Source organism: Peromyscus maniculatus, chromosome 6, assembly GCF_049852395.1.
Source record: "Peromyscus maniculatus bairdii isolate BWxNUB_F1_BW_parent chromosome 6, HU_Pman_BW_mat_3.1, whole genome shotgun sequence".
Lineage (NCBI taxonomy): Eukaryota > Metazoa > Chordata > Mammalia > Rodentia > Cricetidae > Peromyscus > Peromyscus maniculatus.
In genome coordinates, this window is record NC_134857.1 from 74,324,445 (window position 1) to 74,390,556 (window position 66,112).

General features: G+C 51.1%; 4 protein-coding genes across 6 annotated transcripts in view; all 4 read left to right on the forward strand.

Annotated features, from left to right (window-relative positions):
• Them5 (thioesterase superfamily member 5) overlaps window positions 1-2,905 on the forward strand; it is a 5,949-nt gene extending 3,044 nt beyond the window's left edge. Inside the window, exons 3-6 of one of the 2 annotated variants that reach the window (XM_006994821.4) lie at window positions 1-3; window positions 1,679-1,789; window positions 2,064-2,188; window positions 2,502-2,905. The exon at window positions 1-3 is cut by the window's left edge and continues 136 nt beyond it. In XM_006994821.4, coding sequence (XP_006994883.1) covers window positions 1-3; window positions 1,679-1,789; window positions 2,064-2,188; window positions 2,502-2,551 — 289 coding nt within the window. In that variant the 3' untranslated portion in view covers window positions 2,552-2,905. The remainder of the gene's footprint in view (window positions 4-1,678; window positions 1,790-2,063; window positions 2,189-2,501) is intronic. The other variant, XM_076574507.1, reaches the window with a different exon arrangement.
• Window positions 2,906-17,819: 14,914 nt separating this feature from the next.
• Window positions 17,820-19,148, forward strand: C2cd4d (C2 calcium dependent domain containing 4D). The gene has a single exon (XM_042279472.2). The coding sequence runs from the start codon at window positions 17,820-17,822 to the stop codon at window positions 18,849-18,851; it is 1,032 nt and encodes a 343-aa protein (XP_042135406.1). The 3' UTR covers window positions 18,852-19,148.
• Window positions 19,149-26,791: 7,643 nt separating this feature from the next.
• Window positions 26,792-52,579, forward strand: Rorc (RAR related orphan receptor C). 2 transcript variants are annotated; one of them, XM_015988317.3, is made up of 11 exons: window positions 26,792-26,946; window positions 29,013-29,042; window positions 41,347-41,432; window positions 41,657-41,798; window positions 42,953-43,483; window positions 43,697-43,818; window positions 45,366-45,498; window positions 45,670-45,741; window positions 45,929-46,039; window positions 47,159-47,268; window positions 51,896-52,579. In XM_015988317.3, the coding sequence occupies exons 1-11, from the start codon at window positions 26,907-26,909 to the stop codon at window positions 52,055-52,057; spliced, it is 1,539 nt and encodes a 512-aa protein (XP_015843803.1). In that variant the 5' UTR covers window positions 26,792-26,906; the 3' UTR covers window positions 52,058-52,579. The 2 variants fall into 2 exon arrangements, with proteins under 2 accessions (XP_015843803.1, XP_006994881.1); XM_006994819.4 differs by having other exon boundaries at window positions 26,793-26,946; window positions 45,670-45,777.
• Window positions 52,580-54,076: 1,497 nt separating this feature from the next.
• On the forward strand, window positions 54,077-60,556 carry Lingo4 (leucine rich repeat and Ig domain containing 4). The gene is made up of 2 exons (XM_006994818.4): window positions 54,077-54,350; window positions 56,971-60,556. The coding sequence occupies exons 1-2, from the start codon at window positions 54,286-54,288 to the stop codon at window positions 58,760-58,762; spliced, it is 1,857 nt and encodes a 618-aa protein (XP_006994880.1). The 5' UTR covers window positions 54,077-54,285; the 3' UTR covers window positions 58,763-60,556.
• Window positions 60,557-66,112: the final 5,556 nt, after the last annotated feature.

Genomic DNA, 66,112 nt, shown 5'->3' on the forward strand with positions numbered 1-66,112 from the left:
AGGGTAAGGCCTCAGACAGCCCAGGGTAGATTCCTCACAGGCTTGGCTCAGCAGGGTAGGTCCAGCACCCACTAGGCCTGGAGTCTCTAAAGACCTAAAATGGGGTGCAAGGAACTAGGTTTCATCTTCTCAGTGCCAGGCCTGTGAGAACAATCTGAGTTAGCTTCTTCTCCAGGCTCCACTGTGCATGTATGAAGAACCCCCTGATTGAAGCCTCAGAATGTTCCATAAATACAAGTCCTAAGAGGTCAAGGATTCCTTCCCTTCTGAAAAAGAAATCCCCAAGGAGACAGTGTGGAGAGAAATGCAGCTGCATTTCATTCGGGGTGTGTGAAAGCTATAAAACAAGGCAGAGCAGATGGCCCAGCACTGAGGCCGGTCAGTGGACTGAGAGTACAGAGACAGGATCCACTGAGTCCCAGGCAAAGCAAGTGGGAAGGAATTGCCATCAGCTAAGAACTGCTCTGCAGAATCAGCATTTTGCCAAGGAACACAGAGAGGCAAGGGCAGGTCTAGGCACCAACTCGTTTTCTCTTCACAGCAATGGAGGCAAGTGCCCGGAAGTGTGCATGAGATTGGGGAACTTAATCAATGAGATAGTCGTTCTTTTTATTCACAATACCTGGGGGTGGGAGGGGGCGGGAATGAAGGCTCAGAATGGTTCAGCAGGTTGTTCAAGAACACATAGGTAGTGAGTGGCAGAACCAGGAGTCCAGCCAGCTGGTATGATGCCACTACAGCAGGAGGGGAGGGAGGGCCTGAGCATCCCACTGCAGCCTTGGCAAGACAGCAAGAACAGCTGGCCTGGGTCCACGAGGAAGGGCACTGGTCCTCTCAGTGCAGAGCCCAGATCTGTTTTATGTCATGTGCATATTCTCCCCTCGCTTAACCAACGGTGACAAAGCCTTGTTGTGAAGTGCAGTTTGCATAAATGACAATGAGGTTTGACATAAGCAAATGTCTGTGCTATCACACTGAAGTGGGCTCTGATGTTCTCCAAAGAGTGCTGCTCAGAAGCCTACCTTGCAGGCCCTTTAATAAGTCATAAGTTAATTAACCTGCCTCAAAACTGTGGGTCCAGCAATGGCTGAGGGACTGGTAGGGTGAGAGATGGCCCAAGCTTATGTGCTTCAAAGACTAAATCAAGCTAAACATGGTAGTTCACACCTACAATCTCAGAACTCAGGAGGCTGAAGCAGGATTGCCATGAGTTCAAGTCTAGCCTGGGCTTCAGAGTGAGATCATGTCTCAAAAAGCAAAACCACGAGAGACTAAGTCCAAAAGCTCAGGGGTTTTTTTCCACTTCTTTGAATGCCTTCTAAAATGTGGCAACTGCAGCCAGCAATTAGGTGATGAATCAGAAAATGGTCTCTTAATTTTGTGAGAAAAAAAAATTCCATTGGTGCAATAAAATAGTTGTATCAGTGGTTAACACGTTTTGCTGAAGCAAAACGGAGGGAAGTTCAGTTACTTTTGAACTAATGAAGCCCACAGGACGTATCTCTGTGTGCCTTTCCTGTTTGGCTGCCTGAGATGGAGGATCCACTTTTAGGGGGACTCAGAAGAAAGAGAAAAGCTTGGGAGGTTTAGTACCTCCCACGGTGCTGAAAAGCAGCCCAGGGAGGGGGTCTATCTAGCAACCCTAGCCCTAGTCTTAACTTCCCATCCTGAACTCCAGGTTTGCCCACGGAGGGTCACTGGCGGCCATGATGGATGAGACATTTTCTAAAACTGCCTATCTGGCTGGAGAAGGACTATTCACACTAAGTCTCAACATCAGGTTTAAAAAGTAAGTGTGAATCCTCGGGCGGGCGGTGGCTGATGGCAGGGCTCTGTTTCATCGTGGGGTTGTGTAAGCTCTGCAAGGCTCCTTTCCTAACCAAGCATTTCTCTAGTCCTGGGTCAGAAATCAACCTCTGCCATTCAACACCAGGAACCAACAAACAGTCCCTGAACCTAGGGCTGCTTGTGAGTCCTGGAGTGCGGGTGAGGTGGGTGAGAAAAGGAGAGAGGCCAAAGTGGGGAGCCGGTGCAGAAATGAACTCAATTGCCTCCTCTTCCAGCCTGATCCCCGTGGGCTCTCTGGCTGTCCTGGACATTCAAGTAGAAAAGATTGAGGACCAGAAGCTGTACATGTCCTGCATCGCCCAGAGCAGAGACAAGCAGACTGTCTATGCCAAGTCCTCTGGTAAAGACATCCTCATCCTCAGGCTGGGCCGGCCACAACCCAACCCACGTCAAAGGGGAGGGAAGAGCAGCTAATGATTCCAAGCTGGGGTCTAGCCCTTTTAGGAGTGGGATGGGATCCCTGCTAGAGACATGGATGAAGAGAACTTTTGAGAACACAAGTAAAATGTTTTCCTAAGTGAGGATTACCAAAACTGCACCGCAGGACAGTTTCAGGTGATGGGAAGTCTGAAACAAACAGTCCATGCATGGCCTCACCACGCTCCCGCTCTCCAGTCCTGACTCTCAGCTCTCAGCTTACTTTTTTCTTGCAGGTGTTTTCCTTCAGCTGCAGCTGGAAGAAGAGCCATTCCAGCAGCAATGACTATGCCTTCAGCAGAGTTGACAGTAATGACTCGATCTACCTGGGACCACCACCTAACAGATACGGGTCCCCGGGACTCAGGTGGCCGATGAGGGAGAAGGCACTTTACCACCCCATCATCAGCCCAAAAACCTTCTGTAATTGGAATCAAAATTGTCCACGGGTCAGAGATGGCTCAGCAGTAAAGAACACTGGCTGTTCTTTGATTCCCAGCACCAACATAGTGACTCACAACCATCTGTAACTCCTGTCCCAGGAGATTGTCTGGCCTCCATGAAGTACCAGCCATGCATATGGTACCTTACATGCAGACCAAGCACCCATACACATAAAATACATTAATTTTTAAAAGTTTTTTAGTTAAGTTTTTTTTTTTTAATCTTCCAGTGCCCACTTCCCACCAGCACCAACAGGGGACACAGAGCTGCTGCCAAGTGCCAGGCACTAAAGGAGGTGTCTGGTCCACTGTAATACAAGTCAGGGTCACCGGCCTGGAGATGTAGCACATATCACCATATCAAGATTATCCCACCCTTCCCTGGTTCCCATCAGAAGAGCAGAGTATGCTGAAAAAAGAGCCAAGTCCATTTAGCTCTATGAACTCCAGAAGAAAATCTAGAAGAAGCTTTGCCTAAGCTGAATGAAACTCAAAAGTTAAGTAGTGTGGTGACACATGGCTATAACCCCTGCTCGAGGAAGGGTGAGATGTGGGGGAGGGGAGGGATCCTGAGTTCTGGACCATCTTATGCTGTGTAGTGAGGTCTTGTCTTAAAACAACAGGGCTGGGGAGGTGGCTCAGTGGTAAGGTGCTTGTATGCGTACCTGGGTTTAGAGCCTCAGAACCCATGGGGGAAATGAGAGCAGCAACAAGCACCTCCACCCCAGCTGGGAGGAGGGTGGAGATGGGCATCTCCTGGGGCTTGTGGGCTAGCCTAAATAGTGAGCTCCGATTTAGTCGAAGACTCTGTCTCAAAACCAAGGTAGACAGTGATAGAAGACACACACACCCCAGTGTTGAACCCCAGCCTCCACACATACACACTTGGACCTACACACTCACACGTATGTGGAGAGAGAGACAGACAGACAGACTGTTGGTTGTAGTCAGAAGTTTTCTCCAGTCCTGCCCGGCCCCAAGGTCCTACAGCCACTTATAAAATAATCACTCGGAGGCTTAATATTATTTACAAACTGTTTGGCCTATGGTAGGCCTCTTGCTAGCTAGCTCTTATATCTTCAATTAACACACTTCTATTAATCTATGTTTTGCCACATGTTCCGTGGCTTACCAGTCTGCTGGCATGTTGTTCCTTGGGCAGCAGGCTGGTATCTCGCCCCAGACTCTGCCTTTCTCTTTCCTGTCTCTCTCCCTGGGTTTCCCACCTACCTCTAAGCTGCCTTGCCATAGGCCAAAGCAGCTTATTTATTAACCAATGGGAACAACATATATTTACAGCACACAAAAAGACATCCCCCAGCAGCTGGTGGGCTGGGAACATAGCCCGGTGGTTCGATGCTTGCCCAACATGCATAAGACCTGGGTTCCAGGACCAGCACTGCAAGGAAAGGTTAAGTGGGACCAACTGGTAGGAGGGAAGGTGAGGTCTTCCAAGCAGAGGGAACTCTGAGCGGAGGCACAGTGTAGGAAAGAGCACAGGGGATTTCAAGACCCCCAAAGGACTGAATGACAGGACACCGAGAGACTGCAGCAGGGCCAGTGCAGACCACGAAGGATTCAGAACCCTCACCCTGGAGGCTGAACTTTGCCTCGTAGGCAAGAGGAGCCTTCAAGGGGCTGGTGGGGGAGGGGTGGCATAACGTTCTGTCTTTTATAAAGATGACTCTGGGGGCAGGGAAAGAGTCGAGAAGACCAAAGGCAGAGCATTGGGTAGGAGACACCCTCCAAGGCTCTGAACTGAAGACAGTAGGGCTTTGCAAGGCAGACCCACAGATATGAGAGCTTTGGTGGATAGAAGAAGTTCAGGGCATACACCAATTGTATAGAGTGCATCTGTGAAGGGGTGCTGTCTGGCTTGGGGGTCCCAGGCGGCATTCCTGGAAAGGAGAAGAGAGATGTGAACAGAGGTGGAACATACACCCTGCACTGGGTGTGAGGTGCTCCGAGGACCCCCATCCTGTAGGAAGTACCAGCAAGAGCCTGGGTACTGAGCTGGGGAGGGCCACCCCTGGAAGTGGCTAATGTAGAAAGCACATAGGAGTGGAGGGGAACAGAAGAACAGAGAGGGTCAAAGGTGGCCCTGGGCCCACACTGAAGCTTAAAGTCTGGTGGAAGACCAAGGACCTGCTGAAGAGGCTGCGAAGAGCAGGCAGGAAGAGGGATACTAGAAATAATAGGTCAGGGCGTGGCACTGAGGAGCGAGGCAGTAGGAGGCAGTAGGAGATGGACAAATGATGGAGCATGAGGGAAGGGATGTATTTTTTATTTCCAGGAATTTTGTTGTCGTTACTGTTCTCTAAGGAAAGAAATGTGACTGTATTTATAAACTGGTTCAGAATTGGTCTTTGAAATGGATCAAGAACACAGAGACAGGAGTCACAGGACAGCGTCAGATTGACTCTGAGACCAAAAGTCAGGGGATGGGGACACAGAGCAGCAAAGAGATGGAGGGAATGTATACCAGAGCACCTCAGCTTCATCCGTGATATTGGAGGATGGCCTTGGGTGGGAAAGAAGCCTGGTGGGAGGAGGATTTGGAAAGCCTCTGTGACATCAGGAAACCAAGTAGATCATGGACAACCATGTCACACTGAGCCCTCCACTGCTAGTGGGAGATGATATCTGGAGTGGCCTGAGCCTCAGTGAGAGGAAGGTGGGGAGCCAGTCAGCACAGCCCAAGGGTGGTGACAGATGCGCTGTACATGAGCATTGGTAAAGGCAGACAGAAGACAATGTGCCCGCGCACATACCTACAGAGAAACGCTCGCTATGGAGAAGAGCGGCGCAGAGGAGGCAGTGGGCACTCAGGAGAAGTCTGTGTCTCCTCAGAACCCTGGGGAGAAAGGGGTTTCTCCAGGGCAGGCTACAAGGTAAAAGGGCTCCTCTCTTGGGTCAATCATTATTGCATTACAACCAGTGGGCAGAGAAAATGTATGGGGAAAAGCCAAAATTAAGAAAGCTTCAAGCCGGGCGGTGGTGGCGCACGCCTTTAATCCCAGCACTTGGGAGGCAGAGGCAGGCAGATCTCTGTGAGTTCGAGGCCAGCCTGGGCTACCAAGTGAGTTCCAGGAAAGACACAAAGTTACATAGAGAAACCCTGTCTTGAAAAACAAAACAAAACAAAACAAAACAAAAAAAAACAAAAAAAAAACAAAAAAAAAAAAGCTTCAAAAGGCCATATCACAAAGAATTTTCTTATGAAATGCTTTAAAATCTCTGTAATTTCACCCATATCTTCAACACAAAGTGCTTCTCACTCTAGACAGTGGTTTCCAAGAGTCAGTCATTGTTGGCTAACGAAAGTTCTTCCATATTCAACAGAGGACTGCCAAAGTCATACTGGGTGTTGGCTTCCAGTGGCCAGATACAAATGAGAGAATCCAATAGGGGGGACTTGGGGGTCTGGCCTCAAAGTTATTCAAGTGCTCCCAAAGCTGAAAGGCAGTTTGGAAAATATGATCTAACTTACACTAAAGAAAAGAGAGAAGACAGGCATCATGACACACGACTTTAAATCCAGCCCTTGGGAGGCACAGGCAGGAAGACCTCTGAGTTCTAAGTGGCCTGGTCTACAGAGTGAGTTTCAAACAGCCAGGACTGCACAGAGAAACCCTGTCTCAAAAATACTAAAAGAAGAACGAAAAGAGGATGAGGAGAAAGAAGAGAAGGGGGAAGAGGGGAAATAGGGCAACTCGCTCTTGAGAAGTCTGCATCCATATCTTACGGGTGTGTGCTGCCCTTCTAAGCACTTTTCCCTCTTCCTTGAGATCCATACCCAAATCTGTGTTAAAACCTTTTGCTTAAAAAAAAAACTCCAATTTTGTTTTCTTTAAAAAGATAAATAGAACTAGAAAGATGGCTTGATGGTTAGGAGCACTGGTTGTTCTTTCCAGAGGACCCAAGTTCAATTCCCAGCACCCACAATGGCAGCTCATAAATGCATGTAACTCCAGTTCCAGGAGATCTGATGCACTCTTCTGACCTTCATAGGCACCAGTCATGGAAGTGGTGCACAGACAGACATGCAGGCAAAACACCCATACACATAAAATAAAATAAAGATTTAAAAGATAAAGAAATGGAGGGAGGAGAGAGAAGAGATGATGTTGCTGTATTTTAATTTGAAAAAGAAAAGAGAAAGAGAGAAGGGTTCCAAGAGCACCCTGACAGCCGTAGCCCCTGCCTCTGTTTGAGAGGAGTCCGTAGGAAGGTCTAGGCTCAAGATCTTATACTAGCAAGGAAAGATTTGGTTTCAAACCTGAACTGGGGTTGGACTGGGAACTTAGGAGATCAGAGAGACTGAAACCCTTTGCGGGTGCAGCATGGAGTTATGCAGTCTGAGCAACAGTGGCGAGGAAGATGGATCTTTCCAGTAACTAGACCACCTTCTTCTAAGCAGTCAGTCTCAAATGATGGTCAAAGGTAGGAAGACATGGATCTGAAGGGCCTTGACCTAATGCCTCCCCAAAGCTGGAGACGGATAGTTTGTGATAGCCAGCACAGTCGGCACACACACACACACACACACACACACACACACACACACACACACACACACACTTCTATCAAAACCTCTTTTGTGCTTTCACCACTGCCTTTAACATTTTGTTAGAGACTCAGAGTCTAAATATATTGAAAAACAGATTTTCCTCATTTCATGATCAAGGTGAGTCTATTATTCATCCAAACATTCCCGGAAGAAGAGAAGGAATATAGTTCACCTTTCTTAAGCAGTTAAAAATAAATGGGGGGTAGGGAGAGGCAGTTGTGTTTGAGTTCCATTTGACATAGGTTGGTTGCATCCTAGCACTTCGTTATACTGTGGAAATCTACAGAGTTGGGAGCTTCTCAGGAACAGCTCCACGGACAGGCATGACCTGGCAAGGCCAGCTAGTAAACAGGGCTCAAAGGGGACAGGATGCTTCTTTCGTGTCTAGTGCTTTGACCAATGGAGGACTCTCAGGGGCAAGTTTGAGAGCCATCTAGGTAAACAGTGGGAAATGTTGCCTCTTCATTTGCAAACCTATTCCCTCCTATAGTGTACATCCAGGACACAGCTACCACAGAAGGAGACCGGTGTAGTGGTTTGAATAAAAACGGCTCCCAGAGGCTCATATATTTGAATGCTTGGTCATTAGGAAGTAACACTATTTAAGAAGGATTAGGAGGTGTGGCCTTGTTGGAGTAGGTGTGGTCTTCTTACAGGAAGTGTATCACTGGGAGTGGGATTTGAGGTTTCAAAAGCCCAAGCCAGGTCCAGCTCTCTCTCTTGGTCTGCAGATCAGGATGTAGGTCTTAGCTACTGTTCTGGTGCTATTCATACCACCATGATGATAATGAACTAAACCTCTGAAACTGTAAACAAGCAAGTAATTATATACTTTCTTTTATAAAAGTTGCCTTGGTCATGATGTCTCTTCACAGCAATAGAACAATGACTAAGACAACCATCCAGGCAAAAGTGACAATTTATTCTCCTTGAAGCAAAGGTTATGTGTTTTCCAGATGCCTGAATCAGGAACAAAAAGAAACCAAAAAGATAGTAGCCATTTGTCCTAGTTAGGGTGTCTATGGCTGTGAAGAGACACCATGACCATGGCAACTCTTACAAAGGAAAACATTTAATTGGGTGACTTACAGTTCAGAGGTTGAGTCCAATATCATTATGGTGGGACATGGTGGGACATGCATGCAGACATTGTGCTGGAGAAGTAACTAAGAGTTCTACATCTTATGCAGGCAACAGGAAGTGAACTGTCTCACTAGGCATGGCTTGAGCATGTATGAGACCTCAAAGCCCACCTCCACAGTGACCTCCACTTCCTCCAACAAGACCATACCTACTCCAACAAGGTCACACCTCCTAATAGTGTCTCTCCTTTTGGGAGCCATATTCTTTCAAACCATCATGCCATTGCACACAAGATCTAGCCATCCAAGAAAGTGCCTCATACCAGCTTCTAAATAAAGAGCCTTCCAGGAATTGAGACTGCTAAACTAGGCCAATAATTAAAGGTCCTGGGTGATAAGCCAGACTGCAAGGCATAGTTTTATCACCAGTGAGCATTCACAGCCGATTCATGCTGCCTGAGGACACCACACAATCTCTCAAGACATGGAACAATATCCAAAAGCAGTTTTCTTGTTTTCTTACAGGGAACCTTGTAGCACTTGCCTGCTGACCTAGAAACAAAGACCTGCCCAGCTCTGCATCTCTCCTCTGGCTTGGACCCAGGAAAGCACTCTGCACAGGCTCACTCCCCTGAGTGTTCTACAGTGGCACCAGAAAGAGCAAGAAAACCAGGACACCTGAGAAGTCTCTATTGTTTGAATATGCCTTGTCTGCTCTAAAGCTCACGTTGAAATTTGATTGCCATTAGACGGGTGCTGGGAAGTGATGTCTTTAAGAGATAATTAGGCCATTAGGAGAGTTTTCTTTTTTTACTACATTGCATCATTACAGTGTGTGTGTGTGTGTGTGTGTGTGTGTGTGTGTGTGTGTGTGTACATATGTACAATCTACAGGAGTCAGTTCTCTTTCTTTCTACCATGTAGGTCCCAGGTGAAGGAAATTCCCCAAACCAGGACTATAAAACAGGCTCAAGGCTCCAAGAAAATTGCCACCTATGGAATTTTGGAAAATAACCAATGGCCCTGGAACCAGAAGGTTGCAAGAACAGACAATTCTGACCTCTCTCTCTCTCCCTCCCTCTCTCTCTTTCTCTCTTTCTCTTTCGCATTCTGTAGGATTTTTTTTTTTATTTTTGAAGTGGGGTTCTCAGAAAAAGAAAAGTGGTTTTTCCAGAAAAGCAGTTTCTGGGTCTGGCTATGCCCCACCCTCTCCCTATTCTCAATTTCAAAAACTGCAGGGTTTAGGGGTAGGGTGCTGCTTCTTTGACCTGTAAATCTACTCTTAGCATCAAGGTCAACCTGAAATTCTAGTTCTTTATTTCACCTATATACTCAAATTCTTTCCTCCTTTCTTCCCTCATTCTCCTTCTCCTTCTCCAAAGACTCTATATATAGCTCTGGCTGTTCTAGATCAGGCAGGCCTTGAACTCACAGAGATCCACTGCTTCTACCTCCTGAGTTGCTGAGATTAAAGGCATGCAATACCACGCCCAACTCTAAAACTGTGCACAAAAACTTCTGAAAAGTTGCCTCTGGCTGTGAATGAAAGTTCCTGAAAGGAATCTGTCTGCAGAGACTGACTGACTGATTAGAATTTCAGTACCATGGAAAGATTGGATTTGTTTGTTTGTTTGTTTGTTTGGTTGGTTGGTTGGTTGGTTTTGGTTTTGGTTTTGGTTTTGGTTTTGGGGTTGTTTTTTTTGGGGGGGGTTGTTGTTGTTGTTTTGTTTTTTGTTTTTTCGAGACAGGGTTTCTTTGTGTAGCTTTGAAGATTGGATTGTTGCCAGTGCAGAGGCAACATTCCAACCTTATCTTGGGCTAAATTCTGGCCCTTCAAAACAGTCATTCCTTGCCCTCCCTCCCCATGTTGGAACTAACATCTTGTGACAATAGATTTAAAAAAAAAAAAAAAAATTTCAGGATCTATTAACTTAGCAGCAGGCAACTAACTTCTATCAATCAATCCAAAAGCTAAGAACACCATTAGATTGCATCTTGAGTCTATAGGAAAGTTTCCCCCATCTCCAAGTATCTGTCTCCCTGATATACCCACCAATGTATTATGAACTTGCCTTGATTTATGAATTTCTCTGTTCCATTAAAGGATAACAATTCTGTGACATTGCTGCCATGTTGGAACATGGAATTTTGTGGGGGAGGTTGATAAACTAAATCTGTGTTCCTGGGCATGGTCACTCAACATGGCTCCAGAATAAACTATCTCTTATTTCTTTTAAGATGAGAGATGTGGGTTTTGCATCAACAACTCAAATCCTTACACCAGAGATGCAACGCAGGTCCTCAGCCTTGGCGGCAGGCACTTTTATCCACTGGGCTATCTTGTTAACACATTTGTTAAGAGGACTCAACGCCTTTCTTTCCTGAGTTTGTTCTTGTGAGAGTGGGTTGTTACCGTTAAGCCATTCCCAAGTCCTTCACAGAGGCTAGCTCCAAGCTCTGGGATTTTCCAGTCTCCAAAAAACATGAGCCAAAACAAATTATTCTCCATGAACCCCCCAGTCTCCAGAACTTTGCTGTGGCAATGGAAATGGACTAATTGTCAAGAACAGCAGCAGTGCCAGTGTTTTCACTTGCTGAGCCAGCTCACTGAATGGTTTCTGATGAGAGTGCTTCCAGAGGGACACTGAGACCGATCTGGGGGAAGGAACTTATTATAAAAAGGTTATCGACACCATGGATAGACAGACAGAAGCAACAGCATGACATGGTCTCCGAAGAGAGGTCTCGGAGCCCCCATGGCAGAAGAGTGCTTTCAATCCTTTCTGAGGATGAGCATTCACAACAAGAGCCTCCAGCCAGGCTCTCTGATTCCAGGCAGTTGGCAGGGAAGTGGGTGGGGAGCAGAATGAATGACCAATACCCCCTTTGATGTTAACTCACTTCCGGGTTGAGAGACCATGGCACCCTCACAATATCTCAGTGTGTGTCAAGGTTCTCTAGAGTCACAGAATTTGCCGTGTGTGTGTGTGTGTGTGTGTGTGTGTGTGTGTGTGTGTGTATGTGTGTGTGTGTGTGTTAATAGGTTTTCTGCCTCCCCGCCTCCCTTAATAGGTTTCTCTGCTGATACAGTAAGCCAAATCAAGCCAAGTTGAAAAAGTATAACAACAAGTTTATTTGAGCAAAGCAATTCCAGGGCAGGTTCTCTCCAGTCCCAGAGATGGAGGCCAGAGAAGGAGAAGCTGCTTCTACAAATGAAAGCAGGGAGACTTTATAGGATATAGGTGAGGTATGATGATGTGTCCACCAAAAGCTGGGTTTGTGCCCAAGTATGGTCAAAAGTTGAACACTTTAGGTGGGGACTTGGGTGGCTGGCAACTTCAGAGGAGGAAGCTGCCTGCCCTACCAGCCAAGAATGTGGAACTGGGCTTTTTTGTTCCTTCTCTTTGTTTAGAGATTCTCTGAGTGGACAGGATTTGGATAAGAGACAGGAATGGGCTTTCTGGATTATGCAGGGATGAGCTGGAGGTTCCAACCAAACATATAACACACACACACACACACACACACACACACACACACACACACACTAATAACAGAAGGCTAAAAAGAAGGTTCTTAGTTAAGAGCATTTGCTGTTCTTCCAAAGGACCCACATCAAGCAGGTCACAAGAGCCAATAACTCTAGCTCCAGGGGATTAGAGTCCACCCCTGACCTCCACAGGCATTCTTGCCCCACTCCCAGACACACAAATAGTAAAAAATAGATCTTTAAAGCATATGCATATGGCTCAGCTTGTGGAGTACTTACCTAACAGGCACAAGACCCTCGGTTTGATCCCTACCGCTGTATAAACTGGGTGTGATAGGGCACAACTGTAATACCAGCTCTTGGTGGGTGGTGAAGGCAGGAGGATCATCTTCTACTACATGGAGATTTCAAAATAATTCAAAGGCAGCTTGTCTCAAAACAACAGATTCTCTCTTGGTTTTCCTTTCTCTTCTGGCCATGGCCCCATTTCTTCCTACCCTTTCAGCCAACTCACCACAACAGAATTGCCTCTGCTTTCTTCCATCTTATTCAAAAAGATTTGGTTTGTTTTAAGTGTGTGTGTGTGTGTGTGTGTGTGTGTGTGTGTGTGTGTGTGTGTCCCCGTCCTGAGGTTTGCACCCTGTAATGGGAAATAGAACTCTACTCCCAAGAAATAAGGATTTTGCTGTTGCCATAAGAATCCTAAAAGATTAAACTTGAGATAATTGTTACACCTAGCCCGTTGTGCACCACAAGGAAGAAGAGACAACACTTATAGGTTCCAAAGATTTTAATAATTTACACATAAGTGGCATATTGATCAGGGCTTCAGGACTGGGGAGCCTTGTTTCTCCTGACAGCCCCAAGCAGGGGCAGAAGTGGGTTTATAAGCACAAAAATCATAAACACTTGTTGCCAAATTACAGTTACAATTTTCAGCCAATCAGGATTTAGAGATTAGGGGCTTCCTTGAATGTTCCATCACTGTCAATCAATCTACAATGTAAGCCTTTCAGTCCAACCAATCAGATTCATTTGTTCTTTCTATTTTGGGGAACAGTTATAGCGTTTCTAGAGAACTAAAGATGCATAAAGACTATTCTTTATATGAGGTGGTTGGTCAGCCATTGGAGAATTCTCAACTCCCCTAGGGCTTGGGAACTTGAACTGTATTTCATCCTGCAGGTAACAGAGTCTAAAGTCAAAATGTCAGTACTTAGGCCAGGGTGCTTTTGCCTTCTCTCTTCAATAAAAACCAACCAGATAGACCAGAGCCTAAGATTGCTACTCTTCGTGAGTGTAGGTACTCACAGAGGTCAGAGGCACCAGATCCCCTGGAAATGAGTTCTAGGCTGTTGCAAGTCATCTAATATGGTGCTAGGAATCAAACTCTGCAAGAGCAGTGCATACTGTTCAGCACTGAGCCATCTCTCGGGTCCCTCACCCCTCTTGCTTGAGCCCACTCTGTTGAGGCATTTGCCCACCACTTTACCAAGACTGCTCTTGACAAAGCCATCAACACTTCTGTTTGCTAATAAGCCCCGCCTTTCATCTCACCTCGGCACACAGCACAGCACGCCCCTCTTCCCTCGGGATCCAATGTAGGAGCACCCAGGGCACAGTTCTTGGGCCCTTTTGGTTGACATGTCACCAAGTCTCATGACTTTCAATTCCATCCTCATTTCCCCTGGTGCCTTTGAGGTGAGCTGTGCCTCATCTCTGGGCACAAGACTCATATATCCGAAAGTCAACGCCACATCCCCACTGACATGTCTAACATCAAAGTGTCTCAAAGTGGACAGCTATGGAACTGAGCACCTAATAGTCCCCCTCTTCACGAAATGGCAACTCCATTCTTTCAGATACTCAGGCCAAAACTCGGAACGGGAGTGAGTCCCTGTGGGAGTGCTGTCTCCAGGGTATATCAGAAACACACTATTACAGCCCCGGTTCACGCACATGTCATCTCACACAACGTTATTTCAGCAGCGTTCCCTCTACGCTCTCTACAAGTCCCCTTCCCCCTTATTCCATCCTCAACAGACACCGGGCCCCTTTAACGCAGGAGACCAGCCTCCTCACTGCTTAGCCAGTGCATATGTCACCACTGCCTGCCCTCTCCCAGGGCAGTATAAACTACATCTGGCCAGGGGAATTTGTTTTCTTGTGGCTATATTCCCAGCATACATATTCAAGTTTCCACAAATCCTACTCTACTTTTGTACTTATTTTACAAGTCAAGACTGTCCTTCTCAGGGCAGAGCACTCGCTGTCCTTGCCAAAGATCCTGGTTTTTGGTTTCTGGCTCACAACTGCCTGACTTCAGTTCCATATGATCCAGTGCCCTCTTCTGGCCTCCTCTGGCATTGCACCCACTTTGTACATAGACATACATGAAGACGAAACGCCTATTCACATAAAAATAAATCCTTTTTAATATCCTCACCACTCCATATTAAATTGGGTTTCCTGTTTTCTCATGGCAGAAGTCAGCCTAACTAATACCCATGTGCTACCTTGAGTAATCCTCACAACTCTGAGAGTTAGGTGCATTCCTTCTACCTACCAGCTAGGAGAAACCACAAAGCTGACATCTCAAAACTCCTGGCCCATCTGATTGTTGCCCAGACTATGGACTGTGACAGCCCAACCCTCCCCTGAAAACCAGCAGGACTATACAGACTCAGGAGCCACAGAACTGCAAGGTCGGAGGTTACCAGGGGACCAGGAGGAACGTGATCCTCAAGTATCATCAGAGGACAACACAATCACTGTCTTCATGAGCCTGCATTTCAGTTTGTCTTGGGGCTGTGCTTGAGGCAGGGGTGTTCATTCTGTGTACTCAAGACTGCAACTAGTACAATTCAGATGTTCAGTGAACAGATGCACAATCTGTTTCAAGTATAATTCTGCTTAATCATGTTCATTTACACCTTAAAATCCCAATTGATATTGAAAAAAAATAGCCAAATGAATGGAAACACATGAACTATGAACCAAAGGCTGAGGGGCCCCCAGCTGGATCAGGCCCTCTGAATAGGTGAGACAGGTGACTGGCTTGATCAGTTTGGGAGGCAACTAGGCAGTGGGACCAAGTCCTATGCTCACTGCATGAGTTGGCTGTTTGAAACCTGGAGCTTATGCAGGGACACTTGGCTCAGTCTGGGAGGAAGGGACTGGACCTGCCTGGACTGAGTCTACCAGGTTGATTGCAGTCCTTGGGGGAGACCTTGATCTGGAGGCGATGGGAATGGGGGGTAGGCTGGGGGTAAGGGGAAGGGGGGAGAGGGGGGAGAATAGGGGAACCCGTGACTGATATGTAGAACTGAATGGTATTGTAAAATAAAATATAATAAAATAAAATAAAAAATCCCAATTGAAGAGCTGGAGGGAATGATTCTTCAGTCAAGGGCACTTTCTGCTCTCCCAGAGGGCCCACGTTCGATTTCCAGCACCCATGTGGGGACTCACAGCTGTCTGAACTCCAGCTCCAGAAGAGGTGATGCCCCCCTTCTGGCTTCTGAGGACACCAGGCATACACATCATGTGCAAACATACATGTAGACTAAATACTCACACACATAAAACATTTTTTCAATCCCAGATGAGCACCTGGCTTGTGCTAAGTACTCTCCTTATAACACTTACATCCTAACAAGAGGGCAGACACTAAAAAAAAAATCACATAATGGTTTGCACCTGTAGTCCCCACATTTGGGGGCCGGGATCAGGCAGGTTAGCCTAGGCGAGCCTGGGCTATACAGGGAATTCCAGGCCACTCACTCTGACCTATAAGAAAAAATAAATAAATAAATAAATAAATAAATAAATAAATAAATAAATAAATAAATAAATAAATAAATAATAGAAAAAAGCTGACCAATGTCATAAAAGATGGAGTGAAATAGGACAGGAGGCATCCCTAATTAATTAGAAAGCTTGTCGACAAAGAAAAGCGTAAAGAAGGAAACATTCCATGCTAAGGAAGGAGTGAGCTTCTGTCTTGGAGAGAATGAGGGTGGTACTAGTGAGCTCACCTTCCCAGTGGCCACCTGTGCTTCCTAGCATCTGCCAAAGACGGAGGACGTAAGTCCACTGGTCCTCACTTTTGGAACCAGCTGTCCTCAGTGTCTTTAGATCCAGAAATCCTGAGCCTAGCCGCTTTTTTTCTTTTTTCTTTCTTTGGTGCGGGAGTGAGGGTGGAGACTGGGGGGTGGGGACTGGATATAATTCCGAGAACTGAACTGGCCCCTGAAAGCCACAATGCTGAGGGGCTACTGGGATGGCTCCAGAGCCCATAATATGAGGCCAAGACAGGATGCCAGCAGGGAGGACTTTACAGAAGACAGGCTGTGTGTGGATATGGCTAAGGGCTTTGCCTGGGAGGGCTGGGACAACAGCGAGCCACTGGCCACTGGTGGCCGTGCCCCTCTTCCCTGCCGCACCCCCCGTCTTGGCAGCACACGTTCAGGTCTAGCAGGCTGCTGCCGGGAAGCTGGCTCTGACTAGAGGAAGGAGTTAAGAAAGTCCGGTTGAGGGCCAGAGAGACAGACCTGTGTTTGTCCAGGAAAAGAAGACAGACGTAGGCAGCCGAGGCCCCTGCCAGCTCCTCCCAGAACGACTGGGCCGGGGGAGCAAGCTAGACAGGAAGCTAATCCCCTAAGGCTCTGCACACCGTGGGGCCAGAAGCCAGAGGCTGGTATCCAGCCGCTGCCCACAGGTAAGTTCTACACTCTGGGCGCATGGCGGAGCCGGACACCGCCTCCGAGTCCCTGGCAGGCTATTGGTACTTTCTTTGCTCCTGGTGACTCGATGCAGGGGTGTATGGAGCCCGCTGCAAAGAAGTCTTCCTGAGCCCGCACTGGGGGTGGCTGAGAATCAATGGTGCCTTTGTGCTCTGAGGTTTCCCGAGGGAAAAGAGTGGACAGTGGGAGGGGACCACTCAACTGCCCAGTTCCGCCTTACAGCCTCAGGATGCGGCAGGGCTGAGGAGCTGGGGGTAAAGAGGAAGGGAAAGGGGCTCTGCGACTCACCGAAAGAGGTGAATCTCCCTGGACTGGCCCTGGCCCTGCGAGTCTGCGGATCAGCAATCAGGCGTGTGCCCGGCTGCTAGGAGCAGAAGTGAGTTCTCTTGAAGGAGCAACTTGAGAAGGCAGGCGAAGGGTGATTTGGGGGAGGAGACAAGAGTCAGTTGGGGCTAGAGCTCAAGGATAGGTCAATCCAGAGAAGCAGGCGCGGAAGCCACTTGAGCCGGGAAGGAACTTTGAGGGCCCCAGAACAGATCATGGGTGTAGGACAAGGGGGCCTACCTAGGGCCGCAGTGACCTCATGGAGCTAGAGTATATATGAGCAGGATTAATATCTGGGTCCGTGGCTACAAATCTTTGTGCAATACAGGTGTTATGCTCTCTACCCCTGAAGTGGGTGGAGTATACAAGGCCTCTAAACTGAAAGTCATTTTTCAAATTTTTTTAAGATGTACTTATTTTATTTTATGTTGTATGAGTGTTTTTCCTGCGTGTATATATGTGTACTACGTGCGTGCCTGGTGCCTGCAGAGGTGAGAAGAGGGTGTTGGATCCCTTGGTACTAGAATTATGGATGACTGTGAATCACCATGTCAGTGCTGGGAACCAAAGCCGGGTCCTTTGCAAGAGCAGCAAGTGCTTTTAACCACTGAGCCATCCCCAGACCCTCCATCTGATAATCTGTCTGGCCTTGTGCTCCATGTCTCCAGTTTCTAGATTTCACCCTTTCTTTTACCTGCTTCTAAACACCAGCCTTGTATCCCATGAGTTTGGGGACAAGGCCACGGAGGCAGACCACTATGTGTTGGCTCTCAGCAGCATCACCGACCCTCGCATCCCCTTCTCTTCTCTCAGGGTACCTCTGTCCAGGGATCCCAACCGGGAGGCTGGACTTGGACCTTCCCCGACCTCGGTGCTTCATGATCCCCACCCACTCACTGCATGTGGCTCTTGGAGAAAGCCGGCTACAGGGTGAGGACCGCAGAGGCCGGGGCGCAGCAGCACGCGCACTCCAGCCTGGTCCCCAAGCGCCGGGCCCCAGGCTCGCCTGCGCGCTGCAACCCTAACGTCCTCACCCCCGACCGCATCCCGCAGTTCTTCATTCCGCCTCGCCTCCGGGACCCCAGCGGCACCGAGGCCAGGGTGGACCGCAACCTGGGCGCCCGGCACCTCCCGGTCGCCTGCTCGCTGCCGCACCTGGCAGGCCGCGAGGGCTGGCCCTTCCTGCCCGAGAGCCCGCACACGCGCCGCCGCGAGTCCCTGTTCCACGCGCCCCGCGGCCTGGCGGCGGCAGGCCTAGCACCGGCGCAGTCGCGGCTGCACGTCTCAGCCCCGGACCTCCGCCTCTGCCGGGCCCCGGACAGCGACACGGCCTCGTCGCCCGACTCGTCTCCCTGCGGCTCCCCTCGCACGCCTAGGCCGCACTCCTTGTCCCCCGATGAGGCCAGCTCGGCGGACACCAGTCCCTACGCGCCCCGCCGCGCGCCGCCGCTCTTCCACCTGGACTTCCTCTGCTGCCAGCTGCGGCCGACCAAGGACAGCGTGCTACGCCTGGGGCCCCGCGGCGGGCAGCTGCGCCTGTCCACCGAGTACCAGGCGGGGCCCGGGCGGCTGCGGCTGCGCCTGGTGAGCGCCGAAGGGCTGCCTCGGCCGCGGGCCCGCCCGGGGAGCGGCGGCGGCGGCTGCTGCGTGGTGTTGCGGCTGCAGCCACGCGTTAGGCCTCGAGCTCAACGCAGCCGCGTGGTCCAGGGCAGCTCCAACCCCATCTTCAATGAAGACTTCTTCTTCGAAGGGCTGGGCCTGCGGGACCTGGCCACCCGCAGTCTGAGGGCCAAAGTGCTGGAGAGGGGCGCGGGGCTGCGCAGGGACGTGCTACTGGGGGAGTGTGAGACGCCCCTCATCGCCCTGCTGCCCCCCCTGGCTGGGGGTCTAGGCTCAGGGTCCTCCCTGGCATCTGCACATCTCAGTCTGTAGACTGACACCACAGCTTCCTTCGGGGGGTCTCCACTGTGTCTGCAGCCCTTATTCTTGCCATCTGCCCAACATGTATTTATTTTTGTTAATAAAACATCGGTTTGTCTCTAGGTGCATGCTCCACAGTAGGCACCAAAAACTCCAGGCTTTGCAGCAACTCTTTTCCTTCCTTTCTGCCGGATCCACTCATCTGAGCAGGAGCAGACCTTAAACAGTTCAAGAGACTCAGGATCCACGGATGTCAGAAACTCTGGAAGTGCTTGTTGAGCATGCAGAGACTAGGATCCATCTCCAAGAGATACGCCTTCAAGAGGGCTAGGCTGAGTAGGGCCTAGGGTCCTGTCTTAGTTTTATTTCCATGGCTGTGATAAACTCTCCCTACCCCCTACGCCCCCAAAAGGCAACTTTTACGAAGAAAAGGTTTATTTGGTTTACAATTCCAGGTGATAGACCATCATTGTGGAGAAATCAAGGCCAGGACTTGAAGCAGCTAGTCACATCCACACTCAGAAGCAGAAAGAGAGCAAGCGGGAGAGGTTCAGTGGTTAAGAGCGGACCCAAGTTCATTTCGCAGCAGCAATATCAGGCAGCTCACTGCTGCCTGTGAGACTCTGGTTCCAAGGATCCCATGCCCTCTTCTGGCCTCTGAAAGCCAGACGTGCATACACATACATGAATAAACACATATACATATAAATAAAAAAATAAATAGAGCAGAGCATGATGGCGCACGCCTTTAATCGCAGCACTTGGGAGGCAGGGGCAAGGATCGCTGTAAGTTTTAAGCCAGCCTCATCTACAAAGCAAGTTCCAGGCCAGCCAGAGCTATATAGTCAGACTCAATCTCAAAAAAAAAAAAAAAAGTGTGTGTGTGTGTGTGTGTGTGTGTGTGTGTGTGTGTGTGTGTGTGTGTAGTTGGATTTTTCTTTGGGCTGCCAACCAGCTCCCAAATAAAGACATGGAGACCCACTATCAATTATGAATGCTCAGCCCTAGCCCAGGTTTGTTTCCAGCTAGTTTGTTTGTTTGTTTTTTAACTTAAATTATCCCATTTCTATTAATCTATGTGCTGCTTCAAGGCTTGTTTACCTCATCTACATACTGTCCATCCTGCTTTCCTGCTTCCTCCATGTCTGGCTGGCTGGCCTCCATCCCTTTTCTGCCTAGCTATTGGTCATTCAGCTTTTTATTAGACCAATCAGGTGCCTTAGGCAGGAAAGGTGAAACAGCAACACATCTTTACATAGTTAAACAAATGCAGCATAAACAAATGTAACACACTTTACATAGTTAAACAAATGCAGCATGAACAAATGTAACACATCTTTACGTGTTAAACAAATATCCTATTCCACAACATGTGTAGGTCTTCCACATTAATTAATTATAATCAAGAGAATTCCCCACTGACATACCCACAGCCCAGCATGGTCAAGATAATTCTACACTGTGTCAAGTTGACCATTAAACCTAACCATGACAGGTTCCTAGAGTCCAACCAAATCCTGCACTTTCAGAGAGTCCTTGAGTCACTGAGTCACCTCAGCAAGAGCTCTAGAAACAGAACCAGAGTGCAAAGCCACCCTCCCCTGATGAAGGTCCCTTGGGTCTGCACAGAGGAAACTGGCCCTTCCTGCTGATAAGTCTTTGCACCCCGATAGGCCTCTCGGCCAACACAGCAATCCAAATCAGACCAAATTAGAAAAAAAAAAAAAAAAGAAAGAAAAGAAAAAAAATCCCAGGTTTAATGGATAAAGTGTTCCTGGATGATTCTCCAGCCCCCCAGAGAGGAGATGGGAATGAGTGACTGGAAAACCACGTGTCTGTTTTCTGAGATGCAGCTTAAATACCCTGTGGAAGTGTGATCCTGAGCCTCTCTTGGGGAGGAGCTGTGTTTGGCGGGCTTTGAGGGGGCGGGTTTGGGGAAAGAGATGGGGGAGGGAAGGGGAGGTGGAGCTCCCACCCAAACAAACCCCTTAGACCAATATCTGTCCTAAAGACAAATGAAACGTTTGAACCTTAAGAGTGATTCAGGGGAGCACAGACAACCACACAGTGCCTCCCTCTGGCCAGTCCCATCCACATCTGTGCACCTGTGTACCAGGAGCAGGAAGAATGGCTGCAGTCATGAACCACAGAGTAAGCCAGCCAGGTGGCAAACCCCTTTAATCCCAGTGCAGAGGCAGGCAGAGTTCGAGGCCTGTCTGTCTGGTCTACAGAGTGAGTTCCAGAACATCCGTAGCTACACAGAGAAACCCTGGTGGGGGTGGAGTGGGGAGGGGGGGTGTGCACAGAGTCGTGCTTGGGTAGCCAGCAGTCCTTAGGGTTTATAGGGACTGGGATCTGGGAAAGAGGATGCTATCAGTGAGAGCTATCCTCAGGGACACCAGAAAAGGCTGCTCCAGCCAGGAGCTGAGGGTGAAAGGCAGAGAAGTAAAAGTGGGTCAGCCTGTGTTTACCTCCTACCTGAAAGTCCTTGACGTCAGCAGTGACCTTCTCTCCACCTCTGCCTTCCCGGGAACCGGTTCCGCCTGGCTTAAGTCATGCTTGGAGGAGGGAATGGGGAAAGGAAGGTAGAGGACAGGCCCTCGAACAATTCAGCTTCTTCCTCCTCCCCCTTAGGCCTTTCCTCACTTCCCATGGGGTGCCGGCCGTGCCCCCCCACCCCAGGGATTAAACCTGCTTGTTTCCAACCAAAATCTCAGCAGCAGCCACACACACACACACACACACACACCCTTCCTTCCCAAGGCAGAAGTTCCCCCAGCGCCTTCTTCCTGCCCTGATTAGGTTTCCACCACCAAGCCCTTGCTCATGGCGTCCACCAGGTGGTGGCATTGACCGAACAATACTCCCTGCTGACAGTAACCTGAACCCCCACAGGAGGAACTAACCGTGCAACAGCTTCAAACATTTGCTCCTCCTGGCAACTGCCATCAGGTGAGTATACAGTTGTGATTCAGTGTGACCTTGGACTTTAGTCAGATAATAAAGACTAAAACTAGGTGGCGTGACTCAAGATACTTGTCACCAAGCCTGACAATTTGAGTTTAATCCCAGAGATCCACAGCGTAGAAGGAGAGAACCGACTCACACACATATAAGTAGATACAATTTTTAAAATGTGCATTAGAAGCCTGAAAGGCGGCTTTTCCGCGGGGTGATAGTTCTTCAATCGTTTCTCTTCCTGGCACTTTGGACTCACACCTATGAACTCTAAGAAGTCCACCCCCACACCTCTCTCTGTCTCTACTGTGCTGAACCGTAGTTCTGCATCAGCCCTGAAGTTCTTTCGTAACAACCCTCAGTGAGCAATGGGATTTCCTGTGGAAAGATGTCTACAGATCAGATCACCTCCATTCATCCATTCCACCCCGACAATGCTAGGGAGGGTCTATGGGGTGCCAGGCATTGGAGACAGCCATGATCCAAACAAACACAGGAATCAAGTGAGTTATAAAGTGAACAAATAAGAATAAAGAATTAGTTGGTGATGGGACATAGAGAGAGTAAAGTAAGAGAAAGAGGGAGGTAAGACTACAGGAGTGGACAGGAGAGGGGGAGACTGAAATATTCCTCTTGTTTCAGCTGCAGTACTTTGTACCAGGCCCTGTACTTTACCCATTGGTCTTATCCCATCACCACTGGGTAAGGGAGGCATTATTATCCCCAGTTCAAAAAGGCAGAAAGAGATCAGGGAAGTTAAATAAACTTGCCTGAGGATCGGCTTTGGCTGGAAGGAAGATTCTTGACAGTGACTCTAGACAAACATCCCCTGCCACCAGCCCGAGAGTTTGGGGTGTCTATGAGGTGCGGAGCCCCCCAGAAGTTCTATCACATTTCCTCAGGGCTCCTGACAGGGGCACACAGTCCCAGCCACAGATATGTTGTGCTTTGGGAGCAAATGAACCCTAAGAACCTATCCTGTGTGCAAGCAGCTCAAGCCCCAGAGTCCCACATCAACACAGGTCGGCACCCGTGGTACCCACCCACCCCCTTCAGCACAGGTCGGCACTCGTGGTACCCACCCACCTAGGCAAGCTCTGGTGTAACTCAGGCTAGCCTCAAACTCCCCACACAACTGAGGGCGACAATAAACTCCCCATCTTCCCGCCTCATCTCCCAAGTGCTGGGAATACAGGTGAGCACCACCCTGTCAGGTTAGGAGGTGCTGGGGGTTGAATCTAGGGCTCCATCTCCAGCCCCAGTCCCTGATTTTCAACCCTCCCTGCCTCCAAGCCCACCTCAGCATTATAACTGGGAAATGACAGCTATAAGCAGGGTCACCACATAAAGAGAGCTCCAGGCAGGACTAGGGTCAACCCTTCCCACTCCGCCCCCACTGGGCCTCTGCGGAGGTGAGGGACTGGAAGCCGAGACAGAAACCACAGATGTTCCAACGAGCTTGCATTGTCTTTTTTTTTTTTCATGGCCAAGACACCATCCTCTCCCTCAAGTCACCCTGGCGGGTTGAGGTCTCCACAGGCACGAAGGCCCTGAGACTCAATGAAAGGTGGTCCCTAAAGCAGTGTGTTAGGCCGCAGTGGGAGATGGCCCTCTCTGGGCCAAGCCAGGCTGAGAATGGCATCATCGCGCTGCCCAAACCCCACAGGTTTCCTCTCTACCTACTGCCTCCCTGGAAGGGCAGGCCTGTGCTGAGCTTTAAGTGGTTTCTGCGGTTTCAGGGGTGGGGAGGGAGGGAAAGAAGGGCTGGTGGCTGCTCCCCATTTCCAAGCCATCACCACCCCCCTCCAGGTTGTTTGCCCCCCAGCTTTGAGATTCCTGGGCCTGATAAGGGGACTGGGCACGTGGGGGGAGAACCGATTCTCTGATCCCTATCAGCCTCTTCCTTGCATAAGAATGTATTTGAAGAGGAAATAACCCCTGCCCTGCTTAGAAAGCACAGATTCCTACAGAAAGGGAGCAGTGGTTACAGGGAGAGGCGGGCAGGTCAGGAAAGAGGGGGAACATCCCAGAGAGACTAATCCCAGCACCTACTCTGCTCTCTTTACCAGCTGAGTAAGGCCCAAGGTCACACTGGATAACAACGGTACATACTCACTCAGCCTATGGCCACTGTGGGAGGAGCAAATGGCTGAAGCTGTTAGAGCAGTTCCCCCATGTGGTCTCTACCTCCTGGTAGTTGTGAGCAGGGAGAATTCTCTGGTCATGGTGTCAGTCTGGGTAGGAGAAGGAACCTAAGCCCACACCCCAGCAAGCTAGAGGCAGCGACCAAAAATTGGGCATGGTGGCTCCTGCCTGTGATCCCAGCAGCACCCAGAAGGCTGAGGGAACTGGATCTTCATGAATGTTCAAGGCCATTGGAGACTACAGAGTGAGACCCTGTCTCAACAACAACAAAACAATGAATGCCAAGAAAGCAAATGGCGCTCAAGGCCTACAGCCAGAAGCCTGTCTTCCCAAGCCCTGGTCACTTCCTGAGAACTCACACAGGAGCGTGAAGGGTACAGTGGGAGAAGCAGCCATTGGCAGTGTCTGCCAATGCCATACGGTGTGCCATCTGCAAGCATCCCTCGGGGCCTCCACCCTGTGCCTCTGGCTTGAGGAAGGGGTCATCTGGAAGGCCTTTAGATCTAGAATCACCAAGAGAAGCCAAAAGAGGAAAGGATGTGGCCGGTGATGCAAGCCTGTAACCCCAGCACACCCAAGACTGAGGCAGGGTTGTGAGTTGGAGGCCACCCTGGAAGAGCCCACTTCAAAAGGAGAGAGAGAGAGAGAGAGAGAGAGAGAGAGAGAGAGAGAGAGAGAGAGAGAGCGCGAGAGAGCGCGAGCGCGAGCTAGAGAGATGGCTTAGCAGTTAAGAGCACTGGCTGTTCTTCTAGAAGGATCCAGGTTCAATTCCCAGCAGCCACATAGTGGCTCACAGCCATCTATGACTCCAGTTCCAGGGCATCTGACATCTTCTTCTGTCCTCATAGTAAACCAGGCACATAAATGGTGCACAGACAAACCTGCAGGCAAAACACCCATACACATTAAAAAAAATTAAATTAGATAAAAATAAGAAACAAAAACAACAACAACAAAAAAGCAGGGAACTGAAAAGTGATGGACGAGGGAAGGAAAATCATGCAGGAGCACAGGAAAAAGCAGGAGGGGTAATTCTGGGATAGGCGTGAACAAGCAAGGTCCCCACCCCCGAAAGTCCCAGCCTCTCCTCCTGCCTCTTTCTGGCTCTGCTCTTAGGTAGAGTCCTAGGTGGGGTGCCGCTGCTGCTAAAGATACTTTGCCTCTTACCTCAAAGCTCTCCAGGCCGGCTTCAGGTTCTGAGCAGAGACGTATACGTGGGCCCGTGTTTACCAAAGGCCATGGAGAGTCTGAGGAGAGGATTTAGGCAGAACCAGTCCCCAGAACCCACATAATCAAACAGGGGTACAGTGGAGGGTAGGCACTTGTAGTCTCAACAATGGGGTGGTGGAGACAGCCAGCCCCCTAGGGCTCATTGGCCAGCCAGTCTAGCCAAAATGGTGAGCTCCAGGTTCCAGGAGAGACCTGCTTTCAAAAAAATAAATAAATAAAGGGACTGAGGAAGACACCTGATATCACCCTCTCTAGCCTCCACAGGCACGCACACTCACATGTGTACACACATACACACACACATGTGTACACACACACACATGAACACGTACACACACAAGGGACATGGGAATAGTCAGAGCCTCAGAGTCCCTCAAATGTTTCACTCCCCAAGCCTTTATCAGTCACCCTAGGAGTCAGAAAGGCTACTTCTCCTCCTCTTTGTTCCTGAGGCTTAGGAAACTCAACCCCCCAGAGACAAAGGTGCCGACGGTAGCAGAGTGTGGCGCTCCAAGGACAGGCAAGAGTGGAGGAGGAAGTGACAGCTCCCTGCCCTTTCCACGCCAGGTGCCACGTGCGCCAGGTGGAGGGAGTGGGCGAGTCACGAGGCCCTGGCGTGGCCGGCTCCTGCTCTGCTGTTTACCAGCTGGAGAGAGCAGGAGGAGGGGCCGGGAGCCTCCTGATTGCAGCCTGGCCCTTAGCCAGGGGCTGTTGGGTAAGCAGGAAAGCCAGGCCCAGCTAATCAAACTCGGGGTGGAGGCCACGCCGAACTGTGGCATCCAATATCCACAGAAGCCATGGCTCTTGGCCCGCCTCAGACTCCAGTGCAGGCCTTCATGTGAACAGGCTTAGTCGGGGGAGGGGGGAATGGGGGCCCCCCCCTCCTCCTAACCTGTCGGCCCAATGCTGTTCCTATCTTCTGTTCTCCCCTCCTCTCTCTTCCCCTGGCTCTCCACTTTGCTCCTCCTTCTCCACACATTCCCCCCACCCTCCACCCCTCCAGGAGTGTGGGAAGCGCCTAGAAGCCAGGGAAATCCAGAGGAGGGCAGCATGGGGTTAGATAGAGGCAAAGTAGGCATGGGCTCCAGGAACCCAACGTGCAGAAAAGTACATCTGACCTCACCCTGGGGATCAGAGTCCATGCCGGCCCCCCAACACACACACACACACACACACACACACACACACACACACACACACATACACACACACACACACACACACACACACACGTCTTTTCTCTTTTATTCTTCTTGCTATTCTGTCACCTGTCCTAGTCTGCTCAAAAGTCACAAAGACCTGGGTTCAAATCTCAGCTCAATCACAAATGACCCTTGTGAAGTCCTTGGCAAGTCTCCTCTATTCTGAGCAACAGTGGATTTCATGATTATGAACAATCACACTTGCCTGCAGAGGCTACGGTGTGGGTTTCCAAAAACCACAATCCTGATTTTTTCCTACAAGGCCTGGCAAGGGGCTCAGCACACAGTAGGTAGTCAATAAATGCCAGCTCCCTTTCCCCCAGCTGTTTCTCCTCAAGACTGCGGACACCGGTCCACTGCTCCCTCCCCAAGTGCCCTCCCAGTGCCAGGACACTCTGCCAGCCACTCCTTTCCCCTGCCTGCTGACGGGCCAGGTGCTCCCTCCCTCTCCCTCCTCCTCCCTCCCCTGGGCCCTGCTCCCTGCCCTCCTGGGCAGCCAGGGCAGCAAGGACGGCACCAAGGGAGCTACCCCATGGACAGGGCCCCACAGAGACACCACCGAACATCTCGGGGTAAGAGGCCCTAGAGCCCTGCAGGCAGGTGGAGGAGACCTCCAGGAGGCTCAGAGGAGAGGAGGGATGGGAAGAGACTGGGAAAGAACTGGAGAGGCTTGGCAGAGGAGAGCAGAAGGGAAGGACAGGACAAGTCTTCATATAAAAGTAGGGCAAGCAGGAAGAAGGGCTGAGGTAACTGCAGGAGACTTGGGAAGACAGAGGCGTCAAGGAGGAAGAGCCAGGTTGGAGGGGGGCAGGAGGGAGGGGCTGGGTTAGGGAGGCTAGATCCCGAGAAAGGATGGCAATGTGGCTGGCTCCCGGGCGTGAGCAGGCCTCTCCCTGCCCCAGGACCCTGGGCAGTAGTGGCTCCAAGGGCAGCCCTCTCCACCTCCCCGTTCATTCACCACTGGAGTACCCTGTCTGCTGTCATGGGGTGGGGTGGGGGTGGAGGGTGTGGGGGAGGCCCAACTGCACCCTTCCAGCTGCTCCAGCCCAGCAGTCCCACGCTTGCCTCCAACCTGTTCCAGGAGCTTTATCTCTGCAGAGTGGGAGACACCTGTGCAGCACAGGAAGGAACAGAGTGAACAGCCCTTGGCTCCACCAACGGTGTGAGGAGGGAGCCCCTCAGAACAGGACACCCCACCACTACCACCCACCATGCTTATCAGCCGGGAACCTAGGGAGAGTGAGTGACAGAACTACCAGCTTCCAGGGCCACCTAGAGGAAGGTCCCTGGGGCCAACAAGGGGAGTGCCTCCACGCAGGACTGCTCAGAACTGCAAATAAGCTGGAGGCTTGACAGGGCGCCATGTCAGGGAGGAAACTGAGTCGGACAAGATGACAGGATTAGCAGGGAGGTGGGCACGGCATGAAGCCACACCCTCTCTGGGCAGACCTTCCCCTTCCCACCCCCGGGAGCCAGACCACTAGTCCCCACTGGCCATCATGGCAATAAAATGGGGACGAGTGTCAGTCTCGTCCGCAGGAGGCAAAAAGTTAACAGAACTGAGTCAAAGGTGAGGGCCATCGCAGGCAGGGCTAACGGGCTTCCTGGGACAAAACAACCAGCCCCGGGCACTGTGGATTTAGGAAATGCGATGGAGGTCTGGCAAGAAAGCCTCCTTTGCCAAGGGCTCCCTCTCTAGGTGTTTCCTGAATAATGACTGCATGCATGAACAACCCTGTAAGCATGCAGTAGCCAAGGCTGCCCCCTCTCAGCAGCTCCTCCCTCGGACAGCAGAGTGTTTCTACAAACCTCAATGGACCACCCTGTGCCACCGACTGCCTGCTCTCCACCCAGACCTAGGCCCGGAGCAGAGTGGCCAGGAAAAGGGTTCTCTCCTCTGCAGGCATGTGGACGCATGAAGCCCACACAGGTGGCTAGAGAGGGTCTGTCCACAGCTCTCTCCTCCTTGTCTTCCTCTTCCACCACCCAGCCCCACACCTCTGCTACTCCCTCGTGCTTCCTGGCACAGATAAGCAGCCAAGAGATTGCATTCCCACAGGAATTTAACTCTGGGTGCCGAATATCTGTGTACTTCAAATGCACCAGATACTAGAGGGTTCTGGGTGTCCCCAGAATAGCAAGCTGAACAAGACAGATAGTCGCGCTGCCTCAAGACAGGCTTGCCATCTAGAAGGGACCATGGCACACACCTAGGGCAGCTGGCGGTTACGTCAAGTGCCAGGAAACAACGCATGGTGCTGACTGAACAAACCCCAGGGCAGGGGAGAGGGCATGGGCGGCTGTTCCAGAGGAAGAGAGACGTCTGAGATGAAGGGGTGGGAGGAAGGCAGAGTGGCGTGGGGAAGTCCTGGAGGCGGAAAGGAGCTGGGCACTTTCGGGACCTGGAAGAGAGCCAGTGCGGCCAAAGGGCAAAGAGATGGGTACTGCTGAGAGGCCCCAGCTCCGTCTCAGAGGCCAGGCAGTACTATGAAAAAAGTGGGGTGGGGTGGGAGCCAATACCAGGGGAAGTCTGTGCCCCAGCACACACACACACACACACACACACACACACACACACACACACACACCGCCATGTCTTCAACTGTTGACTGACTCCTTCCTTCTCTTCTCTTTACAGAGCTGCTGGCTGCAAAGAAGACTCATACTTGTGAGTAGGGGTTTGGGCCAAGAAGGTGGTACTGGGTATAGTGAAACAGTTCCGTTCTGGAGGCATGAGTCAGAGAAAGGCCCAGGACTGGACAGAAGTGGAGGAGGCCGGCTGAGATCACAAGGCCCAAGAGATGAGGTCTGAAGGAAAAGGAGCCCAAAGAGTGTCAAGTAACAAGCAGTGTAAAGAAAAGGGGAACTGTGGAAAGAGGTGGGTGGGGTGCTGGACAGAGGCTCGGGCCGCTGGGCTGGAGCAGAGAGGAGGTTTAAGGCCCCCCCAGCCTCGGAACTCAGCAGCCACAATGGGAGGCCTAGGAGCGTGCCCAAGGCTTTGTGGTGGCAGAGCCGGGTTTGGTGTGTTCATCTCTGTGGTTAACACATTCTGAGGTGTGAGCAAGCCTGGATCGAGGCTCTGCAGAACTAGAGAGCAGGAAGCCTGGTCTCTGTAAGAAAGAATGGAGAGGGACTGTTTCCTGGGGTCCTGAAATCCTGAGACTAAAGTATGTGAGGAGGAGACTAGAGTTCCAGAAGGACTTCCCAATGGACACTTGCAAGTAAGCATCTTCTCTCGGGCCATTGTAACACCCCCAATCCAGCCGCAGAGAGACAGGCTATTCCCCCACCAAAGTGTGTCCACTCCACCAAAGGTCCTGCCTGCCCGGCAGCCTGGGAGCACCTTGGAAAAGACTTACACAAGCGTGGTCATTAAGTTGACGATGACCCTCTCAGCAGAGGAGGTAACCTCCACTCCTCGATCACATACTCTTGGTCCACCCTTTCCTCCCAGTGCCAACGCCGTCTGCAGTCCCAGCATCCCTCCTCCCTGAGCTTGGGGCTGTCTAGGATGCTCCGTCCTCCTGGGGGGGTGGGGATGCTTGGCTCAGCACAATCCTGATCAGCTTCATGTGCCACTAGCCACAGGGCCCCACGGAAATGCTGAGCAGGGCCCCCGGGAGGAAAGCGAGTCAGAATGACGAAGCCAAGCTGGGGGAGGGGACCAGGGACCACATTGGGGGGGAAAGAGGGACTTTTGGAGCAGTGAGAACTGGGAAGGACCAAGCCTCCAGCCATGCCTCCTGCCCTTTTCGTCCCCACTATGAATGTCCTCGTGAGGGTCCGGGCTGGCCGCCCTCACCAATCTGATGCGTAACTTCCGAGCCAGCAGAGAGAGAGAGAGAGGCTTGTACTGGTTGAAGAGCTGAGGGTTCCAGCAAGATTGAAGACCTCTCGAGGGGGTTGGCCCAAATGTTGAGATCCACTCCCTGACCCCAGGCCAAGGAAATATAAACTGTTCCCCAAGTGAAAGACTTCAAGAAAGGCGTCCAACACGAGACACTTAGGGGCCACACCCAGGCCAAGAGGGAGTCTGGTGACTACAGGGGTCAGAAAAGGAACCTCCAACGCTGAGGCGCCCCACAGAGCAGACTGGAAAATGAAGGGACCCATCAGTAAGAAACCTCACACCAACAAAACCTACAGAGAAACTCAAGTCCCCGGAGACAGGCCAGCCTGAGACACACTCAAAGGCAAGCTTGAACCAGATAAAACCCCCTTGTCCCTCAAGTGGACCTGAGGTCACTCTGCCTGTCCACTCGACCATTCTCGACTGGTGTGACCTTGAGCAGGTTACTTAACCTCTCTGTGTCTCTCCCCTTACTGGTCTTTGAAACGGCAGCTATCACATCAAGTACTTTGTGGGGATTACATAATCCACACACTACTGAGTCAGTCCTTCCCCGCACTGACTTAAGCACTATGGTTAAGAGGGTGGTGGTGCTCACTAGCTGTGTTCCAGTCCAGCAGTCTTGTTCCTAGAGACCTTTCTGAAGGACCAACCCATCCTACAGAGTCTTGGGTACTTGCCTAATGATACTGCCACTGTCATTTCCTCAGCCCAGGGTAGCATCACGTGCGGAGGAGTAGTGTGGGTGTGGTGAGGGTCAGTCGTCTCCTGATTACACCACCCTGGGTATGGCTATTGACAGTCCGCAGGGTCTCAGTGCCACATGACACCGCCCGAGGCAGATATTCTGTGACTTACCTCTGGGACATCCCTACCCCTGGTGTGTCACCTGGAAGAGGGCCTGGGGTGCTCAGGAAGAGGGGATTTCGAGCCCAGCCTCTGCCCATGAGCTCCACGAAGCTCCCCAGCTAGAACTGCCCTGGCGAGTGGAAACAGCTTTTACCACGGCTGTGGCTGTGGTTTTGGAATTTTCCAACGCCCCCTGTGATTGGCTGCCCCGCCCCTCACACCCTGCCCCAGACCCAGATTGGCCACGTGGGGTGCCTGTCATCATACACAGTGCACCTCTGGGGGCTGGGGGGCTGTCACTTGGCCACCTGTGTGGTGCAGAGCTTAACCCCCCCCCACCCTGCCCAGAAACACTGGGGGAGAGCTTTGTGCAGATCTGCGGGCTGAGGCGCCCGCCGCTAAGAGGGCTTCACCCCACCTCCACTGGCAGCTGTGTGCTGTCCTGGGCTACCCTACTGAGGAGGACAGGGAGCCAAGACCCGACAAGCCCAGGCTCAGTCATGAGAAGTAAGTGAATGGGAAGCCTGGGTCCTGCTGAATAGGAGGGGTGTCTTGGAAACAGTGCCTCCTTGGCAGGGTGTGTCCCAGTCAAGGTTGAGATCTGCTGGGAGATGGGTGGAGTCCCCAGGGAGTTTCTCTCCCGAGGCAGCTTCCTTGGCAGCCGTGGTAAACAAATTGTTCAGGAGTTCCTTGCCGTAAGTTCTAGGAAGACTGAGCATACCCGTGGGGTCCAGCATGGACAACAAAAGATGCACAAAAGAGACCAAGACCAGGGGAGGGGAGGGAATCAGTCAAGAGCTCACAGTTGGGGCCTGGGAGCTAGCTGGTGGAGGTTGGTGGTCATCAGGACTCAGCTTACATTCCTAGCTCCTCGGGAAGAGTTTCTCTTCGTGCCTCCAAACACAGGTGCCGCTGTGCCCTGAAGCAGGAGTCACAGTAAACTGAGGTTAGAAGGCAGTGGGGGTCAGAAATCACTGTTTAGGCCTCAGAACTTCCAATCTGCCTGACCACCCCCCCCCCCACACACACACACACACACACACTGGGACATGGTGGGAATGCTGTGTGTGTGTGTGTGTGTGTGTGTGTGTGTGTGTGTGTGTGTGTGTGTGTATTTACGTATGCACTTGTATGTGCCTCCAGGTGCAGTTGCCCATCTGAGGCAAGTAGAGATGGGAGCAGAAAGCCCTTGGCCTCGCTCCATTCCCTGTTTGGAACCATGGGCTGACAGCTGCTGGGCAGATGTCTGGGGCCCATTTGTCTTCCAGCTGAGCAATGTGGGCAAATCAGACCACCCTCCATGTTCATGTAAGGGAAGCCAGAAGACCTCTCAAAGTACAGGGCGAATGAGGAAAAGGGAAGCCTGTAACCCTGAGGCCTGTAACCTGAGGCCTGAGGCAGCCCCAGCTTCAGCCTGGGGTCTTTCCACAAGCCACAGAAAGGAGGCCATTCTGGGTCCTGGAAAGACCCACGGACTGAAAGTCTAGTGAGCAGGTTCCAGCAGCAGATCACCTGAGTGAGGCAAGCCACCGGGCTCTGGGCTCCGGCCACAAAACAAAAGGGTTGACTTTCACAACGAAACCGAGCATGGAGAGTCTCCCAGTTCTAAGAACCCAGGACCAAGAGAGACCCCTTGTCCCCAAATGAGGCACCCCCAAGGGTGAAAGAGAATCTACCCCCCCCCCACCACCCACACACACAATATACAAGGAAAACAGGTCAAGTTGGTATCACCACTTGCATGCATGGGGCAGGACCACAGTTCAGGGGCTGGAGCCTTGGTGGGACAGGTGGACTGGGAGAAGAGCCAAAAGTCCTGATGATGGGAGTAGGAACTGCAGATTCCTTCCTGGCTTCTTCCCCTCAGCAGCAAAAGCGGGCAGACTGGACTTCACAGAGACAGCTCCAAACCACCAATCAGCCCTGGGATGTCATGTTTCTGCATACTTCATGCCCAAGCAGGGGCAGAAGTTCCCAACAGTGGCTGAGGGAGACACTTGGGCAACTCTGCATTGCATGTGCACGCGAGCACACACACACACACACACACACACACACACACACACACACACACACACACTTTATATATAGATAGATAGATATAGATATCTCCAAGCTTTCTGACCCTAATGAGTGCCAGTTGCCACCAGCTTGGGACCATGCCACACCAAAGAGCAAGGCCAAAGAAACAAGGAGCAGAAGGAACCTAGGAAATAAGTGATGGATTAAAGGTCACAGAGTGGCTGATGTCCAGACGGAGGAATACCAGGATTGCCATAGAGTAAGATACCCAGAGACCAGTGGCCATGGGTTCTAAGGCACAGACACCAGGGAGATGGTAAAGAAACTGGAGGGTGTCTCATAATTAAACAGACCCACTGCTGCCACCATCAACCAGGGGTGAATAGCCCAGCCAGCTTACTATTAGGAGCTGGTCAATGTAGACTGAGTAGTCAGGATGTCTAAGAGTGGGAGGTCACATGTCTGTCATCTTCCTTGAATCCAGCCATGATAATGCAGAGCAATGGACCATAAAGAACTCCAAATCCCCAGCATGGTTTTGTGTGTGTGTGTGTGTGTGTGTGTGTGTGTGTGTGTGTGTGTGTGTGTGTGTGTGTGTGTGTGTGTGAATTACAAGTGTCATAGAGTGCATGTGGCAGGCATAGGATAGTTTTTGGTAGCTGATTCCTTCCCCTAGAGTTCTGGGGATCGAATTCATGTCGTCAGACTTTTGTAGCTAGGGATTTTGCCCACTGAGCCATCCTATGGCCCTATTTGGGTTTTGTTTGTTTATTTGCTTGTTTGTGACCAAGTCTCATATAGCTCAGGCTGGACTTGAACTCACCATACAGCTGAGGATGACCTTGAAAGTCTGCCCTGCCTACCTCTGCTTCCCAAATGCTAGGATTATAGGAGTGCACCCCCATGAGCCCTGCTCCATGTGGGCTTGCCTGCATCACTCCGGCACCCTTCTCTTTTCCTTTCTCCTCATTTCTAGCCGAAACCCCACCTGCCTCAGGCTCAAGGCACTAGAATGGGACAAGCTTCCTTCTGAACCATCACAATGAAAATGCGTATTGATAACTGCTGTCCCTATACAGGGGCTCACCCACCCCCTCCCCTGCTCTGTGCTGCTGACTCAAAGCAACAGGGACGGGGACTTTCCCCGAGATGAGTGCTCTCTAAGGAAGACAGCCTGGGGTCTCACTCCTGTCCCCATGAGTATTTCCTGAGGTCTAATTTCCACTCCTGCTAGCGCGACAACACAACCTCTTCCCTGAGACTCCGAGACTCAAAGAGTAGAGATCTCTATTTGGGAGCAGGACAGTAATAAAGCGGAGTCTCCGTGCTCCAGCCAGGTGTTTCTGGGTCTGCTCGCCTCCCAGAGGCAGCAGAGGTGCCCAGGGGAAGAGCCACTGCCCTGGAGGCAGGGGAAGCTGCTGAGTGTGGTTCCCACTCCTCAGAGCTTCCTCCTGGTGATTCATCCCCCTCCCCCAAACGCCGCTTGTTTTCTTTGAGTTCTTTTCTTTCCTCTCCTTTCTCCCCGGCCCAGACTGTGGGGGTGGCGGGGGCAGCGAGGGGGGGTTTCGAGTGGCTGGCTGGCTTTCATGGCTTTGCGAAACCCGTCTCTCCCTCGCCCACCTGAGTTTTAGCGTCACTGGCTTTTCAGTCCTGGGATCAGGTATGTCAGGAGAAAATTCTCATGAGGGCTTGCCTGGGCTGGGGGCATGCCCACCAGGTAGATCCGTGGTTCCTGGCCCTGTGGTGGCAACCACCGCCTTGGCTTCCAGCAGCAACTAGAGGAACTGAGAGCTAGAAAGGAGGGAGGCTGATGACAGGCTGTGGTACACAGGGGACCGCCGACTGGAGCTGTGGTCTCAGTGGAGAGAGAAGGGGGTCTAAGCTAAGAGATGCATTCCTCTTTCTCATCCAGCCATTCATTCATTTCTGCAAAGAAAGGCCTAACAAGGGATAGCCTAGTCCATACCCTAAAGGAGCTGCGGACTTCCAGAGGGGCGGTGGGCAGGAGCTCTGCTGGAGTATGCAAGCTTTCTGACTTCGGCTCTAGAGAAGCAGATAAAGGGTGCAGGGGCCAGCCAGAACCACTGAGGAAAGCTGGGCCCAGGGCATGGTCTCCATCCATTCATCCATCCATCCATGCATCCGTCTGTCCATCCAACTATCCTCTTCCTATCCTACATCTATCTGTCTATCCTCTATCTACCTCTCTATCTATCATCTGTCCACCTCTCTAGCTGTCTTTGTACTAGGCTTGAGTCCTGGCTTGTTCCTCACCTAACTCACTATCACTCTCATTTTACACTTAATCACCTTGCAGCCCATGACCTTAGTCCATCCCACTCTCTTTGGTATACTTAGGCATCTCATCCTCCACAGGGGATACAGCTTAATGATTGAGGACTCTGTCTCCAGTTACCCAGACCCAGATACAAACTCCTTGATTGCCTTTTTTTCTGGGTGTATAGGCTTGGTCTAGTCACTTGCTGGGCCTCAGTTTTTTGAACTGTAAAATGGGGACAATATTAGTGGAGCCTACTTTCCAGGATTGTTGTGGTCATTAAAAGTATATGTGAAGAATCCCAAGGACAGTGTGGTGGCTCCAAAGCTATAGGACCTTGCTGTGCAATCTTGGCGACTGGAGTTCAGTCTCTGGAACCCCCGTGAAAGTGAAAGGAGAGAACTGACTCCAGAGTTCTCTGACCACCACGTGCGAGTTGTGGCATGTGTGCCCAGATGTAGAGATAGCACGCACACATGCAGTGTAATAATCCATGAATAATTTTTAAAAAAAAGCTGGGTGTGATGGTTCACATCTATAATCCCAGCACTCAGGAGGCCGAAACAGGGAGATCGTGCATTTCAGGCCAGCCTGGGCATACAGTGAGACCCTGCTTAGAAGGGAGAGAGGGCAGCAATGAGACATAACCTGAGTTCAATCCCCAAGCCCCACATGATAAAAGGAGATCACCGAGCCCTGTAAACTGACCTCCACACATCCACTGTAGCATGTAGCACATGTGCATGTACAATCAGTAAATAAATGTAATAATATTTAAAAAAAAAAAAAAGAGGCTGGGGAAATAGATTAGTTCATAAAGTACTTGTTTTACATTCATGAGACCTTGGGTACTGTCCCCAGCACCAGACACACACACACACACACACACACACACACACACACACACACACACACACACACAGAGTGTAAAGCCTGGCATACACTAAGAATTCAGGTAGTGTTTACATCTTTCATTATTATTCCTCCTTACTCAGTATCAGTTGGAAAGAAGGAGAGAGGAACAGAAGAGAGAACCCTAGCATGCCTCTGCCTAAACCATTCCTTCCCTGCAACTGGGGCTTCTGGAGTGAGAACCCCCTGAGCTGCAGCCCCTCTCTGTTCCCACCACTTCCTCTCTGTGGCTAGGCACCTGGCCAGGACCCAGGGCCCAGCTCTGGATCAAGTCAAAAAGCACTATCAATGAATCTTGCAGCTGTGAGCAGGGTAAGAGCAGAGGAGGTAGGAGGCAGAGGTGCTTGCCTCTACCTTATTTCTCCTAGTGGGGGGTTCTAAGATGCTCCCCCCGGGAGCTTCCCAGGGCTGAAACATCATAATTATGGTTTTCACATTACATTAGCAGGGAAGGTGCAGGGATAAACTCCGTGAGCTGGCCTGTATAAGGAATGGGCTCGGGAAGAGATCATCAAACTAACCTTGACCCCTTAGGAGGAGGAGCAGCCTGGCACAAAAGTGACCAGAGGGACTAAAATCTTGCTATTCCAAGTATAGTCTCCAGGCAAAGAGGCAGCCGTCCTGGAGCTCATTAAAGTATAGGATTCTCCCAAGCCCTGCCGCAGGCTGCTTAAACAAAGACCTGCTTTTGTTTTGTTCTGTGGTATGGGGCCATGGCACTCAGAACATTGTGAACACTGGGCAAGCCCTCCACTGCTGAGCTCCATCTGCAGCTCCAGCTCCTGTATTTCAACAAGACCACCCGCTTGCTCGATCATCACTGGCCTGCACCAGGCATTTTCGCTTTTGTGAGAATGGAAATCGGAGGGCTTTGTTGTCGTTTTTTGAAACAGGGCCTCAAACTCTACCCCAGGCTAGCCTGCAACTCATGGCAACCCTCCTGGCCCATCTTTCTGACAGCTGAGGTTTCCCAGCTGGAAGGTTTTCTTTTGCATGACCTTCGGGAGAAAGGCGCCATGAGAGAGCAGCAGGCAAGACACAAAAAATCCTAAGAAAGCATTATCAGCAGTGTTTGGCTGCTGTGGGAGCCATGGGGCAGGAGCTGGGTAGGGGCTCCTGACCTTTGATTGGCTCCAGTTCCTGGCACCGCTGGGCCCTGAGGTGGTAAGTTCCTGGCAGACTAGGCTCCCAGGCAACAGTTTGAGTAATCCTGTGATTACTCAGCTCCCCCTCCCCAAACTGGGTTCCCATGGCCTGCTGTTCAGGGACTGGCTCACCCTGTGAGTCTTAAAGGCTGCCTGTGGACAGTGTTTTTCAACTCCTCTCACCGACTCCCTACCAGCCCTTCCCCTCCTTTCTTCCCCAGATCACATACGTACACGCGCACGCGCGAACGCACGCACGCACGCACGCACGCACGCACGCACGCACGCACGCACGCTGGTGCTTTCTTTGATATTTAAGTGTCTGGGGTGGATGGTACTGAAAGGAGTGCAGGTGTAGGGAAGTATACTGGAGAAAGTCAAGAGGCCTGGTCAAGGGGAGGGTCGGGCACAGGACTAGGACACAGCAGGAGCTTCCCTCTATTCCTGTTCTCTCCACTGCTTTAACTGACTCTTTTCCCCCAGTTCCCCCGAACCTCTTAGCCTTCTAGCTCATCTGGCTAGAGAGTCTAACACAGAGACCTCCGATTCTGTGTCCTTGTCTCATTGTGGACCACTGCCCTGGACGGATGATGGGGAAGTCAGAGGAGAGGCTGGGCTGGTAGCTGGCGTCCGGGGCTCCCCCAGCCCCCAAATCTCACCGTCCTTGACCGGCCAAATCTCTTAAGACAGGCAAGGTCTTAGCCACACTGCAGTAAGGCTCCTGGGCTAGGACCGACCGTGGGTCAAGTATGGGGCAGGGAGGTGTGACTGGGGTCATCCGTGCGGTCAGTGTACACACGCACACGGATGTGGCTCTTGGAGAAGGGAAGAGGTAGGGAGGCCTGTGGTTGCCTGCTGGGCCAGGGCCTGAGTTCCCACTGTGGCTTGGCCTAATCTCCCTACCACTTGCTTTTCTGGGTGACCTATGTTGGTTTCCCCCCCCCCCCTCTGGTCTTAGGGCCACCAGAGAGAGAGAGAGAGAGACCACAGTAGAGAGAAAAGAAGGTGTTAGGTAGGAGCGAGGCCCGTGGGCGGCCAGCGTGCTCCGGCCAGCCTGCCATGCCCATGGATTCGCTTTATCTCAGACAGCCACAACCTGTAATGATCTGCTCCTCCACGGTGCCCCCCCAGAACCGTGTGACCTGCGCCACAGGCAAGGCTACTTTCACCCTCCTTGGCTGTCAAGTGAACCGAGGCTGAGAGTGCTGTGACTGGAAGTGTGCTGTGCCCCCACACTTTCCATCCCTCTTCCAGGCACCCAGGTCCCCTCTTGTTCTCTCTTCCCTCCAGAGCCTGTAACTTACAGGAAACAATCTGAAAAGCACACTTGCCGTCTGGTGGCCACAGCTTACTGTGCAGTTGGCGGGCGGCAGGCATGTCTGGGGGTGGGACAGAGAACTGAGTTTTGGTGGGAGGATTGCAGACACTCATGTGGCCCGTCCCTTGAAGAGACAGCTACCTGGTCTGACCCAGTTCTAGGCTAGCTTGAGAAGATCATGGTTTACAGATGATGGAATGTTTTGGGAAGTGGTGGGCCCATCACGGACTTACCTCTCTCCCTCGCATCAGCAGGCCTGTGTGTGGTTTTGTTTTCTGAAACATGTTTTTGCACAGTTCAGGCTAGCCGAGAACTCACTAGGTAGCCAAGGGTAACCTAGAACTCCTGATCCTCTGGCTTCCACCTCTTCAATGCTGGAATTACAGGGATGTGCAGCCCCACCCAGCTAGCAGGCTCACATGTGACCAGGCGCCAGGCCCAGGCTGGAAGTGAGCTCACATAGGAGTGAATTTGCTGTCCATGAGACACACTGTCCCTAGTGTGGGAGACATGTCCCAGACGAGAAGGGGCTTCACTCTAGACCATTTTTCTGGCCTGCTCTGGCTCTAGCCTCTCCATTTGGAGAAAACCAGAGGTCAGTCAATGATGGTGAGAAGAGGCACCCCCTCACCACCACCACCCACCGAATCCTTAGCTGCTGGAAACGTCTAGAGTGGTTGGGACTCCAAGCTTCACCCAGCTGCTGTCCCTTCTCTCTCCATCCCCACAAAGAACTGCAGATCGAGTTTGAGCTTCAAGCATGCTGCTCCACCACAGAGCTGAGTACCCAGCCCTCTAGCTCTTTTGTTTTGTCTGGTTTGTTTGTTTATGTTTTTCAAGACAGGGTTTCTCTGTGTAGTTTTGGTGCCTGTCCTGGAACTCCCTCTGTAGACCAGGCTGGCCTCGAACTCACAGAGATCTGCCCACCTCTGCCTCCCAAGTGCTGGGATTAAAGGTGTGTGTCACCACACCCAGCTCATCTAGCTCCCTTTCAAGGAAGGATTAGAGAAAGGCCTCTTGGTGACCCTTGAAATGCTGCAGAAAGCTGTAGGGACTGACAGTGATAATACAGAGCAAAGGGAAGCAACCTGGGAGCAGCCGCAGCCACAGCCGCAGCTGAGAATGATCAGGCAGCACTGAGAAGTTCAGTGGGAGTGAAAACTTGGTTCTTTGTTTTGGTTTGGTTTTTGGTTTTTGTTTGTTTGTTTTTGGTTTTTCAAGACAGGGTTTCTATGTGTAGCCCTGGCTGTCTTGGAACTCACTCTGTAGAGCAGGCTGGCCTCAAACTCAGAGATCTGCCTGCCTCTGCCTCCTGAGTACTGGGATTAAAGGTGTGCACCACCACCACCTGGCCAAAAAAAAAAAAAAAAAAAAAACTTGGGTTTTAGTGGCCAGTAAACAAGGACTACCTAACAAATATGTATATATGCGCTAGTATAGTGTGAATCCACAGGCCACATATACTTTCCTTTCTTTTATTTTCTTATTTTTTTTTTCTTGAGACAAAAATAAATCACTATGTAGCCCTGGCTAGCCTGGATCTTGATCTGTAGATCAGGCTGGCCTTGAACACACAGTGATCTATCTGCCTCTGTCTCCCTAGTGCTGGGATCAAAGGCATGTGCTATCATGCCCAATAAGCCACACATACTTTTCATCTGTACACACACACACACACACACACACACACACACACACACACACACACACACACATGCCTTCACACAGGTCAAGAAGCCCTGCACCTAACACGTAATGAACAGTTCAGGAGGGTGGGGCTGTAGGCCCAGCACTCAAGCAAACTAGTTCTTCATCTGTGAAGGGAGCAGGTGGGTGAGGTGGTTTTAATCTCAGCCAGCTATAACAGTCATGGGCTGTGCTCACACGGACGGACACAGATGCCTTTGTCTATCCTCTTACAGGCTTATACATGGAGCACTACTTCATGCTGGTTCTGGGGCCAACAGCCTGGAAACCCTATTTGGGCTCTTGGGCAATCAGCAAAGCTGGGTTGAGCCCTTCTCCAGGCTCCATCTCTGTTTCTTCGTAGTCTCTCTGTACCCCACTACATTGGTCCCCCTCAGTGCCTGTCCCTGGGTGGCCTTCCGTCTCTTCCAAGAATGACTGACATGTCTAGTGCCCAGTGGCTTGGTGTACCTCATCTTCTTGCCATGCCCCATACTCTGTTCATGGGAGCCAAACCTCAGTAGGGAGGGGGGCACAAAAGGAAGCCCCTTGGGCGGGAAGCAGGTGTTATGAAGGACTCCTCTGGCTCTCTACAGGATGGGGGCGGGGAGGGGGGGCGCTGGAGATATTCGACTTGAAGGGATAAGCAGGTGGCCTCTTCGCAGCTGCTTTCTGCCTCCATAAAAGCTGATACAGCTCCAGCTGCTTTTGTGAACAAAAGCACAGCCTCCTCGGACCCTTTGCTGAGAAGCATCTATCACTTCACTTCCCCTTCTCTAAGGCAAGAGGGCATGTTGGAGCTCCCTGGAGAAGTGGGAGAAGCACCAGACACCTGCCCCTGCACCCTGGGTTCACGGTAGTGGAATCCAGAAAAATAGCCTGGGCTAACTTCCCTTTCTCTCTCTCTTCCAGCACAAATTGAAGTCATCCCTTGCAAGATCTGTGGGGATAAGTCGTCTGGGATCCACTACGGGGTTATCACCTGTGAGGGGTGCAAGGTGAGTTGCGGGCGCTGGTCTGCAGACGCACACTTGGTGAGGGTCATGAGCACGCCGGAGGAGGACCTTGTCTTGGTGTGGGAAAGTGGCCGCAGGGTCGATCACAATTATGCAGTGGGGGCGGGGGCGGGGGGGAGGGTTGGCAGGGTCCCAGATGTGGAAAGTCCTGGGACCAGTGCACCCTGAGCGTGGCCTGGGTGGGATAAGCAGTCTCTGCTCCCCAGGGCTTCTTCCGCCGCAGCCAACAGTGTAATGTGGCCTACTCCTGCACCCGTCAGCAGAACTGCCCCATCGACCGCACCAGTCGAAACCGGTGCCAACACTGCCGCCTGCAGAAGTGCCTGGCTCTGGGCATGTCTCGAGACGGTGAGGATGTGGGGACAGGTCCCCAGAGTCCCTGCACTCTCCAGGGGGCATCCTGCCTCTTGCCAGTCAGAGCTGGCCTGCAGAAACACCCTGCCAGGGGCCTCTGGCCATTCTTCCACCCATAGCCCTTTGCCCCATCTTTTTGAGGGTCCCCAAGGCTCTTCGGGGTCTCAACCGCAGGCTCTGCTCCTGAAAACTTTTACCAGTATCCTACTTCTCTTGTCTCCTCCTCCTCTAATGAATTCTCTTCATTCTGCCTTCTCCTGGCCTCGTTCCCATCCAGTTCCCACGTTGTCACCTCCTGCCTTGTCCTGTCCTGTCCTGCCCTGTCACCCGAGTTTAGCTCCATCTCATCTCCCTCCCGAACCCTGAGTAACCATCCTCGGACACAGGATTGTGGCTGGGAACGCAATCAGAGTTGGCCTGAGAATGACCCAGAAGGGTGGGGGATGGAGTGTGGTGTTCCTAGGGTCTTATCCACCCTCCTCACCCACCATCCTCACCGCAGAAGGAGCCCTGGGTGGTGGTGGGGGGTGGGGGGGATGAGGTGAGGAGGAGCCAGAAGGAACCTGTCAGCACTTTTCAGTGCTCAAAATAACAAAGCGAAAGGAAACATGCAGGGGTGCAAAGGGGCAGGCGGGGCCCAGGGCTGTGCCCCCACACCTGGGAGGGGTTGGGGGAGCGAAAAGGCAGGAAAGAGAGCAGAAGAGGATGTTCAGAAGAAGCCGCGGAGCCTGGGTTGGGCTGTGGTGAGTATCTAGGTCACCAGGGAGCTTGCAGGCCTGACCACAGGGAGACCTGTGTTCGCAGTCCTTCTCTTCCTCCAGCCCTCCCAGACAGGCACGCTGACCCCAATACGGCCCGAGGCCCCCTACTCAGCCCCCACCTCAGCCCCAGTCTCCGGAGACCAGAATCCCCAGCCTAAGCTCAGTGCTTGGTTTCGGTCACTATTAGCATCTAGGTGAGAACTCTAAAGAGTTTGCCAGGGAGATGGAAATACTGGATCCGAAAGGGAACAGAACCAGCTGTGGGCGGAGCCTGGAGCCTTGGCTCCCAAAAAGAAAGTTCACAGACAGAGCTGGAGAAATCCGATTCAGGGTCAGATTCGTGTGCCTGTTGACCCTGCCCTGTACTGATTCCTGAACCTTCTCCAGCTGTTAAGTTCGGCCGAATGTCCAAGAAGCAGAGGGACAGTCTCCATGCAGAAGTGCAGAAACAACTGCTGCAGCAGCAGCAGCAGCAACAGCAGCAGCAGCAGCAGCAGGAACAAGTGGCCAAGACTCCTCCAGCAGGGGGCCATGGAGCAGATACCCTTACATACACACTGGGGCTCCCAGATGGGCAGCTGCCCCTGGGCGCCTCACCTGACCTACCTGAGGCCTCCGCTTGTCCCCCTGGCCTCCTGAAAGCCTCAGGCTCTGGGCCACCCTATTCCAACAACTTGGCCAAAACAGAGGTCCAAGGAGCCTCCTGCCACCTTGAGTACAGCCCCGAGCGAGGCAAAGCCGAAGGCAGAGGCAGCATCTATAGCACAGCCGGCCAGCTTACTTCTGGAAGACGTGGACTTCCTTTTGAGGGATCCAGGCATCCTGAGCTGGGGGAAGCAGAACAGGGTCCAGACAGCCACTGCAGTCCCAGTTTCTGCAGTGCCCCAGAGGCACCGTACGCCTCTCTGACAGACATAGGTGAGCCTCTGGGAAGGGTGATGGGCGGTGAAAATGAGGGGAGAACTTTCCCCAGCACTCCTTGTAACCGAACGTTAGTCCTAAGGAACTAGGGGATTCTGGACAAAGAGTCAAGGGAGGAGGCAGAGCAGGGTAGACCAGGGAGAGCCTCTTTAGGAGGCTCAGGGTGGGAACTGGCTGCAATCTAGCCGTGCCTTCCTCGTCCGGCCCCAGAGTACCTGGTACAGAACGTCTGCAAGTCCTACCGAGAGACCTGCCAGCTGCGACTGGAGGACCTGCTGCGGCAGCGTGCCAACCTCTTCTCCAGGGAGGAGGTGACCAGCTACCAGAGGAAGGTGAGGGCAGGAGACACGAGGGGAGGGAGGGCATCACCCACACACACACCGGAAGAGCCCAGGGATGGCTACTTGCACAGGTAGGGGGGCGGTAGGGTATCACAGACAGGCTGGCCAATAAGTGTGTCTTGTCTATACCCTAGCAGCGAGATGAGAGTGTTGCCCTAGCTCCTGCTTATTGAAACTTACCCAGCTAGCAGCCTGCCTCCTCATCCATCCAGACCTGGCCACACTGCCTTTCAGGCTCCATCAGTAACTGACACTAACCAGTATCTAAGGGCCACTTATTGAATAACCTTTCTTGTCAGTCTTTGTAGTAAGGCTTTGATGAAGTATGTCCAACCTGCAGCCTGTGAGCTACATGTGCCTAAAGACGGTGATAAATGTGGCCCAGTGCACAACTGTGAGGGTTGCTTTGTTTTGTTTTTGTTTTTTCCAAGTCAAGGCTTTTCTGAGTAGCCCTGGCTGTCCTGAAACTCACTTTGTAGACCAGGCTAGTCTTGAACTTCACCTGCTTCTAGCTCCTGAGTGCTGGGACTAAAGGTGTGCGCCACACCTGGCTTTAAAACCTGAGATTTTTAAAAACTTGATTCTCAGGTGTGAGCTTTGTAGATAACCATGCCCTATCACCATGTCGAAGGTTAGACATACGTGTGAGATCATCCTCAGCCCTCCCAACAACTGACCTCTGAGAATAGCATTTACACCAAGGTAGAGGTGCTCAGGACCACAAAGTGATAGACCCAAAGTCAAGTTCAAATCTGAGGGCTCTACTGTATCTGCTGTCCCCTTCTGTCACCCTCTGATGATACCAGCGACTTTGAAATCAGCTGGCACTTCACATTTGCATCTCTCAGTTAACTTCATGGGAAGCAGCAAGCAACAATGTGTACATTGTTTGCAAGTGAGACCGTACCTTGTTTGGTTTCCCCTTATCCACTGCATCAGAAAGTTTCCCTTTCTACACCATGTTTCAGGAAAGTCATCACCTCCTATGTGGAGTCACTCTGTAGGAGTCTGGGGAGTTAGTTCTCTGCCAACCTTTTCTTTTTTTTTTTTTTTTTCTTTTTTTTGGTTTTTCGAGACAGGGTTTCTCTGTGTAGTTTTGCGCCTTTTCTGGAACTCACTTGGTAGCCCAGGCTGGCCTCGAACTCACAGAGATCCGCCTGGCTCTGCCTCCTGAGTGCTGGGATTAAAGGCGTGCGCCACCACCGCCCGGCTGCCAACCTTTTCTTGCTCATAGCAGAATCCTAGCACCTAACGTTGAATAGGCTTCGTGAAAGACCAGGTAATCAGGAAGAGGGTAGCTTGGAGTTAAGAAATTTTTTAGAAGTTTTCATCCCTTATATACCTCTCCAGGTTTCCCTATACTGAGCCTGGGGGACAGCAGTATCAGTAAGTGGAACCCACTGACAGGAATTGGCCCTGGGTACATTTGTGCTAATAGGCTTGAAGGTTGAAACACGGAAATGTGGAACCAACTCCCTGCAGTTTATGGGGGTGCAGGGACTTGGAAGAATCACAGGTTTCCTCCTCTGTCCCTGCAGTCAATGTGGGAGATGTGGGAACGCTGTGCCCACCACCTCACCGAGGCCATTCAGTATGTGGTAGAGTTTGCCAAGCGGCTCTCGGGTTTCATGGAGCTCTGCCAGAATGACCAGATCATACTACTGAAAGCAGGTGCCCTGGGATGGGCAGGCCCTGGGATGGGAGGAAAGCATGGGCTGGGGATGGAAACAGAGCAAGCCTGGGAGACAGCATGAGGGGTGGCCTAAAGAAACCAGGATACTAGGGGAGTCAGTTCCTGGCTTTGCCTGACACTGCCCACCCATCTCTCTCCCCCTTATCTAGGAGCAATGGAAGTTGTGCTTGTCAGGATGTGCCGGGCCTACAACGCTGACAACCATACAGTCTTTTTTGAAGGCAAATATGGTGGCGTGGAGCTGTTCCGAGCCTTGGGTGAGGGGCAGAGGGAAATGAGAAGTTGCTGATGCCAGTCCTCTCTAAAGCCTCTATGCAGGGCTGATGGTCCCCCTTCTCTAAGTGCCCAAAGGGTGGTGCCCTTGGAGACCAGTTACCATGCTCACTCTCTTCATCTCCACTCCGGCAGGCTGCAGCGAGCTCATCAGCTCCATATTCGACTTTTCCCACTTCCTCAGTGCCTTGCGTTTTTCTGAGGACGAGATTGCCCTCTACACAGCCCTGGTTCTCATCAACGCCAGTGAGTGTGGCTGGGCCTGGGAAAGGGCACTCTAGTGGCTAGGACACAGCAGCTCATAGAGAACCTAAGCCTTCGGAGGTGGCTAAATCTGGGAGAGTGCTTGAAATAGCGAAATGAGCTCTGCCCCGCGCTTCTGTAAAATAAAATAGATTAAAACATCCAGAGGAACCTTAAGACAGAACAAGAGCAGCCTATCATGGGGCAGCAGGAACACGGAGAAGGGAGCTTGGGAGGAAATGAGCCGCTTCCCCAGAAGACATTAATCTACCGGTCAGTGCCTGGCAGTGACTCCTTTGCAGCATCATAATTGCCTGGGGAGCTTTGAGAACTGATTGCCTGCCTGGGTCCCACTTCACGTTCTGATGTAACTCATCCGGGCTGCACCCGAAATTTTAACCACCACCTCCACATTGAGCCATTAAGGTTAAGAATGATGGCTTGGTGTGAGCCCGTTTTGAGGCAGAATGCCTGCAGTGGTGGTAAGGCTCTGGAGATCCACTCCTCTGGACCAGAGCATCTGGGCCAAGCTAGCTGAACACTAAACATCCACCTAGGGAAGTGGGCCTGCCGCTCTGGGTTTGTTAATTAGCAGTACAAGTTTTCTAATTCTGCCAACATGGCCTCAAGCCGGAAGCAAGACGTTATAGATGACTTCTGGGTATTGGGGGGAAGTAAAGGCAGAGGTAGTTTAGGAGTTGAAAGAGCCGCAGACTACTTTAGAGGCCTTGGTGCCTACCTGGACAGCTTCAGGAGGTCACCTGAGTCACTCTTGTAGGAATGGGGAAGCTCTCTCCCAACATTTTACCTCCATGACAGAAATCTAGTGCCTGACACTGAATGAGCTACGTGAGAGAGCAGGTTATGGGGATTTGGGAGGCTAAGACTACCCGCCCCTTTCGTCACTATAGTTTCCCGGGTAGTTAGCTAGACAGGCTCAAAGTCCCATCTCTGCTGCTATCAAACCAACACACACACACACACACACACACACACACACACACACACACACACACACACTCAACTGAGAGGGCCCCTCCAAAAAAGATATGTGACACCATTTTGCTGGGCAAGACTGTTGGTGATGTTTCTGTTTCACTCTGGTCCCATCCCTTCCCTCAGACCGACCTGGGCTCCAAGAGAAGAGGAGAGTGGAGCATCTGCAGTACAATCTGGAGCTGGCCTTCCACCACCATCTCTGCAAGACTCACCGTCAAGGCCTCCTCGCCAAGGTAGGAACAGTTCATGGGCTGGAGGAGACGAGACCTGCAGGCAGTTCCAGGGTCTCCGGGAACAGCAGAGGGAGTACTGGGGTGCTGTGTTATTTCAGAGCTGTGTTTGCAACAGCAGTGAGGACTGCAGGAACAACTGTTCCCGTGTACAGAGAGATGGAAAGTTAGCCCGGAGTGGTAAGAGACCTCCAGGGAGCAATTCGGTTTAATATAGCTGACACTTAGCCAGCACCTGCTTATACAAAGCTCCGTGGAAAGATACAGAGATGCAGTTCTTGTCCCCACTAAGAAATTCCAATCTAGTATAAAGGGATTTGCGTACCTTCTGATATAATTCTAATATGGAGTAGAATGTGTGATATTTTAATAGTGAGATTAACAAAGTGCTTTTGATGATAGGTCTCTTATCCTTAAGGCAGTTAAAAATCAAACAGGGCTAACACCTTCCCGAAACAATAAAGTGATTTCAGTGACATGTATTAATTGATAACACAAATCTTAATCCCAGTGCTCTCTCGACAATATCCTCTGGGGCCCCTAATTTAATGTTATAAAAGCTTTTGAAAGCATACACCGGCAGTGCGTACCAGTACCACCAGCACTCAGGAGGAAGAAGGAAGCAAGATAAACAGGAATTCAAGGTCATCCTCAGCTATTAATGAGTTTAAGGCCAGCCTGGGCTACATGAGACCCCCCCTCTAAAAATGGGGGTCACTTTTGGAAAAATGATGGTGTAGACAGGGGTTCAAAATAATTTAAGGGACTGGCGAGATGGCTCAGTGGGTAAAGACACTTGCCACAGAGCCTAGCATGGGGATCTGAGTTTGATCCCTCGGACCCACATGATGAGAGCAAAAATCTAACTCCTGCAAGTTGACCTCTGACCTACACACACACACACACACACACACACACACACACACACACACACACACACAAATAAAAAATGTAAAAATTCTCTACAACTTGAAGGTAAAGGGAGTAGAACATAAATGTCTCCTTAAAAAGATGTGAAGCAAGAGAACGAGGCCATGAAAGACACAGGTTTCAACACGCATTGGTGAGGGCAGTGCAGGGATCCAGGCTTAGGGATGAGATGAGTGGAACTCTAAAGAGGCCAGAGAGTATGTAGAGGGAGGGTGGCTCATGGCGCACATTTCCATGTACATGTGTATGCCTGCAGAGGCCAGATAACCTTGGCTATCATTCCTCGGTGGTGCCATCTTTTTATATTTTTTATATTTTTCATTCATTCATGTCTGTGATTGACCTAGGACTGCTGAGAGACCCCAGAGATCTGCCTGTCTCTACCTCTCAAATGTCCAGATTTTAAGCATGAACTACCTCGCCCAGCTTTCTTTTTATCTTTTTCTTTCTTTCTCTTTCTTTTCTTTTTTATTTGTGTTTGTTTGTTTGTTTGTTTCAAGACAAGGTTTTTGTTGTTGTTGTTGTTTAAATAGCCCTGGCTGCCCTGGAACTTGTTTTGTAAACCAGGCTGGCTTTGAACTCAGAAATCAGCCTGCCTCTGCCTCCCCAGTGCTGGGATTAAAGGCGTGCGCCACCACACCCGGCTTTTGCCTGGTTTCCTTTCTGTGGGTTCTGGAAACTGAGTTCAGGTCCTCATGCTTGAAGGCCTGCACTTACCTGACTGAGCCGTCTCCCCGCCCCTCATGGTACTTTTTTGTGCATGTGAGGCCAGAAGCTGGGGTGGACCGGTGAAGCAGGTGAGTAGCAGAAGGTGGGCCTGCAAACCGTTAGAGGACCAGCAGCAGCCAAGACTTCCAGGGCCACAGGAAGAGTGAAGGCCTTGCTCTAGGCAATGGGGAGCCCATGCCACATTCAGAGCTGTCATTCGGGAATTTGCTTTGTGAAGGATCCATTTATGCAGCCGTGTGTACCTCAAATAGTCTCTCCCTGAGGAATGTAAACTTCAATCTACAACAAAATAGATTTAAAGAGGGAGGGACTAGACCTGGGAAAGCAATTGGAATGTAAATGTGCTTGGATCCACTTGGTGTGTTTTGTATCTTTTTTTTTTTCTTTTGAGACAGAGTCTCTTGTAGCCAGGGCTGGCCTTGAACTTGCGATCCTCCTGCATCCACCTCCCAAGTGCTAAGATCACAGGCATGTACCACTATGCCCAGAAGGATCCACTTTTTAAAAAAAAATTTAATTTTACATATTAGCCACGGATTCCCTTGTTCTCCCCCCTCCCGCCCCCCTCCCTGCCTTCTGCCCAGCCCACCCCACCCCTCATTCCCATCTCCTCCAGGGCAAAGACTCCCCTGAGGATTGAGTTCATCCCAGTAGATTCAGTCCAGGCAGGTCCAGTCCTTTCCTCCCAGGCTGAGCCAAGTGTCCCTCCCTGTATAAGCCCCAGGTTCCAAACAGCCAGCTCATGCAGTGAGGACAGGACCTGGTCCCACTGCCTGGATGCCTCCCAAACAGATCAAGCTAATCAACTGTCTCACTTATCCAGAGGGCCTGATCCAGTTGGGGGCTCCTCAGCTATTGGTTCATAGTTCATGTGTTTCCATTCCTTTGGCTATTTGTCCCTGTGCTTTTTCCAAGCTTAATCTCAACAATTCTCGCTCATACAAACCCTCCTCTTTCTCACCAACTGGACTCCTGGAGCTCCACCTGGGGCCTGGCCATGGATCTCTGCATCCGGTTCCCTCAGTCATTGAATGGGGTTTCTAGTACGACAATTAGGGTATTTGGCCATCCTATCACCAGAGTAGGTCAGTTCGGGCTTTCTCTCGACCATTGCCAATAGTCTATTGTGAGGGTATCTTTGTGGATTTCTGTGGACCTCTCCAGCACTTTGCTTCTTCCTATTCTCAAGGATCCACTTTTAAAGTACATCACACCTTCTATGACGTAACCCCAGCTCTTGGCCACAACTAGACTATTAAACTCCTAACTCAACATCCTACCCTATCTTTGTCTGCCATGTCAGAGCCACACAGCACTCCCTCCGTTGCAACGCTGGCCCTTTTCAGGAGGCAAGACCATCACCTGCCTCTTTCGTTCCCCACCTTCCTGTGGCTGCCAAAACTTCAACTCCAGAGTCTACGTTATGGCCAACTGGTCCATGATGTCATCCCTGCCTGCTTCCTACCTGACCTTGCCCCACTCCTGGCTCCCGACTCTGACTACACTGTTTCCTTGCCAGTCCTTCAACACACCAAGTCTGGTCCCTTCTCTCTCAGGGCCTTTGTACCTGCTGCTGTGTCCTGTAGGATCCCCTCCCTGTTTCCAGTTGTTTTTCTCCATGCCTTCGTTCAGGAGAGGTTTTCCCTAAACAATTCCCCATCAGGAGGAGGACTCCATCCCTCATCCTGCTTTAGTGCTAAACACAGTTGTATACTGTACTAACAGGAATGTGTTCTCAGATCCCAGACTGCTTCACACTGTGGAGGCACCATAGGTTGTGCTCACAAATACACACAGCTACACTGCCACCACCCCTGTAGCCTTACGGAACCACTGTAGTCAGAGGTTCATAATTCCCCAAAAGGTTGTTAGGCAGCATAGAGCGTATTTATGACTTCCCAGCTACTGTGCACATTTAATCAAAGTACAGTTTTTATTCACTGATGTTACGTCAGAGCTCACGACAGTGCCTCATGTAGATTTGTCAACTTTCTCGACAATTATCTTTTGAAGAAATAACAGAAATTATTGTAGTAACCCAGGCAAACTCAAAGAGCTAAAACACACAAGGCTAATAAATTCAAGAGATGTGGGGGGAGTCACCCTGCTGCTTTTCCCTGACTGGTACTTTCCTAGGGAGCTGAGCTAAGCCGGGGAGATGGTAAGAAAGAGGTGTCTGTAAGTCTCACTTGGCTGTGCTCACAGTTGCATAGACATGATGGTGTCTGGGTCTTTCTCCCTGCCTCTGTCCCAGGGGCCGCTGCCTCTTCCTCTGGCTGAGGGCTGACTGGACTGATCTCTATTTGCTGTGCTGGGTACCTGCTTAGAAACTGTTCAGTTCAAACAAGCAGTCCTTGAATATTCATGCCAGCATTATAGTGGGAAGGGAAGAGACCTAGTGAGAGACAGACCGAGGGACCCCATCTTAGGAAATGTGGAGCAGGAAGGCAGACAAATTGGGTCCTTTTTCTACAGTGTGGTAAGTAGTACACAGAAGGAAGCCTGTAGGAAGGGCTGGAACTCAGCAAGGGACGGCGGGGACAACACCGGAAGGGGAGAGTCAGCGGAGAAAAGAGAATTAGAAAGGCATTCCAGATGAGGAAACAACACGAACCAAGACAAAGAGCCGTGGGAGTAAAGTCAGTTCGAGGGTAGGCAGAGCCACGTGGGCCACCCTTCAAGCGTGCCGCCCTTGCTAAGCCAGGCCCGGTGCTGAGGGCACAGAAGTGGCTTTCAGAACTGAACCCAGGACGGGTTCACCTGGCTCACATCGGTCCTCGCTTACCCTTCCGTCTGCAGACACGCATACATCTCACCAGTGCACTGACTGTTCCCCGGGGGCCGCGTGGGGGGCAGGGGTGGGGGGTGGGGTAGAAGGGAGGGCTCTCCTAGCTCAACAACAGCAAGAAGACATGTTTGCTCTGGTAAGCCCCGAAGGACTGACCCTCATTCCCTCCTCACCCATCCCCAGCTGCCACCCAAAGGGAAACTCCGGAGCCTGTGCAGCCAGCACGTGGAAAAGCTGCAGATCTTCCAGCATCTCCACCCCATCGTGGTCCAGGCTGCCTTCCCTCCGCTCTATAAGGAACTCTTCAGCACTGATGTTGAGTCCCCTGAGGGGCCAACCAAGTGACCTGGAGGAGAGACAACTTTACTTCCTTCAGCCTGATGGCCCGTCTCCCTGGACTCCGTTCCCTCAGCCTCCACCTTCCTGTGCTCTGTGGAGGGTGGTCTCCCTCGGAGTGAGCAAACACTGAGACTGGTTTTCTGTCCCCCACCCCCACGCCCAGGCTTGCCTGGCAGAACATCAGTAGCAGGTGGCGGAGAAAAGGCTTGCTATGGTTGATTTCCCATAAGTTCCACCCTGGCTTCTGGAAGGTGTGGGGGTAGACGGGATGTAAAGGCCTGTAGGACAAACAAGTCGAACTCAAAACAAACAGACAGGGGGATAAATCTGGGTACCGGGATGAAGAGAACTCAGTTCTAGGCTCCAAAGCTCACAGAAGTCCTTCAAATACCTCATCGTATTTCTCCAGCTGGGGGAGATGGACCTAGCTCAGAGACTGGTGGTGGCAAGCAGTCAGAAGCAAGAATTCAGATCCTTGAGATTTTTCTGCCTCCCTCCTTCTTAGTTCAGTAAAGAAGTTATTGGCCACCCTGCCCTTTTTCTGGGACCTAAAATACCTGGATATGTACAGACGAAGGGTGGGATGGAAATGAGGGGCCAGGCTAATGGTTTTGTAGGGTTTGGGGGTGGAGAGAGGGAGCAGTGGAGGCCAAGAGCATCACTGGTGGAGTTAGAATGGGAACCTCGTGGGTACACTCTGAGTCGGCTCTGTGAGCCCAGTCTAATCAGAGCCACACATCCACACACACAGATGGAGCACAGAGCACCTCTGCCTGCCGTGACGCAGTCCTGTAGACACCTTTCCTCCAACACAACCTCTTCCCTGAGGTCACAGCTCAGAGAAGCCTGGGGGTCTTAGGAAAGAGTTCCAGTCCATACAGGATGCGAGAACATACCAGCCATCTGTCTTCTGTCCCAAGAACTATCCCTAAGAGAAGCAGAGGACTGGACGCTGATCAGCCAGAAACCTAAGGACCGGCACCCAGGAGGATGCCCTTGACCTCAGCCTCTACCCAGCCCTCTCTATGAGGAAGGAGGGCAGTCCCATCCCAGCTCTGTGCCTGTGTGCCACCGACTCCAGCATGAGGGAGTGACTAGGAACAGGGCAGGGACCTGTTTCTCCGCCATAATCTTGCACTGAACTTCTCTCAGCTTTGTAAAGCTGTGGGCTCTCCTAGGAGGTGTAAGCAGCCGAGGAGGAGACGCAGGGAGATTTTTGTTCCTCTCAGGGGAAGGGCTTAGCTAGGCAAACATAAACACCTACTTGTGCCATTCTTTATGAGTTTAAAGGCTGGAAGTGTGTGTGTGTGTGTGTGTGTGTGTGTGTGTGTGTGTGTGTGTGTGTGTGTGTGTGTACACATGCACTTGTGCAAAGGTACAGGGCACACTTTCGGGTGGTGGGTGACTTGAATATTGACTGCCCAGGATACAAGCTTGCTCTGCAGTCTTGTTCCTATGTCAAGTCAGCAATCCATCTGTTTTATAGGAATTTTAGCCCCCCAGATCCTTCCCCCAAACTAAGCAATCCCTCAGGGAGACTTGGAAACTGATGCTCAGGTACCCGGCACTAGAGGAATGGCAAACTAAGCCGCAGGAAGATATTCTGGACTGAGAACTTCCGACAAATGATACCCACAGGCCCCTTTAGATTTAGAGTTTGCACAGAACTGCCCTGCATCTAAGAGACTGGAAGCTGTGGAAGAGGCGTCCCAGGAGCTCTCTAGCTCCCCAGGAGGAACCAGGATGTCAGAACTCTTTCAAGCTTCCCAGGAAGTCTCAGTGGCAGACCCTGCCCCAGCCCCAGAGTCCCCCTGTTCATCTCCTCCCCCGATTCCGTCATCCCGTAGTGGCGGCGCCTGCTGCAGCCCTCCCTGGTTGCTTTATTTATTTATTTTGCACCAACAGGGTTGCTGCAGACTCATTCTCGCCTGGTTTAAAAAGAGAGAAGAGCAAGGGAGGGAGGGAGGGAGGGAGGGAGAGAGAGAGAGAGAGAGAGAGAGAGAGAGAGAGAGAGAGAGAGAGAGAGAGAGAGAGAGAGAGAGAGAGAGAGATGCTTTCTGGCTCCTTTCCCTCCCTTGGTCTTGGCAACGCGGCCGCAGTAGCAGCAGAGGCGGCGGCGGCGGCGGCGGCAGCTACAGCAGTCCCGCCAGCCGGCTGCTGCTGCAGGCTGCCGGGCAGTGGCGAGTGGGGAGTCACACACACAGGGGAGGTGGAGGGGCCAAAGTGCAGCTCGGATGGGACAGGCCCCAGCCCTGGAGAGATGCAGCGCCCAACTTGATGCCACCCTCCAGCTTCTCCGGTAAGTGCCCCTGCCCTCTTTGCGGAAGTCTCAGCTGCCCTTTCCCATGGCAATCTCAAAGACAAGGCCAGGCTAAGTGTGTCTGTAAAGGAAAGGGAGCTTGCACCCTCCACCCCAGCCAACCATTCATCCCGCCGCCCCACAGAACTGTGAATGAAAAACTAAAATGCCCAAGGTAACCCTGGTTGGGGGACTCCAAGGAGATCCCTCCTCCTTCTCCCTAGTGTTCCTTCTACCTCTAGAAAGGATTTTTCCCCCCACAGTCAGTGTGGACACTCCAAAAATCTCTCTCCTAAGTGACCCCTCCTCATGCATGTCCCCATGCCTCAATCAGGTGTGCTTTTAAGTGAATGAGTGTTCATATGGGTCTGTGGCTGTCACATAGAGACAAGAAGAAAGCTCCATATCCCTGTGGGGGCAGGCAATGCCCCAGACTCCAGACCCCAGAAGGAGAGAAAGCGCTTTTGTAAAAGTGACCAGAGGCCAGTCCTGTAGCCACCGAGGATAAGAAAGGAAGACTATGATTAAATTAGCCACCTTATAAATAAAAGATGTTGACCCGAAGTCCCCCCCCCCCCCCCCCCGCAACCACTGGGCCAGCAGGCTTTGGGGACAAAGAGGAAACTCATGGAAGCAGGAAGGAAGGGAGCTGGCACACATGCTTCACTGCACTTTTGCTGAATGCAGAGCAAAGCGATGAGCAGGAACTGCAGCAACAGTGATGAAGAGCTAGCTGTCAGGTGGACTTCCCAGAACAGGCACAAAAGGGGAGAGGAGAGACTGAGAATTCTTAGTACCCCAGAGATGCCCGTTAGGCTGTGCAAGGGTCAGGAGGGAAGACTTAGCAGCCCGCGGCCCCTTGCCCCTCCCAAGTCACCCTCACCCCCTGCTCTTTCCTCCAGTCTCCGTACTGAGGGTTGAACTTGGCATCTTCATTCCCCAACTGCGACCCTGAAGTGGCTGGAGGGGAGTCTCCAGAATGATTCTCCTAGAGCGCAGGGAGGAAAGGGGAGCCACGGCTCCTAACCAGCTCCTCCTGTGTTCCACATGGAAGAAAATAGGACATGCAGCAGAAAGCTGACTCCACAGGGCCCGGGAAACCTGAAGCCCCAAAGTCCAGAGGTGCAGGACCTGCAGCCAGGGGACACACAGCAGGCGGCCTGCAGGAATGCCAGCTTGCCCTGCTCCTGCCCCTCTGCCATCTCTTGCCAATTCTAACATTCCTCCTCTCTTGAGGTCCCTATTGCATGAGCAAGGCAAGCAGAGGCACTCAGCACTTAAGACACCTCCGTCGTCTCTGTCACCTTATTCAGCCTCCAACAGTTATCATAGTCACCGTCTGCTGATACTGCCCAGGCTCCTGGTACCCAGAGACCCACTTTGTAGAGATGGGTGCTGTGCACTGCTTGTGTTCAGGTGTCTGCTATGCTAGCCAGTGGCTCCCTTCCTCCCACCCATGGCATCTGGTCATGGCTGTCTCTCCCTCTGTACCCATGCTTCCTTGGATCACAAGCCGTTTCTGGTGTCTTCTTGGGCAGCTCATGCGGAAAGGGGTAGACGCTCCCTTCAGATGCACGTCCAAACTAGACTCACCAATAAGGGAGGACAGAAGAGAAGCCCAAGGCTGAGGACCCCATGCAAAACCTCAGCACCCTTTGGATGGTTTCCACATCCCGACCCCTCTATAGAGGAAGAGGTGCTGTCCCTGGGGCTCTTGTAAGGGATCCCCAATCTCGTCATCCAGTGCCCCTGCACTCCTTTCCATAGCTAATATACAGCCAGGCTTGTCATCCACACAAACATTCCGGGGACACCAATTTGGCTAGTCCAGAGCCTGGGCCCTGGGCCAGGCTGAAAGAAGACAGAGACCGGAGCAAAGCTGAAGCTTGCATGTCCCTTTGCTTCTGATGACTGGTCAAGGCGAGGTCCCCTTTCCAGTCAGCACAGGGTCAGGAACTCCAGTCTGGATGCCATCTCCCTGAGCCTTAGGTAAAGATGTAGGCACAAAATATGGGAGAACAAGAATGGGGCAAGAGAGCCGGGCAGTGGTGGCGCACACCTTTAATCCCAGCACTCAGGAGGCAGAGGCAGGTGGATCTCTGTGAGTTCGAGGCCAGCCTGGTCTACAAATTGAGTTCTGGGACAGCCAGAACTGTTACACAGAGAAACCCTGTCTCAGAAAAAATAAACAAACTAAAAAGGGCGGGAGGGATGAGAGGAACAGAACAGAGTTCTGTTTGCAGAGAGCAGATGTCACAGAAACAGGACCTGAGGTATTCCTGGTCTCATAAATACAGGGGAAATGCAGGGAAACGCTGAGTTCTTTCCCTACTACTCAGTCTCTTAAACTTTCTACCACAGAAATCAGCTTGACTAGGGATCCATGCACAGGAAGTTCATGACTGGTTATTCAGGGCTGCAAAGGAGAGATTTCCCCATAAGAGGAGCCTCAAGAAGCCCCAAGAAGGGGATACAGGTTTCCCCAGTTATATGTCACACTTGCTGGCAAGATTGAAACAACAGGCCACTTTTCCTCCCCTTTAAGGAGGCTCAGGGGAGTGCAGGGTCACCATCATCTGAAGCCACTTTCCAAAAAAGGCCATGTCATCATCTGTTCCAGGCCTCAGGGGATGGACGCAGCCACAGCTCCAAAGCAAGCCTGGCTCCTGTGGTCCCCGCTCCTTTTCTTGCTCCTCCTACCTGGGGGGAGCATCAGTAGCTGCCCTACTGTGTGTGACTGCACCTCCCAGACCCGGGCAGTACTCTGTGCCCATAGGCGACTGGACACTGTCCCTGGAGGGCTTCCACTGGACACAGAGCTCCTGGATTTGAGCGGGAACCGCCTGTGGGGGCTTCAGCGAGGCATGCTCTCCCGACTGGGCCAGCTCCAAGAACTGGACCTCAGCTACAACCAGCTCTCTACCCTTGAGCCTGGGGCCTTCCATGGCTTACAAAGTCTACGCACCCTGAGGCTCCAGGGCAACCGACTGAGAATTGTGGGTCCTGGGATCTTCTCAGGCCTGTCTGCTCTCACACTGCTGGACCTCCGCCTCAATCAGATCGTCCTCTTCCTAGACAGAGCCTTTGGTGAGCTAGGCAGCCTCCAGCAGCTGGAGGTTGGAGACAATCACCTGGTGTTTGTGGCTCCTGGGGCCTTCACAGGGCTGGCCAAGCTAAGTACCCTCACCCTGGAACGCTGCAACCTCAGCACAGTGCCTGGCCTAGCCCTTGCCCAGCTCCCAGCTCTAGTAGCTCTTAGGCTTCGAGAACTGGATATTGAGAGGCTGCCAGCTGGGGCACTTCGAGGGCTAGGGCAGCTAAAGGAGCTGGAGATCCACCACTGGCCATCTCTGGAGGCCCTGGACCCAGGGAGCCTGCTGGGGCTCAATCTGAGCACCCTGGCCATCACCCGCTGCAATCTGAGCTCAGTACCCTTCCAAGCACTGTACCACCTGAGCTTCCTCCGGGTCTTGGATCTATCTCAGAATCCTATCTCGGCCATCCCAGCCCGAAGGCTCAGCCCCCTCATCCGGCTCCAGGAGCTCAGACTGTCAGGAGCCTGCCTCACTTCCATCGCTGCCCATGCCTTCCATGGCCTGACTGCCTTCCACTTGCTGGATGTAGCAGACAACGCTCTTCAGACTCTGGAGGAAACAGCCTTTCCTTCTCCAGATAAACTGGTCACCCTGAGGCTGTCCGGTAACCCCCTAACCTGTGATTGCCGCCTCCTCTGGCTGCTCCGCCTCCGTCGCCACCTGGATTTTGGCACCTCCCCTCCTGCTTGTGCTGGCCCCCAGCATGTCCAAGGGAAGAGCCTAAGGGAGTTTTCAGACATCCTGCCTCCGGGCCACTTCACTTGCAAACCAGCCCTGATCCGAAAGTCAGGGCCCCGGTGGGTCATTGCGGAGGAGGGAGGGCATGCTGTTTTCTCCTGCTCTGGAGATGGAGATCCAGCCCCCACTGTCTCCTGGATGAGGCCGCAGGGAGCTTGGCTGGGAAGGGCTGGGAGAGTAAGGGTCCTAGAGGATGGCACCCTGGAGATTCGCTCGGTGCAGCTGCGGGACAGGGGGGCCTATGTCTGTGTAGTCAGCAATGTTGCTGGGAATGACTCCCTGAGGACCTGGCTAGAAGTTGTCCAAGTTGAACCGCCAAATGGCACTCTCTCCGACCCCAATGTCACCATGCCAGGGATCCCAGGGCCTTTCTTTCTGGACAGCAGGGGTGTAGCTGTGGTGCTGGCAGTGGGGTTTCTCCCCTTCCTCACCTCAGTGACCCTCTGCTTCGGCCTGATCGCTCTTTGGAGTAAGGGCAAGGGCCGGGTCAAGCACCACATGGCTTTCGACTTTGTGGCACCTCGGCCCTCTGGGGATAAGAACTCTGGGGGTAACCGGGTCACTGCCAAGCTATTCTGATCTTTTCTTCCACACTGAAGACTACCCAAGTCCACTTTAGACGCCAAAGGGAAAGGTAGGGCTAAAGTCTCTTGAACCACAGCTTCATGTCAGACAACATGTCTCCCCCCGACCCTCCACCTGTCACCTGCACTCCGAGAGCTGCTCTAGTCTGAGAATAGCATTGGCACCTCTCATTGAGGGCCCCAGGGAGCTGCAGACACAGACCTTATCGCCAAGACAGCCCCCACTTGGCATCCCCACACCAGGTAGGAAAGAAATGCAAGGCTCCGGTCTGCTCTTCACACACTTATATCCATTAATATCCAGGACCAGCTGCCCAACACAACCATAAGATTAATTTCAGAAGTGAGCCAGGAAGCACCACAAGCTTCTGAGTCCACTCATCATGCAGGCATCCTCCCTTTCTTTTCTGCTACCCAGTACCAAATCCAGCCAGCGCCCCTGGGTGCAAGCAGGAACTAGAGCCGAGGATGCAGAGGATGCCTGTGAGTGCGGCCTGACTCAGCTCTGGCACTCGGCTGCCTGCTGGAGCCTCCACCACCTTGGTGACTGTCAAAAGCCACCACAGTGGCAGTGAGAACGAAACATGATCCCTGGGACTTTATTTACTTCCATCCACTCCTTCCCAGTCCTCCCATTTCAGCTACTGATCATCATCGAGCCTCCACCTACCCAAGCCTGGCACAAAGGCTGAGGAGGCCCACGCGGCCTGCAGAGATCAGCGCTCCTTGCTCCTCTCCGTTTGCACCCTTGCCCCCTTGCTCTCCTCTCTAGAGCCGAAGAAGGCCAGATTCCCCCACCTTTGAAGGGATGCCTCTGCAGCAATCTCCCGTTTCACATCTTCAGTCACTCCGGGGTTGCAGATCCCAAGCACGCCTGGCAAGGGGAAAGCCAGAGGGGAACTCCTAAGAATCACCGTAACACACACAAGAACATGCAGCTGGGAGCAAGGCTGGGGCGCTCAGCCAGCCACGTGAGAAGTGGAGGGAAGCAGCTGCCTAGATGCTTCACACCAGCCTCAGCTCCCCCAGCTGGATTTAGTGTGGCCCCCAGTGGGAAGCTGTCCCTGGATAAATGTCACCTCAAAGGGGAAGTGGAGTGAGAGGTAGAATTGCTGACTGCTACAGTGTGCTTCCAACAGAGGATGGAGCAGAGCCCAAAGCACAGAGATGCTGGGAGCTCTAGACACTGACAGCATCAGCATCCGAAAGGGAGGAGGAAGGGGGGCAGGGAGGACAGGAGGAGGGGCTGGCAAATGGAGAGTCATGCAGCCCCAGGGAGCCTTTTCTCTTGACTGCAGCATCTTCTAACCAGTGTTTCCTTCCTCCTTGCCCAGTCCCTGCCCACCTCACACCAAAAACGTATGCCACCATAAGCTTTCTGGTGGCTGCTGTTGCCCTTGCTAGGAGGAGACTCCACTCGCTGCTGCAAGATCCCTAGCTCAAACTGTCCCTGACAGGTGAGCAGTACTGAGCCAGCAAAGCTGGACCGAGGACGCAGGCGCACAAGCACTTGGGAGCGCCAGAAGTGGCTGTGGGAGCTTAGGCGTTAATAGAGCAAGGCTGGAGAAAAGGACATTCTTGAGAAATAGGCAACTCTGAGACCCCAAGCTCCTCCACGCCCTCGCTGTCCAAAGAACAATTCGGGCAACCTCCTCCTCTCCCTCATCTACCAGCAGCTTATTAGGCCGGGACCTGGGAGATTCCTGTGGGTGCCCTATTCTAAGATTTGTCTCTTTTGTTTCATGTGTGTGTGTGAGAGAGAGTGTCCGAGTGTTTGTGTGTGCAGCGTGTGTGTACTTGGTGCCCACAGAAGCCAGAGGAGGACACTAGATCCCCGCAGCTGGAGTCTTACATGGTTGTGAGCCAACATCTGGGTACTGGTAACCAAACCCAGGTCCTCTACAAAAGCAATAAGTGCTCTTAACCACTGAACCATCTCTCCAGCCTCCCTTCCAACTCCCCCTCCCCCTCCCCCCCCACCCCCTTATTTTAAGACAAAGTTTCACTGGCTGGCCTGGAACTCCATACGTAGACCAGATTGACTTTCAACTCACAGAGGCCTGCCTCTGCCTGGCACTAAAGGCATGTGACCCCATGCCTGCCCCACCTCCACCCTGTCCTTGCTCTTGCATAGCTTTCCCAGGAAACCTTGGAGAAGTGAAGCCCATTCATTTAAGGTCACCGTGTTGAGCACTGTCACAGCTTTTCTGGTCATCTGCAAGCCAGTCCTCTTTCTGACCTCCCTAGAAAGGGTGCTCTTAGCTCAGTTGTGAGTGCACAAGCTAGGGTGTGTGTGTGTGTGTGTGTGTGTGTGTGTGTGTGTGTGTGTGTGTGTGTGTGTGTTTAATCCTCACATCAAGATAAAGATAAAATAGATTAAGCTGTTCAAGTGCACAGAGCTAGTTGATAAGGAAGCTATACTTGAAGGCAGAGGTGGCTGACTCAAAACTACCGTTTCTACTATACCACACAGTCACTGTTACGCTCTTGTAATGGACTCTCTCAGAGCCTCTCTGTTGTACGGTGTGAAATTGTGAGAAAAGTGACATTTTCTGTCCTGCCCACTGCACTGTTAAGGGTCCAGCTCTGATTCTGGCCTTTCTTCTATTCTGTTTTTTACTTTCTCCCTCTCTTCTTAGTCTGTCTGCCTCAAGGACTTCAGGAAGGAGCAGAAATTCCAGGCATGAGACAGGTGGAAAGGGAATGCCTGTGTCTCCCAGAATTTTACCCTGATTAAAACATGGATATTCCAGGGGGTCTAACTTGAGACACCTCTTGGTTTAAAGAAGGACTTCCAGTATGGTAGAGCAACCAGGTCATTTGAACGCACTCACTCTGCCCAGCTTTTGCCTACCCCTGCTGGAAAGGACCCTCTTAAAGCCAATCCTACCCTCTTTCCTTGTATTTCAAGAGAGCACCAAAGCTCCTAGGCTGAGGGAACTATAGACCCAAAGCCCTCTGGGGCCACTTTAGCAATCTCCCATATTGGTCCCTGACAGGTTGTTTCCTCTGAGTTCTGACTTCTGGCTTTCCTTTGCTGTTCTGGATTCTGTTCAAGGATGAAAACCCTGTACAGCATCACAGACTTCTCTTGAGACCATCTGGAGTAAGCTATGATGGTAAATGTTTCCCGTTATCCAACCACCCAAAGCCATCACAGACCCCATGGAGTGCAGGCAGGTTAAGGTCATGGGTCTTAGAAGCCTGTTTGCAGGGGCAGAGCTGAGGTGAGTGCTCAGGCTGCCTCTGCTTCCTCGGGTCCACTAAAAACAAAGATAAAAGAGTCACAGTGTAACCAAGATGCTACAGCAGGTGCTATGGTAGTCCCTGACCCCTTCCTCTACCAGTATTCATCTCTCAGGGACAGGTTGGGGACCTCTGGATGGGACTCCTGGTCTAAGAAAAAGCATGAGGGTAACTCGGGCTGGCCAACATCTCAGAATGACAGCCCACAAATCCTGTTCCTTCAAACAGCTTTGTAAAGGAAAGCAAGAAGGAAGCCTTAGAGTGTGGTGGTGGAGGAGGCTGAGAATCTCTCTCCCGGGACACCTGATCAATCTGATGTAAAGACAGGACAGCAGCGGCAGCATAAATTTCCAAAGTAAGCCTCCTGGTACCTATTACTAATTTCTGGTGGAGATTTGATTGATGGGGGAGGAAGCTGTAACTCCCACAGTGGGGCAATAGGAGAGAGACATGCTGCTTTTCTTTTCAAAGGCTTACACAACACAGTATTAGTTGAAAGGACCATTAGCATGTGGCTGGGGGAGGGAATGCTGAGTTAGAGCTCTGGAGCCAGGCTACCTTTGTCTAAGAACCCCATGCTATCTAAAGTCAGCTTTAAAAAAAAAAAATACACACTCGCGCGCGCACACACATACACACACACATACACACACATACACACACACACACACACACACACACACACACACACACACGTCACTGTGTGGGCCTGTGAATGCAAGTACAAGTGCCAGAGGCCTCGGACTCCCCTGAATCTGGAGTGACAGATGGTTGTGAGTGGTCCGGGATGGGTGCTGGGAACCGCTCCAGAAGAGTAGTATGCACTCTTAACTGAGTAAAGCCTGCTTCCTGCTTTGGCTTACTGAGTAGAAACACCTGTCCATTAAATCCTCCAGGCAGCCTAGACTTTAACTCATTTTACCTATAGCCTCCTGAAGCCTGTTCAGAAGACTTTCAAGGAAAAGAGAAGCCTTTTAGGAGTTAGAAATGAAAGTAAAGAAATCACAGTTTATTCAACCCGGCATCTCACAGTTTCAACCCTGATTTGTGCTCCTGGGGGAAATGAGAAGACAAATCCAAGAGTCACAGTGACTTAGGAGTGAGTTGGAAGCCATTTCACCTATTCCTTCTGCTTCCCCAACTCCCTACCCAGACAAAGATAGGAACCCCCTTGAAAAGCAGCAACACCTCAATTTGTATTACCCTGATTAAGAAATCCCTCCAGGGCTGGAGATAACTCAGCAGGTGAAGACTGATGACCTGAGTTCCCTCTGTGGAAGCCACAAGGTGGAAGAAGAGAAACAACTCCCACAAGTTGTCCTCTGACACATGTGCCATTGCACGAGCATGACCACACACACACACACACACACACACACACACACACACACACTATTAAATTTAAAAGCATGTTAAAAAGAAACTCTTCCTGTTTTGTAATTTTAGTTTTTAACCCTACTTTGAACTTGTATTTCATTTCATTTCTTTTTTTTTTTTTAAAGATAGCATTTTTTTTAAGATTTATTTATTTATTACATATACAAAAGAGGGCACCAGATCTCATTACAGATGGTTGTGAGCCACCATGTGGTTGCTGGAACTTGAACTCAGGACCTCTGGAGGAGCAGTCGGTGCTCTTAACCTCTGAGCCATCTCTCCTTGATCCACCCTCACCCACACTGAAGCTGGAAGATGATGGGCCTACAAAGTAATCATGTGCTCTTTATAGCAATACTGGACATTATTTTTTGGATTTAAATACCCCACCTTTTTAAATTAAAAAAAATTGCTATAGTGGCCAACCAGATGATTTAGTAGGTAATGGCGATTGCCACCAAGTCTGACAACCCGATTTGATCCCCTGGACCCATATGGGGGCAGGAAGAACACTCACAAGTTGTTCTCTAACGGCCACACACATACCACAATCATTCAAAAAAAAAAAAAAAAAAAAACACAACACACTTTCTGACCGCCATAGTCACACCATGGCATGCACTTACACACAACCTCACAATAAATAAACTACTTAATTATTTCATCAAAAACAAATTAAAAATGTAAATGGGAAACTAGAGAGATAGCTCAGCAGTCAAAAGTGCTTGCTACCCTTGTAGAGCACCTGAATTCAGATCCTAGCCCTCATGTCAGGTGGCCAAAACTGCTTGAAACTCCAGTTCAGGCCTCCACAGCTACCCACATTCATGTGAACATACCTACCTACACATGAAAATATATAAAATATATTTAAATTGCTATAGTAATCCAGGCATTCGAATATCTAGGAATAATCTTTTTTCTTTTTAATTCAGAGATTTTTCTATTCATATCAACCACAGATTCCCCTGTCCTCCCTCCTCCCACCATCTAGGAATAATCTTAAGACACATGTCAATTCTATATGATGAAAACTTTAAAACACAATGATGGGACACCCAAGACTTAAACTTGCAGGAAGATTCTGTATCATAAATACAGCAATGCTCCTTTAGTCTAAAAACAGGTGATTCTGGTGGGCATTGGTAGCACATGCCTTTGAGGTCCCTGTACTCAGGAGGCAGAGGCAGAGGCAGGCGGATCTCAGTGAGTTCGAGGCCAGTCTGGTCTACAAAATGAGTTCCAGGACAGCCAGGGCTACACAGAGAAACCCTGTCTCAAAAATAATATTAGCAATAAAAAAGTAAATTGTGGAAAATCCTCACAATGCAATATGGCACAAGAGGGACGATGAATGGACAAAATGTATATATAATAAGGCTGAATCTCATTGAAATGATTTGAACAAAGGAAGCCAGACACAAAAGAGTACATACTCAGTGGCTCCCTTTTGAGGGGAGTAATGACAGGAAGGGAACTCATGAGTGACTTTCTGGACACTGGTAATGTTGCTGTTAGACTTGGTGCTGGTTACCAAAGATATCCCATTTTTGAAAGTTCATCAAGATATGTATTTAATGGCCAGGTATGGCAACTCATGCATGTAGTCTCAGAACTCTTGAGGGTGAGACAGGAAGATTACCTTGAGTTTGAGACCAGCCTAGACTACATAGTGAGTTCCAAGCCAGCCTGGGCTACAGAACCAGATCCTGTCATGAACCAACAAGATGTACATTTATCATTTCTACATGTATTATGTGTTAATTTTTTTAAATGTCAAAATACACAGCATGTATCAATTTTTAAAACAGTGTGGTATTAGAATATGAATAGATCAGTGGGAAAAATAGGCTTAAAGAGAGACTATTAAGAGTGCTTACTATCTCTTGGGACCTGGGTTTGATCCCCAGCACCCACATGGTGGCTCACAACCATCCATAACTCCAGTTCTAAGAGATCTGACACCCTTTTCTGGCCTCTTCAGGCACCAGGTATGCACATGGTGCACAGACATACATGAAATAAATACCCATACACATAAATAAATAAAATAGACTCAAAGACATTTGGAGTTTATAAAGATAATATTCAAAAACAATACAGAAGATTTGGAGAGTTGGATGAACCAAGCCGTATCTCTATCTCAAATCTTTATGCCCATTATAAATTCCAGAAGAATCAAAATTTATACATTCAAAGATACAAAATGCCTTTTAAGGAAAACAAGTTTTTAAAAATAATTTTAAGTAGTGACTTTTCTAAATGTGATATGAAACCCAAAAGTTATTTTTTAAAAATTGATAAATTCATCTACACAAAATTCCTGGGGCTGTGGAGATGGTTCCTCCAGGTAGAGGCCTGCTCTGAAAGCATTAGGACCTAATGCTCCTAAGCATTAGGACCCACAGAAAAAGCCTGGTGTGACAATGCATCTGGGAGTGAAGGGGCAGGCTGGTCTCTGCACCTCACTGGCCAGCCAGCCTAGCCTAAACACTGGCCCCAAGCTCAGGGAAAATGATTGAGGAAGATGTCTAAGTTCTGTGTTTGACCTCTGCCCCCCTCTAGAACTGTGATGCGCCTGCACACACACATGCACCCATACAAGCATGTACATATCACACACACTCACAAAGAGCTACTGTACAGCAAAACCATAAACAGTTTGAAATTACATAGAATAGGAGCTGGCTTGCTTATCAGTTAAGAGCACTGGCTGCTTTTC

Excerpts from the sequence above, each read along its gene's own strand:
- Rorc (XM_006994819.4), top strand. The coding sequence starts at position 26,907 with ATGGACAGGGCCCCACAGAGACACCACCGAACATCTCGGG. Across the intron at positions 41,433-41,656 it reads TCACCTGTGAGGGGTGCAAG|GGCTTCTTCCGCCGCAGCCA; the intron begins GTGAGTTGCGGG and ends TCTGCTCCCCAG. Across the intron at positions 43,819-45,365 it reads TGACCAGCTACCAGAGGAAG|TCAATGTGGGAGATGTGGGA; the intron begins GTGAGGGCAGGA and ends CTGTCCCTGCAG.
- Lingo4 (XM_006994818.4), top strand. The coding sequence starts at position 54,286 with ATGGGACAGGCCCCAGCCCTGGAGAGATGCAGCGCCCAACTTGATGCC. Across the intron at positions 54,351-56,970 it reads GCCACCCTCCAGCTTCTCCG|GCCTCAGGGGATGGACGCAG; the intron begins GTAAGTGCCCCT and ends CATCTGTTCCAG.
- C2cd4d (XM_042279472.2), top strand. The coding sequence starts at position 17,820 with ATGTGGCTCTTGGAGAAAGCCGGCTACAGGGTGAGGACCGCAGAGGCC.